Raw genomic sequence first — 71,835 nt, 5'->3', positions numbered from 1 at the left:
GAGTCTGTTTTGAGAATTGCTGGCTCTGTTGGTGTCTGTCATTATCTTATTCAATGTGGGGTGATGCACATTTCCCTTTTGATTGTGAGTTAGGAAGCCTCATGTCCACACATATTTTGACTTTGCTGGACTTTTGTCCTTGAGCAAAATATTCACTCCTTGGTCTGTCGTCTTTCTACTGTCTTTAGGTACCCGGGGAAACATTTTCTTTAGGATTTTAACGATTCACAAACAGATAAATTTAAATTTCTTTAGCTGTAGCATGAAAGATAAATTATACAAAATAATTAAGCCAAGGTTTCGGACGGATTCCACAGAAACTGACATTGTGCCCATGAAAGCAGCCTACTATGCACCTGACCGCCTACTAGAAGGCTCTCCTTCACCATAATCTTTGTTTTGTTTGTGTTTAGTCTGTCCTCCACTACCACCTTGTATGACTGAAACCACTCTGTTCAATTGATTTGAGCAGTATACATCCGGAAGGCCAGGGCGTGCCACAAGCGTTGGGAGGACCTAAAATGCTGGGCCCTGCACAAGGCTGAGGAGCTATTGGGCCAGTCTTCCCAGCACCATGTGTATCGTCCCCGCCTCTCACCACTGTAAAAGGAGTGTCTTGCGTGCAGTTTGGCCGACCCTCCATGCTCAGCTGGAGGAGCATGAGCAGCAGACACCTGGTAAGTGCATTATATGCAATATGTGTCTGAAAGTATGATATGAGTGAAGACAGAGCTGTACCATCATGTGTCCCATGCCCCCATTTACCTAATGTGCGTCTATGCAGCAGTGATCACGAAGCAAAAGGCTCACTGTAGCACATTGACTGGTCAGGGCAGAGTGCATTCTAGGAGGGGTAGTTTTATTATGACAACTGGGGAATTGAGCCACACGTGCAGTTGTCCAGAAATTTGAACTGCCAGCACCACTAACAGTTAACCAAGGGCATCATAACTGATGTGTACATTGGATGAGGACTGGTACAGATACTGTCCTGTGTGCGTATGAGAGGCCAATGGGTATTGGATGCTGTGACTTGCATTGCATTCGGTGAGTTTGGGTTCTGATTAAGACAGATCATCATGTGCCATGAAGTCAAGACAGACTTTAAGATCCTTGCCTCACTCTTAAGTGTTTCCAATTTCGCCAAGTGTGTCCACAGATACACGTCTTACCTTCAGTGGCTTGTATGCCATTTTTCAAGTCCAGGTAGCTGTAATAACAAGCCACTACTGTTCACCAGTGTACAGCACCACCTGAGCAGTCTTCGAAGTCAATATGTGGCACTGGATTGTCAGCTTTTGTGAGGGAATATGAAAAGGTTAGACTCACAACTTAGAAAACTTAATAGCCCAGACCCTATATGGATCTGTGACCCCCCCAATCGGCATTTGTGTTGTCTCATACAATGTCACACAGCAGATAACATTTGTCCGGAAGTAAAAGTGCAGAGACTTCATATCACAGGCACATTAAAATACCATCTGGACTCTCTTTGATCTCCTTTTGTAGACTGGGCTTGGAGGCTGCCTATGTAGTAGTGACAGGGTGTTGTCTTATGCAACACCCTAGCATCCTCTTTTTGCAAAAAGGTTTCTACCATCTATGATACGTTCACCTTACGCTCTGCAAATGACCAGAGCATTCAGCTCTCACAATCTGATGCAGCAAGTATAGATCCAAAAGTCCCCAGACACCCATGGTCTACGGTCACAACTCGCAGATTTCTCGCCTGTCTCCTATGAGCAAATCACTAAACTTCGTTGGGCCACCAAATCTGGATCACCATTAGATCCTTGCACCCCCAAGGTAATCCACACTGTAACAGAGACAGTTGCTCCACTCACAGAATTAGTCAACCTAGCCACCAAAACTGGGACATTTCTGAACATTTTGGGGGGAAACTTCAATTTAACCACTTTTTAAAGAAATCCAACTTGGATAAAACTGATCCAGTCAACTATTGTCCTATCTCTCGTTTGCCTTTACCGGCAAAAATATTTGAAAAACATATGAACCAAGAACTGTCCGCCTTCATTAATAACAATAATATCCTGGCTTCAACACAGTATGGCTTCAGGAGCAAGCACAGTACTGAACTGGCCTTGATTACAGCAACAGAAGAAATTAGGCGCGCAGTTGACAAAGGAGGCTCGGCTGCCCTGATATTGCTGGATTTGTCAGATGTGTTCAATACGGAAGACCACGGCCTCCTGATAAATTGCCTTCAGGAAATGGGGATAGCAGGCACAGCCCTCTCACTTCTCAAATCCTTCCTGTCAAACCATGAACAATTCATCGAAGTGGATGGTCTCAAGTCCCACTGCTTTGGGCTCCCATGTGGGGTACCACAGGGTTCGTCCCTGAGCCCAACCCTCTTTAATGTATATGTTACACCTCTCGCCAGATTGATTAAATCATGCGGCTTTTCGTTGGTGTCATACGCTGATGATACCCAGATTATTGTTTCCATTTAGAATAATAACAATGACACAGCACATAATTTTAACGCATGTATGCGACAACTGAGCAGATGGATGTCGGAGAACTGCCTCAAGTTAAATTCTAATAAGAACGGAGTTTTACTTTTTGGCAGAGACACAACCTTCTGGTTCACTGATTAGTGGCCGGCGGAGCTGGGTCCTCTTCCCATTCCAACCACCAAGGCGAAAAACCTGGGAGTAATTTTTGACACTACCCTGTCTTTTTCCCACCATGTGATGGCGCTCACTTCATCCACTTTTTTCACATTGAAAATTCTGAGGAAAGTTTTTCCATTTATACCATCAGAATGACAGAAAACATTGGTGGCAGCACTGGTTCTAGCTAAGCTGGATTACTGGAAAGGGCTCAAGGTTGGTATAAATAAGGCACTGCTGGTGAAACTGCAGGTTCTTCAGAACTCGGTGGCCCGGCTGCTCTGTGGCATATATAAACACTCATCAGCCAAGCATGCCCTCAATGCTCTTCACTGGCTACCTGTGGAAAAACAAATCAATTTCAAGGCCTTGTGCATGGTCTTCAAGGCGCTACATAATCTAGGCCCTGACTATTTGACGGATCTTTTCCAATGGTATACTCCATCTCGAATTCTTCGGTCCGCTTCTCATAAACTTGTGAAGGTACCCAACCCCCGACTCCAGAGATGGGTAGGTAAAAGCTTTATAAACATCCCAACCAGATTGTGAAACCATCTGTCAACAAAGCTTAAAAACGCACCCGACCTGCTTTCCTTCAGGAATGGCCTAAAGACTTGGTTATATACCTTATATTCTCCAACTTAGACCTAGAGCCTTCAGTTAAACCATCAGTGTGTTCATGTGGCTAGTTGCCAAGTGCCTAGACGCCTTAGGGTATTAGTTGCACTATCTAAATAAATAAAAAATAGGACACACAGATCACAAGAATGCCAAAGCTGAGGGTTGGTCAGTACAGATGTGTAAGCCACCAAACTTCAAGTGAGATGTCCATGTCCAACTCAAATTAGGAGATGACAGTGAACATACACATAATTTAAGCTCCTAATCACTGACAACTGTATAGTGTGATCAGAGGAGAACAAAGTCTGTCCTTGGCTCATCTAGGTATGTGTCTTGTTCTGACATGTACAACCACTACATCATTATTTGTCTTACATTTCAGTGGGCTCAGCTGGCTAAAAGGACCAACAGCAGGACACGGTTCAGAGTAGGCCATCTTTGGTGCGCTGGCGGCCCGACCTCTATCCACAAGTGAGGAAGAAGAGGATGAGGCGGGACCTTCTACATCAGAAGGCAGGGAGATTGCGCCCACCCGGTCTGAGCAGGAAGACACCTCTGGTGCTACGGACCGGGTGGAGGCTGAGGACATTGAAGGGGAGAAACTGGACACATCTGGCCGGGGGGAGGCGTTCTACTCTCCCCGGACCATACACAACTTTCTTTTGGTGATGTGTCCCTGGGGCAGGCCACTACACAACCTGGGCCTGCCATCAGCCCCTCCCTATCTCTGGAGGACCCCATTCCATCGGGGCCTCCATCCAGCTGCATCCAGCTGCATCCCCTGCAACCAGTCTCCCTCATCGTGGCTGTCACGTAGACACTAACATCGGCTCTGAACCCGAGGCACCACACCCCTCATGTTCCACAGGAATTGATGTGGGCATGTGAGGGTCAGCCAGACATCTCCTCTCGCATCATGCAGCAAATGTGTACAGAGCTGTGCATGATGCCAGAGGAAAATGCACGAGCTATGGCCACCCTCACTGCCAGTGTCAATTCCCTGAGTGCAGCCATGTTGTCTGTCCTATCCCAACCTCCCTCCCACACCACCTTCTATGTCTTCCTCTGTCCGTTGCGCTACACTGTTTCCCCCCATACTCCTTGTGTGTCCCAACCATGTGTGGTGCCCGGTCCTGCACCGGCCAGCCAGGAGCCCGCCTCGGACTCAGAGGATCTGGACATTGCGCAACTTGAGGATGACCAGAAAGACACTTGACCTGCTGGACAGAATTTTCTTTTTGTACAATTATTTACTTTGCCTCTTGTATATAGACAGGTTCCCCTGATGCTCCCTGATGTGACTCTTGAGATGACTGAAGCATCCCTTCATGGTGAGGTCCTCTTTTAACTCTACCCCTTTGGACCTACAGAATAAAGATATTTTGGCCCTCTGGAGGTAGTTTTAACAAGCACCACATATTATATTTGCACAAGCACTCTATCCCTCACTGACTCTATTTCCATCGCTCATCAAAACACCTCTGCTCCTCCCCGCTTTTAGGAGTTGTAGCCCACACCATGGACCTTGCAGTCTGGGTGTGAGGAGGGGACCCGATGATGAAGCATGTCACCCTTAGGTGAGTGAGGGTTCTCGTCCTTAAAAAGGATTCCTTCCATGTAAGCAATTTCATTGCATCACACACTTACTGATTATTTTGATAGGTAATAGTTTCAGACAATGTTCTAGCCTCTAGCCCTCTTTGTATACCAATACCAGGCGTACTTGAGTGTGAATTGTTGTATTTCTACTCCCACACATTTTTCCATAAAATGTTATTTAGAATCATACTTTCTCTATCTTGTTTAACTTCATTGTGAATGTCTTGTACAAAATATGGACATATATTTTGGGAGTTATCTGCTCCGCACATGTGAGCTTGTTGCAATGATGGGGTTACACTTGAACATGTGTCACGCACACACATACATCCTCACATCTCTAGGTCACCACAATTGGTAAACATTTGCCTATCAGGACATAATACACAACATAGTCTTGACTTGTGATGATATTCTCTTTTTATTTACAAATATTCACACTGGACAAACTTTTTGGGATGTGATCAGTGGGGATCGTGCTTGCGACTTCGCAAATTTGCAGGTGAGGATCGCTGTGAGAGATTATGTCTGGGTTGTCGGCGGGGTGCAGGTTGGTGTGGTGCATGTGCCTGTACAGGGTGAAGTTCGTGTACAGGGGTGGATGGTGTCTGTACAGTTGGTGTTTGTGCGTGGACAGGGGGTGGTTGTGCAGGTAGTGGTAGTGCCTGTTCAGGGGCTGGTGATGGATGTGTAGGTGGGGGGAGTGCCTTGGTAGGGGCGGTGGTGGGTGTGTACACTTGCTGTGGTCATGTGTGTGGGTGTGATATGCTGCAGGCAGATGTGATGGCTCCCCTTCCTGCGTTGATTGTGAAGGGAGACTTTCGATCACTTTTAGCATGCCCTCCATCATCTTAATGCCAAGGCATGGTGTCCTGCACTCTCTTCCCTTTGGATGGATATCATGTCTCTGATATTCTTGGACATATCTTGCCAAGATCTATCCATCCTGTCCAAACCTTGGGTCAGTCTGTCCACTACCTGAGGGATTTGGCACATGTCCTGCAGGGCCTGAGACATGTCTGACAGGGTAGCTCCTATGGCCCGAATGTCCTGCCTCACATCTGCCTACTGTTGGAAGAAGCCCTGCTCCCACTGGCCACCATGGCCAGGTAAAGGCCCTCTCTGCAGAGGTCGTCCATGGATGAGACTGCCAGCTCCAACAGCAGGGGGAGGGTGGCAGGTGGAAGCCTGTGAACAGGAGAATGGTGCCCAGGGAATAACTGCACCACAACAGGGTTGGTACTTCCCTAAGATGGTGGAGAGAATGTCTGGGATGCACTGTATAGGGAGGAGTTTGTAGGGGAACCACCATGTCTGTACTGGATGTGAGGGAGTGATGTATGTGTTGGGGTGCGTATTAGCTGTGGCTGGTTAGCTCTATATTGAGGACAGGCAATCTTTGTGGAGGCTGACGCACTTTGCTGGGCGGAGGGTGTGAGGCCTTGCCAAATTTGGCCAATGTGAGAAGTTTTATGGCCATGGAATCTGAATTGTCATACTCTGAGAGGATGGACAGATAGTCTTCATCATTGTCAAATTCTTTAGCCTCCTCAGATTCTTCATCTTCCTCCTCTTGCACAGTACTTGCAGCCGACATTACTACCTGCAGGAGCAGTAGATTTTCCCCATTGATTGCTCGTCGCCCAACACTGGTGGAAGGTCCATCCTCCTCATCGTCATCACCTGGAACACAGAGGTTGCAACATGATAGGTAATTGACCTAGTGTAAGATGTGGTGCAACACAAGGGTTGGTTCTACTGTACTTGGCATCAACAGGTGAAGCACATGTGACCTGGTTTGGGTACCCCTACTCGTGACAGCTCACACCATAGCACTGAGGTGTTGAACGGAGATGTACAATGCACATGCAAACTCACCAGCTCCAGCCACAGCTTTGTGTCCCTTTCAGATTCCCCTGATGTCAACTGCTGAACCTGACTCCTCAGAGGTGTAGTTGATGAAGTGGTCCCCGATACAGCAGCTGGAGAAAGAAGTGGCACCATACTCAATGATCTGTATTACTAATTTACAACAGGCACATGTGACACTTATAAAAATGAAATGGTATGTATGTAACTTTGTAAACACCGATTACAGATTCTATGCAAAAGGGGATTTGAATCTTTGTCATGATTTTGGAATCTATGATAGGGAAACACTTCACACCAAACTTACCTGATTGACAGGTACGAGAGGGTTTCACTGCTGCACTGTCTTGCCTTCCCCAGGATGGTGTTGTACGCTGCACTGGTGTCATCCTGTCAGCAGCTGTGATGAGACATACATATCCATATTTCAATACACCAGATATTAGCTATGAGCTAATATGAATGTGTCATTCTCAGTAACCATTGATATGATATTCCTGGCCAATGTGCAGCATGTTTACCTCATGGGCTTTACATGTGGGCCCCTGCTCACATGCAATAGTTGTCAGCTGTTACCTCCGCACAACATTGACATCAATGAGATGACACATCAACAGACAAATGTGTATGAAAAGGTTACTGATATTTGAAAGAAGGGGATGAATAATCAGGATGCCTCCACATTACATTGATTACACCTTCACCGTTAAGACCATCACACCTCATAAGTATGGTGTTGTCTGTTGACAAGTCGAAAGGAGTGTACATCCTGACCAGTTTCACATTTGCACATCAGATCAAACATTGCATTACAGAGTTCATATGTGAGATGTGCAATAGTCAGGTAAATTTTGTGGCTCATTGGTGCTTCCCTATACATGAAGTCACAAAGCTCATTTTGGACTGAGAGGTCACAAATTTGTTATGTCCATCCTTTGACTGTACTTTGTTCCCATAATCAATTTACAACATAATGGTAGTGCCTAGCTGACAACGGATGATATCTTGTACAGCAGACATCTTAACCTCATATATTATACACTCACTTATATAGATGAATACAGTAGAAGAGGAGGCAAGCAGAATGAAACATTTGACTAGGATCCCACATTGTGAGTAAGTTGAGAAGCTTTGATGGTTGCCGCCTACACTGGATTGGCGTTGTGCTTTTAAGCCAAGAGATTCACTTTAGCAGCCCATACATCCATCACAAAAGTACACAACTGGCATCAGTGCGACCCTCATCCACACCAATTTCAATAGGATTTGTCCATTGATATTTTGCAAAAGATTTTTCATATCATTTAATTACAATCCAGTTGTGTCTAGTTCACTTCATACAACACTATATACTATTTTATGTCCATTCTTCACTCACTTGGCATACATTTTGTGTCATCCTTTCATTAGCCACCATGGTGTGATTTGGTATGAGGTTAAATGCCACATGTAGGCATGTTGTGATGCAGGACAACAGTGGTGTAGAACAAGTACAACATACAGCGGAGATTAAAGGCTCATTTCATGAACATTCAGGTAATTCTTGGGTTTACGTACCATGGCCCGCACCTGCCCAGTGTGTGGTCCCTGACCAGATGTCACAGCCAACCTTGTAGCAGAAGTCAATAGGGGTACTGGAATCTGAGATGACATAATTGGACCTACAATGATAAGTGTGTTTGCAACTTTACATTTTAGCTGCCACATGTGATGCACTCAATTTCAGGCACACAGGATAAGCACAAGCAGTGTAGGCACTACTGTTGCAGAAGTGTGTGGCACTAAATATCATGAGTGATCCCACATTCAACTTATAATGGCCCCACTGCCTAGAAGCAACGTCTATCAAATTAACACCACAACAATTCCTGAAGTAAGGTACACAATCGTGTTTATTTATGGCCAAAAAACATGCCATCTGATGTTAACAAATATAACCAGCTGGGTTGACTGGACAATTTCATGTATTGAAAAAACATTATAATTTGGACACTGGACACATTCTCAATACTCCTGACAAATTGAATCTCACCTCTTGTTTATCATTGTTATATTTGTTAATATTGAATTTCTAGATTTTGTCTACAAAATCAATTACATTACAGTGGAGACTCCTTTTTGACTTGTTGTGGCACTCGATTCCAGGACTGAGTTCACAGTTCTGGAACTGTTGATGGAATACATGTAATGTTCCCAAATCACAAAGGTTTGATGAGCCTAAATATCTTATTTTTTGTATTTCGCTATTCACAAATGTCATTTGCTAGAGGTAATGTAAATGTAAATGTCCTTTAAGAATTCCAATAGTTGTAAAGATAGATTTTCATCTCCGGTTACCTTTGAGATCCGGGCCCTATATGTCCCTCTGTTGTCTGCTGACAGTGTATGCATTTTGACCATCTCCTGACCAGTTTGACTTACCAGTTAGTGAGGGACTTGCTCTTGATGATGTTGTTTCCTCCCAGAAGATGCAGGGACCTATGCTACTGTGGTTGTCTGTACTCTGGCTGAATGTGTCAATAGGTGAGAAGAGAGAAAAGTAACCAAATCGAAAATATACATGTGTAACTTGTCTGACATTTCCTCATATCTTCCTCATGCTAACAGTATTGTGAAGTACTGCAGCGGCTGGTGCAGGTAGAAGCAGTGGGGCGTTGGGGGTGTAATGGCGGGGCAGGGTGGGAAATAGACAACGGAATATTTGAAAGAAATGTCTTAGAATAAGGATTTTATGGCATGACACAGAGGCCAACATTATGCAATTCTCCTTTATTGCCACAGCTCAGCAGTAACAATGAAGAGAACATAGAACTTGTGAACATTCTAGAAAACAGTATAAAGTCCATGAGCACACAGCTATCATCCTTCTTTATTGCTGTTGCTCATAAGATAAGTACCCTCATTGTATTAGTTGTTCTTCTCCTTATGTATTTATTGAGAAAATTTGTATTTTTCACGCTATAACTAACTATTTTATCTTTACCTCGCATGACTGGGTCCTATTGACCCTACCATGCGTTTGTTTACTTTTTTATCTAAGACGTGTGTCTCCTTTGAGATTTGTATGATACATCTCTGCTGTCTTTTCCTTAAAATCACCCTTCAACTACTTTCTTTGCTTGCCTGATTGTTTTTTCTTGCCCTTGACTGTTACCTTCCGTTCGCTTTCTCCCCATGCGCATTTTGAAATTAAATCTGTAGACATACGCGCCTCTCGTGAGATCGCGGGCGCTACCTAGCAATGCGCTTCATGCGCACCACGCCCTCCTCCGTGCCTTCGTGCCGCGCACGAGCACCCCCCGCACCGGGGCAGATTTATCACCTATCTTGCCTTCCGCCCCTCAGGGCTTTTTCCCTTGCTCTCACCCACTCAGTGTGCAAGCACCATCGGCTTCCTTCCCCCCGCCGCGACACGCGTCGTCCTTCGCGCGTCGCGAGCACAAATTAAAGGAATGAACCTTAGATAACAACCACGCACGTAACAAACATGCGTGGTTGTCATAGCTGCCAAATAAACAGTTGCTAGTCTTTCCAAACAACGATCAAGGCAACTATTAACGATATCTACACACGAATCTATTTATGAGGAATAATCATAATACTGTATCATAAAAAAAATAAAAAAAGAGGAAAGGGAGAAAATTAAGGTAGGAAGACACAAATTAGAAAACCTAAATAATTTTTTATACAAATTATTAATTTATTTTAAAGGGAAGACAAGTTTCAATTAAACACTCGTCTTTATTAATCCTTTACCCCTTCTATTATGTCTTCCTCGGACTCATCGTTAGAATCAAAATTGGACCTAATGGTTTCTAAAGCCATGGATAAAGCCATGGATTTGTTCAATCAATCAATCAATCAATCACTGCATTTGTAAAGCGCGCTACATACCCGAGAGGGTCTCAAGGCGCTGGGAAGGGGGGGGGGGGGTGCTACTGATCGAAGAGCCAGGTCTTGAGGAGTCTTCTGAAGGCCAGCAGGCCTTCATTCCTCTGTGGAGGTTGGCTTTGGCGGTGTGGGGGTCTTCGGTGAGGGATATGATCAGCTGGGTGTTGTCGGCGTAGGAGATGATGTTGAGGTTGTGTTTTCGTGCGACATGGGCGAAAGGTGCCATGTAGATATTGAACAGCGTCGGGCTGAGGGAGGATCCCTGTGGGATGCCGCAGATGATCTCGTGGTTTTGGAGTGGAAGGGTGGGAGGCGGACGCTCTGGGTTCTGCCGGAGAGGAAGGATGTGGTCCAGGCCAGGGCCTTCTCTTGGATACCGGCGTCATGGAGGCGTGCTGATATGGTGCGGTGGCAGACCGTGTCAAAGGCTGCTGATAGGTCCAGGAGGATGAGGGCGGCTGTTTCTCCTTTGTCCATCAGTCAATGACCTTATTAATAAAAAATGTAATGAAACCATAAATAAAAAGTTTGATATATTTACAAGGGGATGGCCCTCTACTAGCGGGGCACATAATTTAAACCCCAAAGAAGGGACAGTGAAGGTCCCAAAGAAAAGATCCGCAACACAACAACCAGAATTAAAATCTAAAAGAACCAAGGTATCACTAAACCCGGATCGATCTCGCTTACAAGGCGGAGACCAGAACGATGCCCAGGGCATCTCAGAAGGGCAAGAAACAGGCCTACAAACCCCTATACAGGTTGACAGCGACGATCAATACGAGGCGGAGATAGATCTCTCATACTCGTCATCCTTTGACTCGGACATTGAGATCCAAGAACAGTTGGGTTTCCTATCACCACTTCAAGATGGTGGGAATTCATCTTCTCAGAGACGTTTTGAGAAAAGGGGATTGGCTAACACGCCTAGACTTAAAAGACGCCTACCTCACAATTCCGATTTGGCCCTGTTAGACCTGTCAGCCCTAGGGTGGTCTTCCCTGTATTTTTGCCCTTGCCTCATTTTTTCCACCCCCTTTTTCGTTGGCCTTAGGTCTCCGAGTGCCTTTTCACTGCTAATCAGTGTTAAGGTGCAGGTGCTCTCTTCCCCCAAGATGGCTGCCACAGGCCCCTGCTACTGCGGAGTGGCCTTTTTAGTAGCACCCTAGTTGCCAGGAGCTGGCTGGGACCCTACAACAATGTTGCGACACCAGCCCGCCTTTTTGTCCTATAGCTAGAGTGGGGAAGCTCCTGGAACTTGCTGGAACCTTCTAGAAGAAGGGTGGGGTTTTGCTTTTGCCGCCTTAGAGGGTGGTCACCTGACCTAGGGCTACTTAAGGAAAGGAGGGAACATTTTTTAGTCAGTTGGGGCGACGCAGACCTGGGGGAACCTACGCAGGAGTTTTAGGCGGTAGGGCCTAGTCAGGGACCTATGCCACTGATAGTGACAGGGCTTAGGTGCTGCCTTTTAAGTTGAGTGAGGGACCCTGAACTAGCCCACTGATCTGGCCCAGCGGGAGGGGAACTCAGGGACAACCTACCAAGCCTGACTGAGGACTCCCTTCAGTCACCAACTCAACCTACCCCCCCCCAAGGAACAAAACTGCCAGATCCAACAAGCGCCAAAAGGACAACAGAAACTTACAACAGAAACTTACACCAGAAACTTACCAAAGAACTTACCACAGAAACTTACCACAGAACGGCTGGGGGATCGACCAGGTACCTGCGCTGTGCCACTCCTGCACTCCCTGACGTCACCTGGACCCCCTCTCTAGCTTGTTCTGCCACGGGCATGTGGCCTGCCACCTCTCCACCTTCCTGCCCCGAGTTGCGGCGTCCCTGTGAGAGAAAGGGGGCGCTGGACGCTGAACGAATCGCTTCCCCCCAGCTAAACGCCAGCCCTTTATTTCTGCCACCCCCGTCGGGGAACCCAAAAAGAAATAGCTCACCGCTGTAAGATTGCCCCCTGCCATCACCGGGGCCCGCGGAGAAGCCCGGGGCCCCGTCGCTGCCGTCGCAGCCGAGGTAACGCGGCCCCCCCAGGGCGGAGAAGGCCGCCGGAAAGCAGCGGAGGCCTCGTTAGGCCGAGCCATCCAGTCGAGGCTGCGTAGGCCTGAAGCCAACGACTCCTGTCACCTGACGGGGGCGGACTGCCGAGCTCCCGCAGGCCGCGCTGTCATCGGCGGCTGCGGGCGCGACGGACCCTGACCTCTGGTGAAGGAATTCCCTCAACCCCGGGCAGCCTTCGGCCCGGACACCGCCGGGCGGCGCACGCGGCTGGCGGGAGAGGCTCTAGAGCAAGTAAGCCCCCGCCCAGCCGAGGACCATCGGGAGTGACCCGCGAGGGGTCTAAGAGCACAGGACGAGCTGCGCAAGGGCCTCGCTGAGGCCGAAGAACCAGGTAATCCCCCAGGGGAAGAGGGCGGGAGGCCCCCGTGGAGCCCGGAACACGCCCCTCCCCAGGGGGGAATTCACCGACCCGTCAGTTGGCCCCTAGCCCACCGGACAGGGCCCGACACCGACCGATGGCGGCCATGACTATTGAGGCCTATTGGGGAAGATAGGGGGGGGGACTGTTCACCCCCTGCCTCAGACTACCAGCACTCAACGGATAGAACTTAATGCCCTAACCCCAGGCCCGGATGTCATGCCATGCTCTGACTCCCTGATCTGACTCCGCGCGTGGCGGATATGATGTTTAGCGCTTGAAGGGATCTATCCTGGTCAGTGAGCTAGACTGTTTAGCGCTCAGGGATCTCGTATGATTAGCGCTTCAGTGAGCTACAGGGTAGCGCTTCAATGACCAGCCATGTTTTGGGGTGCTAGTAATTTGCTATGGGCAGCGCCATGTTAAATACCATGTTTTAAAGCGCTAGTGCCTTGCTATGTGCAGCGCTATGTAAAATGCCATGTTTCAAAGCGCTAGTGAATTGCTATGTGCAGCGCTATGTTAAAATGCTCTATTGGAAGAGCGAATAATTTGCTATGTGCAGCGCTTTGCGTAAATGCTGTGTTTGACGCTCCCCAGGATCACCAGGTGTCGCGCTTTGATTCAATGCCAGGTTTTGATGTTTTAATGGACTGCCAATCTATTCCGAATGAAATGCTTTTGATACTAATGTTGAACTAGATAAAACTGATTGGTTTTATTCAACCTACTGTGTGGTGTCAATTATTGCGTGTGTTCCCTGTCTCAGTGGATGTGTGTGCTGTATGGTCACTTTACACGTAAGCCTTTGGGTGCCTACCTGCTCGAGTCACGCTACCCCCATAGGGCCTGGTGACCCCCGGTCCTACAGGCCCCCTCACAGGAAGTTCCTCCAGTTCACCTGGGAGAAAAAACTATGGGAAATCTCAAGTCTATACCACAAAAGAGAATCGGGGGTCTAAACGTAGACAGTACACAGAATAGGGAAGGAGTAGGATGTGTAAAACCAGTCAAACCCATGCATAATCAGAGCAGAGCATGGATTACCATCAACCTCACTCATCCAATGAGACAAATAGTGAGAGCAAGGACACCTCTCTTGATCGTTTGCATCATTTGGTATCCAACTAGAACAGAGGTATGTCTCTCGATCGTAGAGACTGCCTCACTAGTTAAAGGCTCTATTGCTCCTTGTAGGTTGACGGAAAAGAGTCAAAAGGACACGTGAGAAACTGTGACCACCAGACAAAATGGAAGTGCAGTGCAGAGAAAGAGACTGTGAATTCTAAAAAGAGGTTGTGTGGAGGATGTGATTTAATTCAGTTCGCTCCACACACCTTGATTAAAAAGGTGTGACAAAATTACCAGCAGTACTGCCTAGTCGCTGCTAGATGAGGGTCAACATGTTTCAGCCTTAAAGGGACAGTGGCCCACGGCTTTCTTCAGGACCTATATGCTTCGAAACTATGCTACTGCATTTGACCGATATTTCCTATAGTGCAGTGTGCCCCCACTTATAAGAAAAGGTGAATTTAAACAAAAATTCAAAAGGTAGTAATGAATACGACCTCAAGTTGTCCTAATCCTCAAGATCACAGGATGCAAACATCACCTGTGAAGACAAGGCAATTAATACACAAAATCAAACTCAAAACCTAAACAGTACTGTCTACAAACAGGCCAATTAAATAATTATGCCTGGTCATTGCTGTGACAAATCTACGCAATGCTTACCCAGCGTGATCAGGGATTGCACCTCACCTACCCTGGAACCTGGCTCAGGTTAAGGAGGCCCCGCTCTGGATCGTGGGTGACAAAACATAAAATGTTCTTTAACATGAGAGAGCCAAAGTCAGTCCCCGTTGTTAATTTGCGTTAAAATAGACGCAAAATACTGTTATTCTTTGTAAATAAGTTCACCCCCTCAGTAAAAACCCATACCAAAGTCCAACCCTTCTTCAAAAGTACCTAGAAAGTACATATTGTAGCCATTTCAAAAGCCCCAGACTAGCATTCAAATCGTGAGCTAGTTTGTTGTAACATACTCATCACAGACAAGAGGATCACGATAAACACTAGCTGCTCGTACTTGTCAAAACAACTGATGTTAACAGTGCAAGTGCCCTCTGGAGGCGCCCCCACAATACATGTTAGGTACACAGAAAGTACGAATAAACGAAAAAACCATTCAGCAGCTCCTACCTATCCGTCGTTGCCCCAGAATTTCCGAGCAGGATGGGAGGCAGCGTGCAGAACCGGGAGATGCGTATAAATCACCTAGGTTCAAAGGGCGCGTCTCATGCTGCGTGACCCAACGCCTCGGCGGACGCCGTGACACGTGACTGGACTACAAAAAGATTGCATGCCTCATGGGAAATGTAGTGATAATAGATCAGCACCGGCTTGCAGGCGCGTATTCACAATGTATGTATAATAACATGGACCATGCATTATGCTTTGGATACTACGTGAATGCGTCATCCCTGTCTTCGAACCTTTTACAAACACTCGTGTTAAGGAAGATTGGTTAAAGGCTGAGAACGAAGAAAAACAGCGCTACGGTGCCCAAACAGGACTACAAAAAAGTTATGTACCTCATGGGAGTTGTAGTCACAATTCAAAAACACCCGTTTTTCAAAATGCGCATGCAGAATGCATGTGTGATAACATAAACCTTGTGTTACACTACTGGCACCAGATTACTACGCCACTAAATCCTCCAAAGCCCATACAATTATTAGGAGAAAGTTAGTTACAAGTTGTCACAAGGAGTACCGCAGCTCTGTGGTGCCTGCCAAATGTACGCGTGCAACGTCCAGGAAGAACTCCTACATAATAGAGGCCTCCTGGGAGATGTAGTTGATACTAGGTCAACCAGTATCTGTATCCATAATAAAGTTGCATTCTACCAATCAACATGCAGTCAGTTGTTAATTCAGGGTGGTTAAACATATCACAGCTATGAGCCATTATACCCCTGAGACCGCATCAAAGGTGCCAAACATAAACTGTTGTTATAAGTCACAGAGTGACTCTACTATATCTGTCACTGGAGGGACATTATACTGTCATGTCCTTAGTCAGCAGGAAAGCATTGTTAGATATTACTTACAATTTTTTCTAGTTTAGATCTTTTATTTCTTTTTTTCTTTTTTTCTTTTTTTCTTTTTCCTGTTATTGTGTGTGATTCTCAACTATTAGTCCTATGTAATGCCCTTGCAGTGATGATAGTGACAAGTAAGGGACTAACTAAAGTATCCTCATCATCAATATACAGCCATAGTGGGACTAGGATACAGCAAAACACTTGAGGAATCTTACCCTCAACATCAATATGAGACAGAAAGACAAAACAACAAACCCCACAACTAGATACTGGTCCAGGGGATATCGTCATTTAATCCCACAGTATCGCAACGGAGCCTATGAATCCATTTTTGTTCTTTAATGAACAAATATCTGGAGACATCACTAGTGTGTTGTGGAATCTTTGGTTTCTCCAGTATTGTCCAATGGAACTCATCTGCGGTGTGATTGGCTTCTGCAAAGTGCCTAGTAAGTCTCGTATTCAATTTACGGCACCTGAATGTGCTCTTGTGCTCTAACATGCGAAGCCTCACCTTGCGAGTGGTCATACCCACATACCTAGTTTGACAGGGGCATGTGAGTAGATAGATGATATTGCTACTGTTGCAGTTAGTAAAGGTAGTCTGCATCCAAGGTCTGTTGGTGCCTATCTCTACTGAGGAACTGTGAGTGGTTTGTAGACAGACCGAGCACCCCCCGCACGGGTGATGTCCTGTTACAGCGGGTAGATCCCATAAAGTGCCCAAAGATCTAATGGGCCCACCCGCTGGTCGTGTGTGGACCAAGCGGTCCTTTATGTTGCCTGACCTTTTAAAAGCAAAAAGGGGCATAGCAATCTTCTCCTCGCAGCTGTTTAAAATCCGCCAATGTTTTTTAATGCTTTTCTTGATGTCGTTAGAAAGTGTACAGAAAGTACTAACCAGTGTCAGGCGCTCAAGAGGTGGCTTAGGTACTGGTGGTTCCAACAAGGCTTCGCGATTGTTATTCGAAGCTCTTTTCAGGGACCATTTAACCAGCTTGCGTGGGTAGTGTCTCTCCATAAGTTGCTCAGTAAGAAGGTTAGAGTGTTTGGTGAAACCCTCAGTTGTTGAACAGTACCTCCGGACCCTAAGAAACTGGCCATAAGGCAAATTATCCCTTAAGGCCTTAGGGTGCTGACTGTCGTATCGCAAAAGCGAATTACGTGCCATGGGTTTACGATATAATTCGCTTTCCAAACCTTCTGATGTTGCAAAAATGGATAAGTCCAGAAAGGCCAAACGACTCTTGTTTACCTCAATCGTGAACTTCAGATAATTATTTCGTGTATTTAGCCACTGATGGAAGTGGTCAATGGACTGTTGATCTCCTCTCCAAACCACCAGCACATCATCAATGTACCGCTTCCATAAGCGGATTGATGAAAAGAAGGGGTTAGTGGGAGCCAGGACATGTTCTTGTTCAAACGCATGGACATACAAATTCGCCAAGCTGGGCGCGAAAACGCTGCCCATGCTGGTCCCTGACGTTTGCAGATAGATGGTATTTTCGAACTTGAAAATTTTTTCTTTCATCGCCATTCTGGCCAAGGCCATGATGAAGGGTACAGGTGTAATGGACTGAAGATCAGTCCCCTCAAGAATCGAACATATAGTGTCAAGCGTTTCATCTTGGGGAATAGATGTATATAGAGATTCGACATCGAAGGAGACTAAAAAGTCTCTCTCCGGGTCGAACTCTACCGAGGGAAGCAAACGCAGGACATCCTTAGTATCCTGCAGATACGTTGGCATCTTCTGGACGATAGGTCTTAAAAAATAGTCCACGAACGTGGACAACGGTTCCAGAAGGGAACCCTGTCCTGAAATGATTGGACGTCCAGGCGGGGGTCTCTGGGCCTTGTGCACTTTAGGCAGGACGTAGAAATAGGGGATGACAGGAAACTTAGTTTGTAGGAATTGTGCTTCATGATTCGTAATCCATCTTCACAGAGTGCCTCTTCAGTAATTTCGCGGATGGATTGAAGTAGTCTAGCTGTTGGATCTTCACTAAGAATACTGTAAGACTGCTGGTCACCTAATTGCCGAAGGCATTCTGCTCTATAGTCAGCAGTGTCCAAAATGACAATCGAGCCCCCCTTATCCGCAGGTTTGATAGTGATATCATCTGCTTTCGAAAGAGTGGTGAGAGCCTGACGTTCACAGCGTGGTAAATTGCTAAACCTCTCATTTTGTGTGTTGCACAACGCAGTGATGTCACATGTAACCGCTTTTTCGAAGGTGAGAACCTGGGAAGGAACAAGATGTATTGGGGGGTTAAATGTCGACTTGACTCTAAGGCCTGTGTTTTGTTCAATTTCAACGGGATCTGGTAGTGTTTTGTCCCTAAAGAAATGATGAAGCCTAAGTTTCCTGAAAAACTGTGCCAATTCACATTGGATCTGGAAGGAATCCCCTACAGAGGTGGTAACAAATCCAAGACCCCTGTCTAGAACAGACTGCTCATCTCTGGACAGAGTGCGCTTGCTCAAATTAACTACGAGGTTGGATTGATACTGCTCGTTGATGGAGCCGAATTCTTCCTCGTGTTGCTCCGAGTCCCGGCATGGGGACCTGAGGGTTGGCCTGAGGCTAGATCCCAGTGGACTTGGGCCTGTGCGTTTCTTCGTCTGCCTCGCGGTCTTATGGGGCCATACCCTAAAAAAGACTGATTATCATAATCTGGTTGATATGATGTCATAGGTGGAGGAAAGGCTTGTGGTGGAAAAGCTCAAGTCTTCCTTTCGGACTGTCATCAGCCCCTTGGTGTTTCACCAAGGTCTTACGTCCGGTAGTAGCATGGCTAAGGGAAAGGGGGGTAAGACTAATAATCTATTTGGACGACATCCTTATCATGGCCCAGTCCAAGGCGAAAATCTATCAACACACGAACCTTACTATTCACCTTCTGGAGCATCTAGGCTTCATTATATATACAAAACAATCATGGAAAAAATCATGCACTATCCCCTCTCAAGAAACCCAATTCTTGGGATTCATGGTAAACACGATTTCGGGAGAATTAAAGTTACCAATGGAGAAATTAAAGAAACTCAAAAAGGAACTAAAAAAGATCCTTTCCCTGAAATATTTCCCATTGAGACTTCTAGCGAGAATTCTGGGTCTCCTCTCCTCGACCATTCAAGCTATATTCCCGGGCCCTCTCCATTACAGAGCCCTTCAGAGACTCAAGGCGAATGCCTTGAAATCGAATCTGTCCTACTCACAGATGACTTACTTAGACGAAGAATCGAGAAAAGAACTCTTTTGGTGGTTGAGGAATGCAGAGGCGTGGAATGGCAAAGCCATCTTCGGAGATACACCAGACCTGATAATAGAGTCGGATGCAAGTCTAGAGGGCTGGGGTGCAACTTGCGCCAACCTTTCCACAGGGGGGGTGATGGACACTAAAGGAGAAGAATCTTCATATCAACTGCCTGGAACTTTTAGCCGGTTCCTTTGCGGTTCGGAGTTTTTCGAGGAATTTGATCAAATGCTCTATAATGCTCCGCATGGACAATGTCACTGCGGTAAAGTATGTCAACAAGATGGGGGGACCTCGTTCGAAAGGTCTGAGCGAAATAGCGAAGGTTTTCTGGGACTATTGTTTGGAAAAAGGACTGTCGGTCACGGCAGAACACATCCCTGGCTTGAACAACGGCGTAGCAGACTGGTTCTCGAGAAACTTCAGGGACTCGAGCAACTGGAAGTTGGATAGACGGATATTCTTAATCATTCAACAGCAATGGGGCCCCTTCCAGAAGGACCTCTTCGCAGACAGATTAAATACTCAGATGACGTAATTTTTCAGTTGGAGGCCGGACCCTCAGGCATCAGGAGTGGATGCCTTCCTCCAGAATTGGCAAGGCTTAAAACCATATGCCTTCCCGCCCTTTGTAATGCTTCCACGTCTTCTCTTACATGCTCGCAGATACCTTCAAAGCATAGTGGTAATAACCCCCCTTTGGAGGTCTCAAGCATGGTTCCCGGTCATCTTGGAGATGGCCATAGACTTCCCAATCTTAATTCCGTCTTTCAGTCATCGTCTCCTAGGTCCTCAAGGCGAACTCCACCCCCTCCTAGAACAAGGAATCCTAGTCCTCACGGCATGGAAGATTTCAGGCGACAATGCAAGATCCCTGGCCTTTCGCTCGATGCTTTTAGACTCATATCTGAATCTTGGGCACCTGGAACAAGGAAGGCACATCGATTGGCATGGAACAAATGGGTTCGCTGGTGTCTTCAATGACATTACGATCCCGTTTCAGCTGATTTAGTTCACGATCTTAATTTCCTATTGGAGAGATTTGCCTCTGGACTTAGTTATAGAACCGTTAATGTCTATAGGTCAGCAATAGCTGCAGGCCACTCTCTAATCGATGGTGTTTCTGTTGGCCAATCTCTTTTAACTAAAAAGATTATGAGAAGCATGCGGGTTCTCAATCCCCCAACTCCAAAATACACAGCATTATGGGACGTGAGAAATATTCTACATCTTATCTACTCCTGGGGAGCTAATGCTTCACTCTCTCTCAAACTTATTTCTTACAAACTTACTGTCCTACATTGTTTGGTCTCTTTTAGAAGAACATCAGATGTTAAAGCCTTAGATATTTCTAGCAGAGCTTATCAACCAGAGGGAGTTTGTTTTTACCTTAAAAAAAGGACCAAAACGATGTCTTCCTCTATTTTCTACCCTTTCTTCCCTGAGAATGAATGTTTGTGTGTTGTCAAATGTCTTAAAGAATATGAAAAAATAACTTTTTGCATAAGAGGAACTGATACACAACTTCTGATCTCCTATAGATCTCCTCATAAGCCTGTTTCATCCCCCACTCTCGCGAGATGGGTGAAAGAAGTGATGCGTGATTGTGGTGTCGATACTTCTATTTTCGGCGCACATTCTCTTAGAGGTGCTTCTGCTTCCAAAGCTTTTATGCTTGGTGGAGGGCTACAAGATATTCTAAGAGCCGCTGACTGGTCTAATGAAAATATGTTTAAAAAATGTTATTTTAGACCTATCAATAATGTGATTGACAATGTTCTCAATTCACTTTAAACTTGCATAATGTTGGCCTCCGTGTCATGCCATAAAATTTAGATTTTTCACAGCCTGATGGGCAGAAAATCAGGATTTTATTAAAGACACGGAGGCTAATATTATCCCTCCTCTATCTTTCCCTCCCTAAGGGGGATTTTTTTGTAACTTTAACCTTTTTACTTCTTTCTTTCAGAATAGAATCCTTTTGTTTTGGATTAATGCAATGACTCCTTCAACGTTATTTAGAAAATTTGGATTTGCTGATCTTTTTCTTGGATTCGCAGCTTTGAACAAAGAAGGATGATAGCTCTGTGCTCGTGGACTTTATACTGTTTTCCAGAATGTTCACAAGTTCTATGTTCTCTTCATTGTTACTGCTGAGCTGTGGTAATAAAGGAGAATTGCATAATATTAGCCTCCGTGTCTTTAATAAAATCCAGATTTTCTGCCCATCAGGCTGTGAAAAATCTAAATTCTCTCACCTTGTGCTCGGTGATGCGGCAGGCACAAGGTGAGTTATTTTTTGGATTTTTTTTTAATTTCCATATTTCGTTGTCTGTAGATTTTCCTCTGCATCGCACTCCCCCCCGATGTTCTTGACTGATAGAGCCAGCCGCGTCTGGCTAAGTGAAAGGGGCACTTTGTCTATTGCTACTTAACAGTGTTAGGTAAATACGGCAGCAGTACTGGGCCCATGTTTTCAATAGTGGGAATGGGATTTGCCATTTCTAATCCAAAGGATTCTGGGAATTGTGGTGCAACATACAGAGGGACATACATGAGCCTCTGACTGACTATATTTTAATATAAACTTTGGACAACTTCCTTAATCACAATGGGGGTGCAACACAGACAGTCATTTTATAGACTTGTTCTTATCATCACATTTACCTGGTACCATGTTGCGGACATCACTCACAGGAAGCCCATGGAGCATGTGGGTGTGGATTGTAGTGAGGACATCCTCCCCAAGTGTGGTGAGATGGATGCGGGTTCCGGATTGTGGGCCAGGGAGAATTCTGCCCAACTCAATCCTGGCGTACTTCTCCTTCACCCGCCTCTTTTCGTCCTGCCACTTCTTCTTGATGTCATGGACTGTGCACACATCCTCCCACAATGCTGACACAGCAGTGGCTAAATGTAGCCATAGAAATGCCTTCTGTGTGCCACTGGTGCAGTAGGGGAGAGACCAGGTAGCCATTGGTGGTGCCTCACAATGAACTCCAGAATCATGGTGGTCTCCTCATCTGTGAAATTTTTCTTCCTCCTCAGTTGGTACATTTTCCAGTAGTGATGCACAGAGAAGGAAAACAGGAACTCTCTGTGGCCTAACCTGTTTTATGAATGTGTGCTGCTTTTATGTGGTTTGTAGTGCTGGTCTTGCTGTTTGTGTTAATTGACTTCTTCTGATGCAGTAGGGAGGATGGTAAGCACTTGGACAGGTGTTTAGCATTGAGAAAAATTATAATCTGGCCGGAATGCGGGTTTTCCGGCCTGGAAGCTCAGATTCCGGCCCGGGTGCAGAAATTCTGGCCCGAGTGCAGGATTTCTAGCCCGGAGGCAAAATTCCGCCCCGGGTGCAGAAGTTCTGTCCCGAATGCGGACGTAAAGATAGGAGTCATAAGTGATTTCTGTGAATACCAAAAATTGTAAGTGCCTTCTGTGAATACCAAAAGTCGAAAATTTAGACTTTTGTCTCAGATTACTTTTGTGAATCGGGCCCATTGTCTTTTTTCATATACAACAGGACTATTGACAAAGCCCAACCTTCAAAATACAGTTCACCCTCCTTTTTGGTCCTTTACGTTGCAATATGATGGCAAACGTAAAGTAACAGCAATAAACGCAAAAGCGACTAGTGACCAAGACATATACCAAAACATATAGCTACAGCAGGACCACACCCATTCCTTTATAGGGGTGTATTGATAGCCTAATACAACACGGGATGGGGTGAGCCATAGTTTGCATCTATCTTACAAAGGATTGGAAGAGCATGGTGCTGAGCAGAAAGGCTCAAGCTAATAGAATCTGCCCTCATCTTCAGCCACTGTGAAACTGAAGGCCTATTGAAAGCATATGCCTCAATGTCCATTAGCATGGGCTGCTTTTGTAGCTAGAAGGCCAAGATGCGTATTACCACTGCCATACAACTCATGCAATAAGTCACAGGATAATAACATTGAGATAGCAGGTGGGGTATGAACAGACCTGAAACAGCTGATGTTATCAAGGACGAACATGCCCACAGTGGGAAGCCGTAATACTCTTAGTGCCCTCAGGCAGTCAACCGGTGAGGAACAACACAGACTCTTGAGGAGAATAAAATGAGTGCAGTCTACCATCAACAAATTTGATTCATGGAAATCTACATAGACTGGCTGGCCGACGGGGACCAATACGCCGGCCATTATAGGCGAATGGCAAATCTCGCACTAGAACGCTGTTTCGAGGAAGCACCCTCGATACCAAAAAAGCACTCAACCCACACCTCAGGCTCAGCTCTATAGATCAAACTAAGCGTGCAGCAACTAAAAATAAAACAAAGAGCGCACAAAAAATAAGAACTAATGCTTCTAAAAAGCAGCGGAAATTAGCAAGAAAGACACACGCATCTCGCCTGGAAACTAAAACGAGAAGCTATTGAGGAGAAATGGATAGAGATCTTTGAATTTTGGCACCAAACAAGACTCAACAATTTTGGGAATACCTAAACAATTTAATTCATGGATCCTCCAACAGAGGGAACTCGGCTCCAGTGGAAACCTGGGTAGTGCATGTGAAGTCACTATGCACTAGCGATCAGAAATCCATATGTGTAAATGGAAATGCCCTGCAGAAATTAGAAAATGCTAGAGCTGAGCGTCCTAGGCCCCCAGCGGAACCCACAGTTCCAAGCGAGGCAGCTGTAAGCACTGTCTTTAAAAGGATCTGGAAAAATGGAGCTCCAGGCCCCAATGGCTTCCTCTTTAGGGAGGACATCAACTTCTGGTCTTCAAATCTTTCAATGCTGTACACGGAATGTAGGCTTCTGGAGGACATTCCAGACTCTTGGAGAGGCTCACTGCTGCAACCAATTTTCAAAAAAGGCTCAAATACCTACCCCAATAATTATCAGATGATTGCACTGCTGGACATCGAGGGAAAGGGCTATGCAAGTACACTCTTGCAGGAATTAGCAGAATGGGTAGACTCCGAAGGACTCCTGCCATTCTAATAGACCAGTTTTAGACCAGAGGGCTCACCTGTTGATAACACAGTCCTGTCATACTTAGTCCAACAAGCAGTAGCCTGTCGCTAACCCCCCAGTTTTTACATGCTTTATTGACGACTCAGCATCCTTTGACGGGGTAGTCCGCAACATCCTTTGGCAGAAACTGGCGGGATGGAACTTCTGTCCGAACCTACTGCGAGCCATTAGAACACTGTACTCAAGAACCTGGGTAAGGATTATACTTTCCAAGGAGTCTGCCACAAAAAAAATTGCCACAGACCCCGGGCTAAAGCAGGGCTGTGTCCTGGCACTGGTACTATGTAGTGTATGCCTGATGTCTTCAGAGCAGACATCGAGCCAGACATACGTAGTACATGTGTAGTACATGTATTCTTTATTATATAGATCCCTCTCTATCTCATTTGTTCTTCTACGTCAGTGGGAGCTTATCTCCCCCATGCGGACCGTTATTTGTCTTTTATTGGAATTTACGTTTTTCCCCTTGCTTCCTACCATTCCCAATCCAAACACAGTAAGTAGTTTACAGTGTTCTGGCTGTGGACGTGAAAGGACTCTGTCCTGCAGTACTCTGGTAGCCCTCTACCATGACAGTTTCTATCAGTTTATATTCTTTAATGTGCAAAAGTTAAAACTGGAGACATAAAGAAAACACCTGCTGTGCAAGAACCAGTGTCTCTGCTATAATTTGTTCACCCAGTCTCATCTTTATGGCCAGCTCATCTTCACCACCCACAATCTTTATTACAAGCTCATCGCCCCAGGTGTACATAGAGACTACTACATTTTATGTCACCATATTTTCGCAAAAGTTAAACACAAAGAATGCAAACATATTACTCTACTGTAGGTACAAGGGTATCTGCTCTAATTTACATACCCAACCTCATCTTGGCCACCAGCTCACATTCTAGGTGTATAGATTTGTACTTTTTGTGCTATCAGACTCTCCCAAATATTGACTCAGATAACAGCAAGAACACAACCAGTGTATTTATTGGCATCGGTGGCTGAAACCACTTACAAGTGGTGGGGGTGCACTGCCTCCCTGCTGGTATATGCTGGCGGGGAGTGAGTCATAAGATGGCAGTGTTACACGTTCGCTCAAGAGAAGGCGGCTATGTAACATATACCTACTCGACTTCTCCATCCACAGCTCATTTCTGACAACCTGGCCGTATGCTAATACCTGCTTGCAGTGCTCCATTGACTGCGAAAGTTGCTAAGTGCGGGAGAAGCAGTAGGAGGATAAGGCAGTCCATTAACGCTACGCGCAGCAGGTAAACAGAAGCACACAGCAATGTTTTCTTTGTGAAGCAGAGAGGCGGCAACTGTAACAAGTTCAATTTTGTTTTTGCTGCACTGACTTATTATTCTCTGTTTTGGTGAAGATGTGTAGTACATCAGACACAAATATTTCAGGACCGGCCAGGATGCCAGTGTAATTATTACCACAGATTTTTTACAATGTTCCTGTAGACCATGTGTCAGTGTCTGAACCTTTGTTTTCATGTATACTTGTGACTTGTCCGTTTTCTTTGTGTGCCCCATAACCAATATGTGCATACATTTTAACAGTTTATTTTTCATTATTAAGTACCAACAATTTGGAGCTGTATCCGTTTCGAAAATGCACTCACAATTCTCACGCCAGAGCTTTTCCTCTGTTTTGCACTGAATTTTACATGCCACGTGGTCTTGCAGTGCTACATGATGAGGGTCTGGTGAAAAGCTCAATCCAGAGGGTTCATAACGGCAGCGCCAACACACAGGATATTGTTCCCGAGCACAAGCACATACGTATCCAGATCAGTAATGTCAAAGATTCAGGAGAAAATTCAGTCCATATATTCAAAGGAACAGTCTTCTTTATTTTCTTATCTCCCAAAGCTTCATTGCATGACGATTCACAATATGAGGTAAAAACAAAGATTGCAGCCAACACGTGTTTCGTCTTGGGTAAGTAACCCAACAACTTCCTCAGGGCTACAAAAATGAAAAAATACTGTTCAAACAATGTGTCATTATAACAAATGTAACAACATGTATATCCAACATAAGAGATCCATTGAGAAAATGATCCAGAGAGGGACCAGGTGAAAAGAATAACACCCAGTGATGATAAACATCAGAAAACACAGTGAACAGTGCTCCCAAAAATTCAGCTAAAATAAATCAAGAGTAGACACTAAAGCCAAGCAGCTAAAGACAGAAGGTCAGCGAAAGAGTAATAGGTTCAAAACAGAGTCCTACCACATCTAAAAAGTCAAGATTAGATGTTAAGACCCGGAGAAACTATTATACACAAAACACGAAAAAAGAAGAGGAACCAAGACAAGTCAAAAAATCAACAATTTACACACATGTTAGAAAATTCATAACTATCATATGATAAGAATACAGGCGTGTGAGTGTAGAGAGTCTATGTACTATATATCTAGACAAATTCTCGCACCAAATCTCATGAAATAGAAGAAATACGTCACACATAAATATATGCTATGTTCAATGTTGTGTAATTTATGCCTCAATTAATTCGTTTTAATCCAAAGTTCAGCAGTAACAACTGTATAGCTGTAGAGAAGAAACACACAGATTGGCGAATAGCCATTAATATAAGATCAAAGCTGGGGGTCGCGTAACTAATATCGCAAAATCTCATTAACCAAATATGTGGAGCATGTAATAAGCTAGGTGACAACACGTTAAACATTTGAATAAAGCATGTAATAAGGCTAGATAATAGCGCGCTAGATCTAATAAAAGAAAACTTGTATCTCAAAGAGACCTAAAATATTGGTTGCATGCCAGACACGCAGTAGCAAAGAGAAAATAATAACAATAGTTACTTGAGGGCAATGAGCCCCAAGTCATTACTAAGTAATATGCTTCTCTATGTTGTACAGTCAGATTAAAAGTACTTCACAAATTATTTCTATATTTTACCTGAATGGGGCAATCAGTTAAAAATGATCAAAAGGCCATTTCGAAAGTAACAAAATTCAAATATCTGTAGCCGGAAAGAGAGAAAAAGAAGAATGTTTCCAATCTATAATCGGTTATAATAAAACACACTAGAGTCATAACAAGCATTAGTCCAATGTAATTTTGTTTCACTGTCTATTTTGGTCATACTCGCTGCATAATAGCTGGGTTTGCAAAAACAATTACAGGAAACTCAAGTAAAACATAGTCAAGCAGATTCCTAAGCATAATGTTGTACCCAAATCATCCCTAAAAGGTATTGGGTCCATGTCAAAAGCCTGGATCCAACCACATACTATAGCACTCCAAAACATTGTCATATACGGAACCACTAAAGCCACGACGCTATGCGTGTCCACTAATACTTTACAGGCATAAACCCATACATTTTAGTAAAGACCAGTATGTAAAGAAAACAAAATACCCGATGTCATAATCTTACCGATACGGAGCGTGCTCCGTTAGTAGTGAGAACCAATTCATATAAGCCCCGACGCTGTTTAGTACCGCTATTTGAAGCAGAGACGCGCGAGTGGCGTCATTCACATTGTTTGGTAGAGAAAAGAAGAAAGGACTAACGCGCCCGATATATGAGAAATATAGCCGCCATCTTTGAACGGTGGGCTATATAGAAAAAATATATCAAGTAACTACAAATAAAGGGAAAAGGTGTGCACAATACCCATGTATGGCTAGCCACAGCACAAATTAGGCAATAGGTATCATACTGATCATCCCCAAATAAATAACAGTAATAATATGTACTAAAAAGTACCCCCGCAATGAGAGGAAAGGAGAAATTCTGATAATAATTATCAATGTTCATTTATAGCCAAACGAGGAGAAAGATAGAAAGTGAAAAAGCATCATAGAAAAAGAGAGCCAAATCACCCAAGGTATCTTTAGAGGTTGGCCTCAGATTGATGAAATCCATTGATTTAGAGTTTTTATACACAAATGTCACAGTTACAACAATACAGAGCATGTATCCTAAGTTTGCAAGCAGAATCAAAGGACCATATCATAAACGGTACAGCACATCTAAACTCATAAGACAAGTATTTCCTCATGTATTTAACACAGCAGAAATGTTAGTATAGCTTACACAGTGTATAGATGAGCTGCCAAATTGTTCCATCAGGGTCTAACACATTAATTCAGTCCAAATGTAGATCGAAAGCATAGTTACAGTCATGAAAGCACAATACTTATTTAACATCCAGAAAGAAGTGCCAACACATAAGGGTACTGTTTTGTTTGTGTTTGCTGGCTCTGTCCACAGCCCCATACACACAATGGCAGAAACTTTTCTTAGATAACTAGATGTGGCGGACGTTGGGCTCTGCAGGTGCACAAGGCCACGGTTCTTCAAGTCAGCTCAAGTTGCCCTTCCTTAATTTCTCCACAGCCCGTCCTCATCTCTCTCTCTGGGCCTGTGGCAGAGGGAGACAGCTCAACGCTCCTGTCTCTGGTGCCTCTCCTCCCCCCACCACGCATGCTTGGGTGTAGCCCACTATGAATGCTCTATTTCTAGTGCTTTCGCCTCAGCTAGGGGTGCCCCCCTTTCAACGGAAATAAATTCTGTCAAGTTCTTGTTGTTTTAAGAGTATGATACTAAATAAGATTTTGAACCAAAGTGTCTATATTTATTTGTAACATCACTTGTTTGCCTTTAATTATGATCCCTGAATCGTTAACGTAGCTCTATAACACATTTGAAGTGATTTCTATTTCTATTTGCCGTTTGAAGTATATACAGATAATGGATAAAAATAAATCCTGGCTTTTAGTGATTTTTCTTATTTTTGTACCGGCTAGTACATCAAAATACTGGTGGTGCCAGTAGAAAACCTGCTAAGAGGCAACCCTAGCCTCAGCAGTCCCCCTCCCAGAGTATTTCACCACCACTCGGAATGGGGCCTGCAAGCATTGAATCCTTCTTTTGCTCTTCACATGTGTTGTGGGAGCAGAGTCTGGGCTGCAGCGCCTGGTGTACGTCCCAGGTGGATGGAGCGGCCTTTCAAGAGCATTGACTTGCCCCAGCCTGTTTTTTTAGGCTGATGGACAGTATAATCTTCTAGCTGCACTTGCTTAACTTTGCTATAAACCTTGCTTTTGAGGCTAGCCGGCAGGCACGAATGATCAGCTCAATGAGATCTTCTGAACAGCTGCCTGCCCACTGTTACTGAGAACTGCAGCCATGCAGTCTCGCCGGCTAGTCTCCTTCCATTTCTGGTGCTTTCCAGCAGTTTTAAGATCTTAGAGTTTCTCGTTGATCAAATGGGTGCAATTTCTGATATGATTCCCTGATCTTCATTGCTTGATTTTGCTTGTGAGAAAATGCCACTCAGTCATTGAAATTATGAAAATGGGAGTTTTCTTAAAAAAAATAATGGGGAGAATGCATTTCCCCCATTGACTTCTATTGAAGCAGAGGCAATTTCAGGCAGGAGACGGCTGAAATAAAGCCATTGTGGCTTTAAAAATGTGTGTCTCCAGTCTGAATCAGGTCTATTGTCATGTGTGCTATGTAAACGAAGAACTGAACATCTCTGGAGCAAAAAGAGGCTTCTAGAAATGTCCAATCCCTGAACCTGGAATCTCCCACCTTCAAATGAGAACATAGATGAGCAGTCACTCTGGTAGTGCTACAAGAATCTGGAACTCTCTGCCTGCTTCACCTGTCAAGTTACCTTCAAAAGGAATCAAACTCCTCCTATTTGACAGGCACCTTGTTTAATCACCCTGACCATGCTTGTGTAGTACTCTCTCCACCAGAATCTGATCTACCTGTATTACATGACCATTATCTAAATCGCTGCTTGAACCGAGTACGACCTTTGACCAACTACTGCTATTGTCTCATGTGGTAACTACAGCACCCATCCACTGATGTAAAAGTCCAAGATGAATCACTATAGTTTGCTGTAGCCCATGTATCCTTCTACTGTCGTAAAACGCTCTATGCCTTCGGGCCATGCCCTCGTTATAGAAAATGGCAAAAAGAAAACCAGATATAAAATACAGCATGAAACGCTCTAATGTAGGAATGGCGCTCATGTTCACATTATCTCGGGCTACACTGGGAGGAGGTGAGATATATTAGTCCCTTTTCGGTGTCAACCTTCCAACACAGACCTACGCAGTTGTTTTTTTCCCCATGTCGGTCTCTAGCACAGTGCCAGCCCACCCACGATCCTTTAGCCAATCAGGGCAAGCGGCGGATGGATATGACAAACGTCACCACCCGGTGCTCGGCTCTTTTGGGGCGGTGCAGCCGGCTTTTCTTCCTCTCTCTATAAAGCCGGCGCGTTGGTCGGTTCTCTCTCCCCGATACCTTTCCCCCCCTCGTAACCCACCAGGATAGCTAAAGCTTTAAGATCAGTACGTAATACCGACCGTAACGAGGAAAAGTCTGATTTTATCACCACCATCTTTAGCGTCATTCTATTTTTTTAAACTTGAGACTATAAAAGAAAAAGAAGCGAGATGCCTGGATACAGCAACGACAGAGACCGCGGCAGAGATAGAGGGTGAGTAATATGCCACTCGTCGTGAACGATATCTTATATAAATTTAATCTTCAATCAAGGGATTTTCGTTGAAAATGTTCGTGTTTTTTTTTGAACGGCGGAAGTCGATACACTTCCCTATCGTTTACCTAGGAATGAAAAAATATGTAACTTGTATAACTCCGCGGCCGTTCCGTGTCGTTTCTGGGGAGGAATGTTCTTGGAATAGGTTTTGAGAACGGCGGACGTTTCAAAATGGTGGTGCCATGAGGTTGTGTAACCCGACCAGACAAAATGCCGGCCGGCTTCCTTTGTTCCGAGTATGGTGTAGTTGTAAATGGCGTGGGTTGGGCTATGTTTGTGCCGACATGTGGGACGATACCTGCGAAGGTTGGCGAAGCAGCGAACAAGTATTAACAAATAAAAATCATACGGCAACCTGATCCGAAACAGTGCTCTCGCGGATGTAGTGGCGAGATGCCGCATCGTGCGGGGAGGACCTTCTCTGTACTTTTCCACTGACATCATCCTGGTTACCGGGAAACCATAATTTGCGGGTGTCGTCACGAGGCCAAGGTTTCTGGTCTCACTGTCGACTCTGAGGCACCTGTTAGTTATTGTTTGCTAGCCGTATGTCCTCTGGTTTCAAAAGGAGTGCCGCCTGTCCTAGAAACACGTCACTCCTGTTGGGGAGTTTGAATTGTCCATTTTTGAGGTATCAGTTTGGGCGAGTGTCTCCGTATACATCTGGCTTGAAAGTGATGTACCTATCCTGGATTATTCTTAATCTAACTTAATAGTTTGTGAAATCATCTTGAGTTATTTTTATCTTGTTGAGAGGCGGTGACGTGACAATGCGCGAGGGGTCGGTAGCTGTTTAGTAGGCTTAGTCTGTATCCGTCTCAGGAGTTGTGGACTACCGTCGAGGGACAAGGGTAGAGCTTTAATGCAAATTCGATGCTACGCTGAAGTAACACGGTATATTTTTTTGTATGGTGGTTGTCGGGTGTCTGAGCGAGTTTTGTTCCTTTAATTGTATGTATATATTTTTTTACTGGGTGCTGGTTTGTTTAAATGCAGTTAGAACTGTTCTAAATGCTGAAGCAGCGCCTGAATATCAAAAAACAGGTTCACCAGATGTCCTGATCCTTGCCTTGCTTGTTGATCTCGCTATTGAGAAGCAGACCTAGTTGCATCTGAGGAGCGATATTCGGGTGACAACTTTTATTACTGGTCCTCATGATTGCTGTGGTAATCTTCTTCTAACTTTTAGCAATGTCGACCACTATCTTTGGTTTTGAGTCTTTCCTTTCAGTGTTGGAACAGATTGGTTGGTTGATGGCTGTGCTTACCTTGTGAAACGTTAATTCCACAGCGAGCAATTTCATTTTTCTCACATTCCAGGTTTGGTGGTGGTCCTCGCTTTGGGGGCAGCAGAGGTGGAGGAGGATCAATGGGAGGGAAGAAGTTTGGAACTCCGGGGGAAAAACTTGTGAAAAGGAAATGGAACCTGGATGAGTTACCGAAATTCGAGAAGAACTTTTACCAACAACATCCTGATGTGGCCAGGCGAACTCTGGTAAGTGTTAGTGCCCGTAATGGTCACAGTGAGTCCTAATTTAATGAAAGTTGTATTGCTGGTACTAAAAGTAATGTGTAATCTGTAACTGTCTCTACGATAGCCGGACTGGTATATTTGGACAATATAGTACGTATCTATCCCACTCAAGTTTCATCACTAACGATTATAGATATATCTTACGAAACGCTGGCATTTTACATTACTTCATTCCTTCTGTCTGGCGTGAGTACTTAGATACTTGGGAAGGATAGGTAATTTGGATCCCTCACCAAGCTTTGTATCCCTTTAAAGCGTCTTTTGACCGTGTGACATTATCTAAAACTGAGTTTCTAGGGCCTATATGCCGGGATGTGACTGCTCCACTGAGTAGAGCCGCAAAGATTGCCTAATATCACTTGGATGTCTCGTTAATTCTTGAGCACGTATTCATGAGTAACGAGGCATGCAATCGGAACACAAAAACCCAACTGACAAATCTCGATGTGCATAATCTGCTTTTGTGTTGAGGACTTGGATGTGTTTTACCTTGCACGTAAAGAAATTTCATTGCACTTATGAATGAATTGTGCGCGCATACCTGACAGATACGTGGGTTAAGGCGTGTTATAAGTGATTAGGTGGTTTTCTAATTAAGATGTCCTCTTTGGAGTAGCTTCCGGTACGTAAACCTGTTTTGCTGTAATTTTATACAGGAAGAAGTCGAACAGTACAGAAGAAGCAAAGAAATCACCGTTAGAGGCCGTAACTGCCCTACACCAGTTTTCAATTTTTATGAAGCAAATTTTCCAGGTATGTAAACATCCAAACGCAGCTTATTGGAAGAACTGTGTCCAATTGCCAGTTCTCAATATGCCATTTTCTTCAGGTAACCTGATGGGAGAAATCCAAAGACAGAATTTCACTGAACCGACAGCTATTCAGGCACAAGGTTTTCCAGTTGCACTAAGTGGGCTCGATATGGTTGGAGTGGCTCAAACCGGATCAGGGAAAACACTTTCTGTGAGTAAAAATTGGTCAGTGTGTGTGTCTGAAATTCATGGTTCCTAGATACTGAATGTATTCAATCTGGAGTTTGTTTGTTCCCTAATGTCGCCTAGATCGTCATCGCAAAAGCACATTACATAATTGGAAGGTTTTACAGTTGGGAATGAGGTGCAACGCCAGGTCCCGGTTAGAGGAAAAAATGAATATGGGATTTGAAGCATGCAGTTATGGTTTTATTAAAGAAGGGGTCTCCAGCCTTTTCTGTAGCGAGAGCATCTTCTGATCAGTGAATCACTGTGAGCTATTGAAAGTCAAGTCACTAGCACAATGTTACCAGATAACCCCACACCCAGTTTAATTGAATCTAGGCCTCTTGTCCATAGAGCCAAAGACTATGGTCAAAACAAAATACTTTGACTAGGGGCACTATGACGAGGCTGCCGTGTGTCAGTGAGGCTTTGGGGATGTGCGAACATATGGGTGAAACTGTATTGTATGTAGTTGTGGCACAGAACATACCTTTCCATATGTGGCGATGTTACATTTATACACAAACGTACACTTTTTATGTGGGAGAAATTTAAAGTGCAGAAATGTTGGACAAAAGTTTATAATTAACATTTTTCTGCACTTTGAATTTCTCCCACTTAAAATGGCTGTATTTTTCAGTTATAAATATGACTGTGTACCGGCCACTGAGAGCAAGATACCTGCTGTGTATAAATGCACAGCAGCTGGAAAGCGTTGTGTATAGCGCTGGCCAGAACTAGAGGTATCGGTGTGCTTTTACAACATTAGTTGCAAAGAAATTACATAATCGGGCAGTAATACACGCATTGATTTGGATATCTGAGCGCTCTTACAAATTAGTAGCAGAGACTGACTTGTGGCCAAGTCAGGTTCAGGGAGGGGGGAGGAGACCAAGAAACAAGTGGGGGAGGGGGCGCGAGGTAGAAGTCTATTTTAAAGTGGCGGCGTGTTGCAGTGGTCAAGATACTGCAATTGGGCAGCAGCTATCCATTCGGGAGAGATCGGTTGAGGAAGTGGTCTTTGAGCTGCCTTTGGGATTTTAAAAAGGGATAGTCTTGATATGGACTGGGATGGAGTTCCATATTCTGGGCGCATTTCTGGAGAAGGATTGAAGGGTTTTTTTTTTTTTGCGAGTTTTCGTAGGAATGAGGAGTAGTGTTCGTACTCCTAAGGTTCCTTGTCTGGCCAGCCTTGAGTTTGGAGGCCAGGTATGCAGGTTTCCCAGTTCAGGGCTTTGTGCGTGATTTCGATTTGGAGCCATTTTAGCTCTGAGTGCAGGCGAGATGTGTTAGTACTTATTGACTCCGGTGTCCCTTCCGGCTGCCTCATTCAGTTGCTCTGTGGGGAGCTGGGTGAGATTTTGCTATTCCTGTGATTGTTGCGTTTCCGTAGTCTAGTCTGGACAGCAGGATTGAGTAGCTCATTTGAGGTCTTGAAGGGTTTTATTTTGAGTAGTTTTAGGAAGGGCGTTCTTTGTGGTGGTCTTGATGGGTATGGTCATGTCTGATTTTGGGTCAGGAGTGTTACCCAGCGATTTTTACAGAATCGGCCAGGGTGAGATTGTAGTTGAGAGCATCAATGGCTACTAGCCATTCTGTAATTTGGGGGTTCTGCTTGTTGGAAATGAGGAGGATTTCAATTTTCTTGGTTGAGTTATGGATTAAACCTCAAAGTTGACTATTCATATGTATCCTATAAAACATTTAAAATCCCCCCCCCCCCCCCCCCCCATTTCAAAGTGTTACCCAAGTGGCCTGTAGACGTGGTGCCATATTGGTAACGGAAATAATATAGCTATTTGTTTAATTGAGAGGAATTTAAAGTGAAGCATGTTTCTTGAATGTTAACTATTTGAAATATTTTATCCACTTTACGTTAACTTATTCTTCCATTTAAAAGCATTCAGAAAATCTTTTTGTTCTCGTGCTCCAATATTAAGTTGACATGGACTTACTTCTATTTCAGATTTAAATACTCCTTTGCTTTATTTCTTCACCTGTGCCCTGGGTCGTTAATCTGACTCAATCCAGCACTACTCAATATAAGGCCTTTTTATCTGTAGCTTGAAGATAATTTAAAATAGCTTTCTCTTAATTTTGAAAGGAAAATATGGGAGTCTTTATTTTTTATGAATTCAAAGCTGTGAGCTACTGTGAAGGTTTCTGAGCTACTGGTAGCTTGCTATGGACTGGTTGGCAGCACCTGTACAGCATTGTTGTAGCAATTTTTTTTTTTTTTTATTGTATTGATTTTTAAAGCAAGGCAGACAGTCATTGAAAGCGGAGGAAACATAAAAATCCCACCGCCCCCTCACTCCCCCTGGTGAAATAGTAGCATTATTACAGTACACTTTGGACAACAAAGCTGCATTTCGGTAGTACATAATAAAGAATTTATTTAGGCAAAGTCCATCCTGCAGGTACGCTCAGTTGTTAAAAGGAAGTCCACACCCATTTAAAGGTATCTGTTGGAAATCTACTAATGGGCTCATAATAGGTCAGGATGGGAAATCAGATACTGCATCAAAGGGGCCCAAAAGTCTTTTGGGCGAGAGGATTCCGGCAGCTCCTCCTCGTATGTCTGAAGCTCAGTTTTACAAAACACCAGGCCACGGAGCCACTTCAGTGGGTGACGCTTTGGCTCCTCGGCATTGCGCCACCACCCTTTTTGCAAGCAAAGTGGAAACTGCAACAATTTGCCTGTTGCAGGGCTTAAGGCACTTGACATACCCCAGTAGGCAAAGCTCAGGAGAGCAATCCACAGGCTCCAGCAAATCGGATAGAATGGCCACCAATGCCGTCCAGAAATCAAACACACTCCCACACATCCAGGCAACGTGGAGAAAATCAGCATCCGCTGCTCTACATCTCACACAATTGGGTTTCCTTTAGACCAGATTTATATAGCTGCAAGGGGGAATAATAGACCTGATGTAGGAACTTAAAATGTATAATTCGAAGATTACAATTGGCCATGAGGCGGCCAGCAAGCTGGCAACACGCAGTCCAGACCTCCGGTGCGATAGAGCTACCCAGCGCTTTCTGCTAGCGTGAGCAAGAGGGGTGTACCTATGTCTCGTTCGCGCAGAGGCATTGTAAAGTCTTGTAACTAATTTCTTTCGGGTCTCTCCAGTCAGCAGCACCTGCAGGGCTTGTAAAGTGGTGGGCTCAGCAGGTTAACCCGGATATGCCACTGTTGTAGCAAATTTAACGTATATTTTTTTTATCTTGCAGTATCTGTTACCTGGCATCATACACATAAATCATCAGCCATTCCTCCAGCGGGGCGATGGGCCTATCGTAAGTAATTTTTGAATGACTAATCTACATTGGGTGTAGGGCCGAATATGAAAATGGATCTTTATTTGCAGCATGGCAAGCTTAAGATTTGCATTTCTGCTTTAATACAGTTGGGTATGACCAGGGGCACAAATTATATGGTGATGCTGGTCTGAAGTGTGCAGTAGGTTTGACGGTTATGCAGCCAGAAAATAGAAATTGTGCCAATGTATCCCTGTGACAATTCGACATCTAGTAAAACTTGGGTCAGTTTGACTTGAGTAAGTTTAGCACCTGATTATAGCAATCCCTTAACAGCAAAGACATCAGCCAACATTGGCAAAGGATCTGATTTAACATTGATCAGAGCTAAGTTTTTGTCAATTTGACCGGTATGAGCTAAACTGACGAGATGGATAGGATGGGTTGGGTGGGTTTAGGGTCGACCGTTTGGATGAGATGGGAGTATGGTGGTGTGGGATTTAAAGCAAATGGGGTGGGATGAGATGGGCATGGTGTGGTTCGGTTTAATGCAGCGTAGGGTTGTGTAGCGTTGAGTGGGATGTGGGACGGGAAGGTAGGTGTAGGCCAGGCTGGAATGAGATGGGATGAGAAGGCAGGGTACAATGCCGTGAGGTAGTTAAGCTCTGAATGTCCGCATTGGATATATGGAGAATATGAACTACAATTAAAAGAGCGCTTTAAAAAACTTTTTACTTGCAATTAAAGCACTAACAGTAACTTGTCTTGCAGTCTACATACCAGATGCTACAATTACTTGGGAGCACTCCAATTATCAACCTCATTAGGATGAAAGGCGACCACTTTACTGTGGTTCATACTTGACTGGCTTGTTGAACTAGATACCTTAACTTGCTTTGCCAGCTGTTTACTCCTCTACACCTCCTCTCACGTCATGGCGCCGAGTGTCCATTTTGAACCATGACTAATCAGCAGTCATTTGGTTTCAGTCTCCCAGGTTTTAGATTACCAGAGAAAGCACGGGTTGGCTCACGTGACTTAAGGGGCTGGAATGTACTTCAGCTGTATTAGCTGGGTTAAGGCGCCACCCAGTGGCAGTTAAGCCTCCACACCAATGTGAAATAGTTTTGGATATTCGTGCCGAACAGGAAGAGCAGAGAAAGTTGCTCTGATGCAGAAGTCGCATGGCCTACCCCACCAAAATATTTCAGAAATTGCAGTGTTATGTCTGACCTCACCGTTAGGCGGTGGGGAAGGCAAAAGAAAAGCATTTTCTCATTTTCGAGGGCACTTTTTTAAAAAGCGCGGCCTTTGAGAAAAAGCAAACGGTACTTTTGTAAAATCATGGTGGTCTGGCTTGGCATCAAACATGGGCATATCATCAATCAAGGCTGGATGAGCTCTAAGCTGTATTGAAGGCATTTTAACTGGAAAATGCAGTACCAGTCTATCCAATTTACAGGTCTGACCATTGTGTGTGACTTATGCTTTGTGCCGCAACAGTAGGTGTGCCATTTGGCACTTTATCTTCAAGTGGACTCTTGCTAAAGCTGTACATTTGCATTCCAGGTTTTGGTGCTGGCACCAACACGCGAACTTGCACAGCAGGTGCAGCAAGTTGCCGCTGACTATGGGAGAGCTTGTCGTTTGAAGTCAACCTGCATTTATGGTGGTGCTCCAAAAGGTCCTCAAATTCGGGACTTGGAAAGGGGTAGGTATTAAATTGTAGTTTGATTTAATCAAGTGCTTACAGTTGGAATGGAAGGTACGGGCAGTCATTTTAGCTGTTTAAACAAAACACTTTGTTGTATTTCAGGTGTTGAAATCTGCATTGCAACCCCAGGAAGATTAATAGACTTTCTAGAAGTGGGCAAAACCAATCTCAAAAGATGCACTTACCTCGTGCTTGACGAAGCCGACAGAATGCTTGACATGGGATTTGAGCCTCAGATCCGGAAAATCGTGGACCAGATTAGAGTACGTATTTCTATGTGGTGGGGGGGGGGTAGTATTTATTTGTTTCTGCCTCCCCCTCCCACATTGGCATTTAGTAAAACCGCTTTTCTTTTAGCCTGATCGACAAACCTTGATGTGGAGTGCGACTTGGCCAAGAGAAGTTAGACAACTTGCAGAGGACTTCTTGAAAGATTACATTCACATCAACATCGGTGCCATGGAATTGAGTGCAAACCATAATATTCTTCAGATCGTCGATGTGTGCGCAGATAACGAAAAGGATGAGAAGTATGTGAATTAAATGCTAAACAGTACACAACAGTCCAGAGCTTTAGTATTTAGTTGCTTGTCTATCTTGGGGAGCAGCAGACCACGAGTGGTTTTGTTGCGGGGGGGTAGTGCCCAGTGGTTTCCGAGCAAGTAGGTAGTCGTGCCAACTCGTATAGCTTTTGTCAACTTAAATTGGAGAGCATACTGTGTAGTTCCTGTAGATTTTATTGTTGGATATGCACTCCATACTTGACACCCCACTCCCATTTTAGGCTTCTGAGGTTGATGGAGGAAATTATGAGCGAGAAGGAGAACAAGACCATCATCTTTACTGAAACCAAGCGACGGTGTGATGAGCTTACCAGAAAAATGAGGCGAGATGGGTAAGTTACTTTAGTTGGTGACCAATTGTATGACCTTTCAGCAGACCTGTTCTTGATTTTCAGTAGTACTGCGGCAATTGCGATAAATATGCCCACAACGTAACATTTTGTATGGAATGGCTTGAAATGCAAAGTGGTTATTGTATACATGCATTGAGTAATCTGTGTACAGGTGATTTAAACTAAAGCAGATAGACTGGGATGGTTCCTTAATGCTCTTAAACCCTAAAGAAGCAAACATCATGGGAAAGGCAGCATTGCTTTTCACCTAATTGTTACTAAAATTAGTGGGTTTAAGACCTAGTCTTACTGGCCAACATTTTTACTTAATCCCCTCCATAAAAGAATAATTGTTTTCATGAACTATATTCGCGTGCCACTGGAATTATGCGATTGTGCGGCCGCAGCTGTTAAGCAATTAGGTTTGCCACGTAATCAGTCTGCAGATTTTAACAATTCTTTCTAGCTCAAAGGGTTGAAGTTAAAACCAAAAAAAAACGCAGGAAACATTTTGCTCTGCAGTAGAAGGCCCTTTGGAAGGGTTGAATGGGCACCTTTCTGTAGCTTATTGGTATATCTGGAAGAGGTGTGGTGCAGCAGTCGGGGCGGCTGACTCGAAGACTGGGGCGTACGGTTCGTTCCCCGGCGGCAGGTTAGCCCCGCACCGTGTGACTGGGCAATAGCTCGCTTAATCTTCCCGACGGCCCCCAGCGCCAGGACACCTCTCCGGAGGTAACTGCTTACAAATGCTGGCATTTCTTATTTTCATTTGGGTGTTGGGCTTATACCAGCTAGGTGCAACTAATGCCCCGATCGTGTGCAAATGACGACATAATGAAGTAATAAAATTACCCTGTTGCCATAATGTCTTGCCCCTGCTGCATAATTCCACTGGCCCTGACTATAATACACAAAGCAAGGGACGATTTATGGTCGTTTAGGGACCTTTGCAATCAAAGTTGGCCTCTAGATTCGTTTTTTGCTCGACAGTATCCCTTACGTTATACCCAATTAAGCCCAAAAAGTATAATAAGTGTTACTGGTTCAGAATGTATGGAAAGTACAAAATTTGAAACTGCGGTATTTGAATGTTAAAATTAGGTACAAAAGCCTTAGATTAGCAATTTGTGAACGCCCTTGTCACTATACCACCAACTGACTTTTTTACGTTGGGAACTTCAAGGCATCCATGATGCGACTGTAGTCTCTGCTGATGACCAAGCACACAAAGTAAGTACTTGTGTGCTTGGTGATCAGTAGTGGCTACGGTTTTTAAAAAATAGTTCACTGTTCAGAATCAGTGGACCCGACAGTGAAAATTGTTCTACCAGTTGATGGCTACCTCACAACTGTCAAATTGTTTTCTGAGCGTCATTTCAAAACAGTTGCTCTATTGAATGCCAGTGTAGCTTACAAATAGGACTGAGCATAGGAGAAAAGCTTTTTTTTTTTTTACCTCATTCATTGCACGCTGTATGGTATGTCTAGTTTTGGCATGATCCTGTTGAGTGACTTGCATGGTTGTCGGTACCCATCATCTTTGGTTTTGTTTAAATCTCAATCTGCTCTTCAAGCAAGTTCCTGTAAAGGAACAAGATCTACAGTGCTTGATGGTTGTCGGTTGTCCGTTTGGCTGCATGGTCTGCTTTGTTTGAAAACACTTGTATGGGTCCGCAGCTATAACTCAAACCTTTGATAACTGCAGGTGGCCAGCAATGGGTATTCATGGTGACAAGAGCCAGCAGGAGCGAGACTGGGTTTTAAACGGTATGAAAAGCACTTTTTTCCCCTTACCCCCCTTCTTTTTTATATATTGGTTTGGTACTAATGCCTCTTTACTTGTTTCAGAATTCAAACACGGCAAAGCCCCAATTCTGATTGCTACAGATGTTGCATCAAGAGGTTTAGGTTAGTATGAAGTCCCAGGGCGCGTTTCGTTGTAAGCATTTTAAAGAAAGTTGACTGCTTTCTTTAACTTTTCTGTTTCTGAGTTTTTTCACATAAAGGTGCAGTCTTTGTGGCAAGGCCTAGGCATGACAATCCATCGACTCGAGGGGATGGAGGACTAGTGGAATTGATCGGCTGGCTGCTTCCAGTCAAATAGAGAGGTGAAAAGCTGAAAACATTGTGTGCCAGTAGTCTTCAAAAGGCAGCCTACTTACTACTCAAAGATTTTTTTATGGAAAGGTTCACTTTGCCCTGGTATTCCTGTTCTCATGCTTTGCATGGTTTCCACGGGGCAGCGCTGTTGCATGTGAACAGTGGAGTTTAGTTTCAGCGACACTCCCGAAAACTTTCCAAATGAAGCATGGTTTTGGCTGAAGGGAGTGAGTAAGCAGTTCAAATACGAAGCCTTTTCTAATTGGTGAGTACTGGCACATGAGTTGGAAAAGGGAATCACTTTTCACTTAAGGAAGTGAAGGGAATGCAGCGACCTCCCAACATCCTCCCTCACCCATGTAGTAGTCATGTCAAGACCTGCCAGAGACACATTCTCAAGTAAACCCTGGCTTCTTGGGAAGAGCTTGCCTAGACTGTCACTGTGCACAAGAAAACAACGCTTTTTTTGTGGACGGGTATGTTTGTTGCAGTTTTGATCTTGGCAAGACGAGCAGTGAGGCCTGAGTTTTTAGCTTCTAATGAATGTGTGGGTAGGACCGTGTTCATCGTTTTCTTGAAGGTCCTTTAACGAGCACATGAGGCTGCTGAGAGCTTTAGGGGCCCTACTGCAGAGAAGCATTCAGATGTCCTTTGACTATCTGTAGGGAAACTTCTGAATGGGGAATACCTATCAATGGTAAGGTTTAAATCATTTTTGGGGTGGGGACTGGTGTTTTATCTTGGTGTTTGGTTATTTAGAGTTCCCTACATGAATGGATAATCTATTTTTTACAGGACCAAATACTCTTTTAAATGTGAATCTAATTTGTTGTTTTGGTCTGGCTTGTGTGGTGTACAAACCATTGTACATTGCCATATGCCATGCTGCATCACTTTTCAGATGTGGAAGATGTGAAATTTGTCATCAATTATGACTACCCTAATTCATCAGAGGACTATATCCACCGAATTGGGAGAACTGCCCGCAGTAGCAAAACTGGTACAGCTTACACCTTTTTTACACCCAACAACACAAAGCAAGCCCATGACTTAATTGCTGTTCTACGAGAGGCCAATCAGCAAATCAACCCCAAGTTGCTGCAACTGGTTGAAGGAGGTAAGCAGTGTCTGATGCTGAACTTTACTGTGAAGTGTGTGATCAGAAAACTGATTTGAGCGGCCTTCATTTTTTTGGGGATAACTTTTTATTAAAGCATTTATTAACCGGAACTGTGAAATTCAATTCGACACTTTGAAATGCCCCCCCCCCCCCCCCGTAGTTTAGCTTATAGACCAGTGCCTCAACCCATTGCTAGTTTCCTCAGTCCGTGGTTTGTTGACACCATACCCTCGAAAGCCCATATCTTCAGTACCCACTCCATTGCCCCCTGCTAGAGGGGCGTCATTGTGTCTTGCCATGGGATCCATACCTTTTCAGATTTCCTCGTATATAGACTTGTGAAAGTACAAGTTGGCTACCCATTCGGTTTTTGGAGCACACCTGATGCCCTACAGCTGTACAGTGTCGTCGTCGCCCCCCCCCCCCCCACACCCTGGCCACAGCAGTGTACATTTAGATGTTGTCTAGTCTCCCCAGATTCCCATTGTTGCCAGCTCCTGTCCCAATGATAGAATATTCCCTTTGTTCTCCCACAGCTGGCCCCTTATCTGGTTTCATTACCGTGACAGCCCCAACATGTACCAGTGTGCCCGCCTGGCCACACCCCCTCAGGCACATATTTGTATTAAACAAGCATTTGCAATGCAATATGTCACATTTACGCGTGTTTGAACTATTGGCATTGTAAATGACTTTTTTTTTTTTTTTTTTAAACCTAAATAAAAGGCTTTGCTAGTTACAATACTAATAGCTTAAAGTCTCGCTCAAATCCGAGACCTATTCCATTGCAAATGGGTGTTTTGGAAAGCTGTGTGTAATTGGTTAAAGGGTAATGCTGCCTTTAGTTTTTTTAATAGTTTTGTCTGTGCTAATGAAAGCTTCCGAGTTAGAACACTAGTGAAGGGGCCAGTCCTTATGGATGGTAACAGAAGATAAGTTTGGCACTCGAGGGACTAATGGGCTGATTAACCAATCCGAAGCCAACATTTACAAAAAAAATGACAAGCTAACGAAGTATGGGCAGAGCTTCAAGTGCCTATCCTAATAAAGAGCAGCGCATGTGCTGCCCAGGCTCGACCTAAAAATCTTCATGGGGTGTGAATTGGTACTTTGCGCTTGGTCTGATATATCTCCCTGTTAAAGCTTAACTATCTCAGGCCAGACCTAAAAGTCTGCCCACATATTAAAGTGCATATGGAGGTTTAACCACCCGAGGCAGTTGTCGTTGCATGGGGTGTGAATTGGTAGTTTTAGCTTGTTGGCTAAATCTCTCCCACTGCTCGAAGCTGAAGCCACAATTTAAGCAATATTTAGTACTTTTCCTCCTGCTGACTTGAGACACCAGCAAGTTAGCTGTATCAGTTGTTTAGCAGAGCATAATTTTGCAGGTTAACGGCCGTTAGCTATTCGACCTGACTTAATAGATTTGGTTGGCGTTTCAACATTAACTGATCTGCATGGAAGGAAGGTCAGTAAATCAGTCTCTTAAGAAGCTTAAGATCTGGGCCGTCTTGTGCTCACAGTAACTTTATCTTCATCTAGATTAAGTTTGAGATGACTGGTTCTTTGCCTGACGATCCTAGGTTAGTCTTCATACTACCTCATTGCGTCCTTACTAGTTAATGGATTGTGCTCCATGTAATATCTGCCTCGGCAAGTTAAATCTCAATAGAATTTTTATTTTTTACTCCATCTAGTTATGCAAATGGCATAATTGCACATTCGAATCACACCCCAGTTAGTAAGATACCTAATGTTTGTATCACACAAGCTTGAGATTTAAAATGTCCTTTGGACGGGATGCGAGTGAGCCCAGAAGCCTAATGGCATAGTTGCTTGACTACTGTACAAGGCACCCTAAGTGCGTTGATCAATGTTAAGCCTGGAACATCGTTCGTATACTTGACGACATCTCATGAAAAAAGCAGTATCTGTGAAAAAAGCAGTATCTGTGACCAAGGTAATCTGAGACCCGAAAAGAACTTTGCATACTATTTAATCAATCAGTCCATGTAACACAAATTGATACAACTGGGGTATGGCAGATTAAGCCCTCTTCAGAATGCTCTTGGAAGAGTTGAAAATGGAGCCCCTGATCTTCACCCAAATTTCTTTTCTGCACATCTATGCAGTCTGTAAACTACTTTTCTGATTTTGGGTTTGAAACACTGAAAGATGGCTTCTGGAAACATTTTATTAGTTTAAATAAGCAATTTAAGTTAGTATCGTCTACTTGCGTTTATACATTGTATTGTTGCTAAAGTCTGCATAGCCTAGTTGCAAATGGCTTTTTAGATTATTGTAAACAAATATTTTATCCACCAGTGTTGCGGTGTGGGTGAATCTATTGCTGTTCCTCTGCACAGGTCTTTTGAAGTTGGACCATGCTGTTGCAGTCTTTTCTGTATGGTTGAAGTATTGGCAGCTTTCAATCCTAATGTTAGTTTTTATTAAAACGTTTCAGTTGCAGCAAGAGTTCCTAACTTTATTTTTCTTCTAGGTCGTTTCCGAGGTGGAAGAGGCATGAGGGATGATCGGCGTGAAAGATATTCAACAGGCAGAAGGGGGGGTGGTGGCTTCAATAGTGGCATTAGGGATAGGGAAAACTTCAATCGTGGATTTAGCAGCAGTGGACCAAAAAGGGACTTCAACTCAAAACCTCAGAATGGTTTTGGTGCTCCAAACTACGCAAATGGCAATAGCTTTGGAAATGGTTTTGGAGCCAATAGTGTACCTGGTGGTTTCCGGCCTGCTAATCAAACAGGCACATTTCAGAATGGATTTGGCAACCAGCAATTTGGAAATATGCTAAATGGCATGAACCACCAGCAGCAGCCTGGCATGAATCCACAGCTGGGAATGAACCAGCTGGGGATGAACCAACAAGCTGGAATGAACCAGCAGCCTGGAATGAACCAACAAGCTGGCATGAACCAGCAGCCTGGAATGAACCAACAAGCTGGCATGAACCAGCAGCCAGGAATGAACCAGCAATTCAGTTATGCTACCCCAGCTGCACCTGCTCAGGCACCAACATCCACACCTGCTCCATCTCTGATAGGTTATCCAATGCCATCAGGATACCCCCAGTAACAAATGTCACGTTTTCAATTGCTCTTTATATTGTGTGTTCTGAAGACAGGATAGTTATTTAAAAAGCCTTCAAGGAAATGCAGAAACTACTGCAGTGCAGCAGTAATTAAGGTGCACTTCATTATTTAAGTTGACTTTATCTACATTACATTCCTGGAACAATTTTAGTTTTCTTTTTGTACTAGAAAATGCAGACTGTGTTTTCACAAAGTAAATGTACAGTGATTTGAAGTACTGTAATGAGGCAGCGCATGGCCTTAAATAAAACTTTAACTTGGATATCTTGTGTAAATTATTTTTAATGACAATTGGCATAGCAGTGAATCTACATAAATATGGAGTGGAAATGGAAAGATTGCCCAAGGGAACCTTGCCTAAGGTTCAGATTGCTTTAACCTGGATTCGAGTGCATTTTCTTTTTTGTTTTTGTTTACCTTTGGTACTATGTGTCCTGCAGCTTCAGAATAAGAATTTAACCTTGAATAAAATGGCGTTCCAGCAGTTTTACTGGTCCTTGAATTACTAACTAATTCAGTGCCATTTGGGGCACACTTAACTGCCTCGCACATTTGCCTTGGTAGTAGCGGAGTACTGAATCCTGGTTTAGACGTTGATTACACTGCGGAAGTAGTCGCTTAAGTCTTAAAGCGTTAAGCATTTTGTTAAAGCCATAAATTGGCTTGCATGTCAACGTTGTGCTTAGTTTAAAAAAAAAAAAAACTACTCCCATTAAGTTACTTCGTTGCTCCTGACTTTGCATAATCTCCATTTATAACCAGCAGTATATAATCTCCACTTGAGACCTAGTGGGCACCGTACTCGTTGGGTTCCGCACCTGGGTCTGTGCTTCCCCAGGTGAATAGTGCCTCAATTTGGAGGGAGTGTCTGGAAGAGTATGGGGGATCTGTGCAAAAGAGAAATTAATACTATCCTAGTTGAAAGGTGTGTGAAATGCTGAATGGGTAAGATTAAAAATGTTTGGATGTATTCCCATTCCTTGGTATCAAACTGCTCATGTGGCCATATGTGCCCCATGTGGTCTGTTGGCCTTACCCAGGACTATGTGCTTGGGTAGGTAAGTTAACTTGCTGTTCTTCCTTGTAATGAAGACCCGTTATAGGCAACAATCCTGCATATAAGTGATTGCCTATAATCTATCATCAGGTTGAAAGCTGGTGCACACGCTGCAGGTAGAGGTTAAGGGTCTCGTCATGGCCTATTCGTCTCACAGGATCCTCTGGTGTTAGTGCCTTCGGGGTCCTCCCCAACCTGAATGTTAATTATGCTTGTAACAAAAACCCAGATATTTTCCCAATCGTGATAAAGACCTAGAGATTGCATATGAGATCAAGGAGGCTTTATGAAACCTGAGGTTGTAGTGCCTGACCCTCACACTCGCTCTTTGGAAAACCCTGAGGCCAAACTAATCACAAACAAGTTGGGGGTGACTCCTTGACAGCACAATAGCTGGAAATGACTCCTACGCCAGACACCAGTTTAGAGCAGCCACCTGTTGGATGGCTAGGGAACCAGTCTTGACACTGAGCTGTCGGTGTCTCATGTTGGTGTCTTGTGGAGCTGATCCTCCCCAGGCAACTGAAGTCTGACCATGGAGGATGAGCCCCATCCCCCTTGATCAGTGGTCCCCCAAAATTTTTCGACCCCCAAGCTCCCTTGCACTGTTGGCTTTAGCTCCCCATTGTTATTTTTTTGGGGCAGGATGTAATCTGTACTTTTATTTTTCTCCCTGAAAATAATTGGGATGAAGCAGATTTAGGTATAATAATCATGTAGTCTGCTTAAGTGTGGTGATGGTAGGCTATGATACATCACGGTAAGTCCATTTATGTACTACTTGCATGTAGTAATTTCACACGTTGGTTTTGAAGAACCGTTGCCTTTAATCCCAGACTTTGCGTGTGTCTGGTGCTCTGTCACTTAACATATGTTGCACTATGCAACAAACTGCATTATTTGCAAAGATGGGAGACGTGGCACCGCCTTACATGGTTCCTGAAACTCCAAGCCAGAAAGGATGTGAGTACAGTGAGGCATCCTCTTCATCCAGGAGGTCCCATGAGAGGGGAAGATAGCCTCACGGCCATTCTTCTGGTGAGCGTCCAAAAAAATGCCCTCATCATTGCAAGGAAAGACATATGCTTCGGGGGACAAACAACCAAAAAAGGAAAGTTCTGAGTCTTCCAATACACCCCTTCAAGCAGGCACTCGTTCAAAACGCCTTCTGTGCCTCCTTAAGAAAAGCAGTCTACAAAAACAAGCCTTCAACGTCTACAAGTGCGGAGGTTTGATTCTTCTACAAAGTGGGAGGGAACTACCGCTCTGGCGTTGATGGCAGTGTCTGTTGAATACTTTGTCACCGTCCATGTTGATGGCAACGACTACGGTAACTAACTATGCCAGTTATACCATTTCTTACGGTTTCCACATCACTGCTGATATCTGCTTCTCAGATTGTGTCGGCACAAAGGGGGGAAAAACAAATCTAGAACAAAGTTACCTCACCCAGCAAGGTTACACCTCTGTTGCCTTCTCACCTTTGGCTGTGATTAGCTCATCCCAGCTGCATGTCAAGTGCAAAGAGGAGGAATACTATATTCCTCAGCAGGGATACCGTCTGGATTATCCGGAAGAGGTAGTCTGCATGCCTTAATCGTTGCTGACAGACCTTGCTATTTGTTAGCGGACTATAGGAAAAGATTTCCTCCAACAGCTGCACCTCAGCCTACGTTGGTTCCGCAGCCACGTTCTAACCTATCTACTCCAAAGAGGGTTCAAACTTTGCAGATAGAACCTCTACAGAAATCACCTCCAGCTCCTCGATCCAATGATGACCAGGAAACTCTTGAGATCCACATAGAGTGGGATGACTACCTAATTCCCAGACCTTCTCCTGTGCCCGTTAACTCGCCACCAGAAGATATTGGTTTTCACAACTTACTAGAAAGGGCAGCCAAGAGATTTGATCTACCAAGGCCTACTTATCTTTTAATGAATTTAAAGAGCCCTTTAAAAAAAATCAGTCAGCGCCATCCCTATTGTGAGTTAAATATGGGAGGAAGAACTCAAGGTCATGAGGATGCCAGCAACACCAGTGCTATCCAGGTTGGAGAAGAAATGCAAGGGATGGGATCGACGTGGTGTGACCTGGCGCCACATGTGGATCAACTTCATGAAGAGCACAAAACTAAATTAAGAAATTCTCCAAGAGGGCAAAAGAGCATCTGCGGAGGTTATAGTGTGGTGGATATCGCTACTACAGCGTTCAAGTCACTCGGAGGTGCGGCGGTATTGGGCTGTCGATTGCTTAGAGCTACTTTTGTTTAGGCTGGAAGTGCAAAATAAGATTCTAGTCCCTCCCAGCCTTTTCGACCACAGTATGTTCGACTGCTACAGTCAGTGGTGTATTCTAAATCTACCCCCGGAGGAAGAGCAGGACGTCGGGGAAAGGACTTGCAGCGCCAGTGACTAACTTCAGGCTCTGGCTATTTCTGGTCCCACCTTTCCACAGATTCTCCTATGGGTGGGATAAATTTCTTTTCACCTTCACCGGTGGCATAAAATAAATAGACCGATTGGTCCTCAATGTAATACAATTCGGCCATACTTCCCACATCCCACCGTGTACTCCTCTAGGACGGTAAGAGGTAAAACACCTACATCTCCTGTGTTTGAAAATTCTTGCAATGCTCTGAAAAAGAGCAATAGAACCGGTGCCAAACTCCGCGCGGGAAAGGGTTCTATTCCTGTGTCTGGTACGGAAAAACTTAAGAACATGGCGTTCGATCCTAAATTTAAGAACTCAGAACTCAAAACACCTATCTCATGACACAGTTCTTTTGCATGGTCTCTTCAGGACATTTTGTTACTTATAAACCCTGGGATCATCTGACCACCTTAGACTTACAGGATAAATATCATGTTCCCCCCCCCCCCATCCCTCCCACAGGCAGTACCTTTGATTTGCCGTAGCTGAAAGCCATACCAATTCAGATACTGCCGTTTGGTCTCAAATTGGCTCCAAGAAAATTAACCAAATGTCTGGCTCCAGTAGCAGCCTTTGAGTAAGCATGGGCATTAGGTGTTTCCTTACCTGAACGACTGGCTGATCAAAGCGCCATCACATGCAGCAGTCCAGATTTCCTCAGAGGCATGGATGGAACTTGTTAATCAGCTGGGGCTGGGCCTGACCCTGAACAAAGTAGTCTGCACCCTTCCACAAGCATCACCTTCTTAGGAACAATATTTGACACTGCAAAAAACCAAAGCGTTTCCTCTCTAAAGTGAGAGAGACAAGCGAAACTGTTCTCACTGGCCTGATCATTTGCAAAAAAAAGTCACTTTCAGTTCGACATTACAAATCGCTTCTGGGAACCATGTCATCGTGCATCCCTTATTCCCTTCTGCAGATAAATGTGTCCATTACAGGAAGAGCTGGATTGGCAATGGAGTCGTGCAGTAGGTTCTTTCGAGGATGTTAGTCATGCCAGGTATGAGCAACGCAGTGTCTCGGACCCGATGTAAAAATATTTCCTTCTGTCTTTCCTTTCTCATCACGCCGGCTCCGCACATGATAACCACTGATGCCTCCCTGGGAGGATGGGGAGCTTTCTTGCAAGACCTCCAAGTCAGTGGGTTTTGGCAGTGTCAAGATCGGCATCTTCATACCAGTTTGCTGGAGCCCATGGCAGTGAAATTAGTATTGCCAGCATTCCTGTTGAAGATAAGGAACACCACTGTGTTGATCAGAAGGGACAACACAACTGGACTGCATTATCTCAACAAGCCAGGTGGTATGAAGTATTTTTCCCCTTTCTCATGAGGCTATAAACGGGTGTTGCAGAACAGAATCTCTCTGAAGTCAGAAGACCTTCCAGGGGATCAGACTACGACGGCAGACGCATTGAGCAGGCTCAAATCGACCTGCCATGAGTGGGAGATTCATCAACAAACACTCAACAGCATTTTTCTCAAGTAGGGCAGGCCAACAGATAACCTCTTTGCGACAGAACAAGAAATGTCTATTTCACAAGTTGGCATCACCATCTGGGGGGGGTTATGCATTTTTGGTGGCATGGTCAGGCATCTTTGCCTATGCTTTTCTGCTGAGTCCCCTCCTGCCACGGTTGCTCATGACCCAAGACAGAGCCTTGTAGGATGATCCTACCTAATGGCACCATCGTGTCTACATTGGTTCACAGAACTTCTCCTTGCGAAGAAACAACCTATTCTGCGTCCCATTCTATCTCTTCTGACTATGTCCCAGGGACAAGTGCTACATCCAGATTGCAAATTGCCTTGTTTAGCGGCATGGTCCCGGAACACTGAATTGCCACATCTAGAAATCCCCTCTGAGTGTTGATATGTTATTTAAAATTCTCGGGCACAGAGCAAAAATAAGAGTTTCAGGATGAAATGGAAAAGATTATGTATATGGGATCAGGATTCAAATGTTCATCCTCTACAGTCCTCATCTCATGAGAATCTTCCTTACATTCTGCTGTTAGCAAAGTCTGGATTAGCACATGCCTCGATTAAAGTCCATCCGGCTGCTGTATCCCACGTTGGAAGGACCTCCTCAGGACCATCGTTCTAGTTAGTAACGATCATTAAACAGTTCATGAGAGGCCTATTCCATACTTTTCCACCAGTTAAACCTCCTCCCACCTCTCTGGCATCTTAGTATAGTATTGTCACAACTCATCCTTTTGAACCCATTCCTAAGGCGGACCATAAATTTCTATCATGGAAGGTTACCCTTCTTCTGGTGCTGACATCTGCCAGGACAGTTGGAAAAATTTAGGCCCTGACCATACAGGAACAGTTTCTACAGTTTAGGGATGATGAAGTCCTTCGTACTAATCTCAAACCTTCTTTCCACTACCAACACCAGCTTTTTGTATCCTTCAGTGCACCCAGGAAGGGCTATCCCCTATCCCAAAGGTGGATTGCTCAATGGATCTCGAGTGCAATCCAGTATTTCCATCAAGCGGCAGGAAAGCTTCTGCTGGCACAGGTGCATGTTCAATCTACAAGAGCAATCTCTACATCAACTGCTCTTTTTGCTGGAGTACTTAGCCAGGATATCTGCAGGGCTGCAACCTGGAAGAGTGCCCACACCTTCACCAGACATTACTGCTTGGATGCAGTTGCTCCCAATTATGGATCAGTAGGACAGGCAATGCTGAGGAACCTTTTCCAGTGAAGGTGAGCTCTCCTTCACTCCTCGTTCCTTTCGGCTGTAAGACTGCACTTTTTGTTCTGTATGTATTTTATATATGTTCATGATATATTTTACCCTTCTACGTTCTTATTACAGTGCGTTTTAAAGCATGCAATATTTTTCAGTATGTGGACTGATGGTTTCAGTTAGATCTGCTTCTTTTCAGATTGGCTATTTGGAGCACACTCTTAGAATTGTTTAATGAAAAATGTGCTACTGACACCTAGCTATTCTGATTCAAGCATGTGAATCGTTGAAAGTTCCAATACTGGAGTAAGAAAACCTGTAGTTCTCCAGTATTGGAAGCTTTCATAGATTCACAAGCGACCCACCCTCCTCCCCTTTGGATTTGTCCAGGTGTATTTTTTGCAAGTACTGTGAATCTGAGGGTCTACGGTTCTCTCAGGAGTGTTCTAAGGGGTGAGAGGTCTGATTGGTTCATGAATTTTGTCTTTTACAAAACGATAGAGCTATGTTACAATAAAAGATATGGGCCTGGTTTCTGCTTTGTGTTTGTTTAGCATTGCTATTTTGATTTACGGGGGGGGGACTCCCATCTTGACGATGGGGAATGATTCAAGCATGTGAATCTATGAAAGCTTCCAATACTGGAGAACTACAGTTACAGGTAAGTAACTCTTTTTCTTTTCACGAAAAAGATCCCACAGCCGACTATTGTTGAGCACATCGATAGTTTAGTCCCATAATTCAGAAAAAGTCCTGTGCCAGACGTCACCAAGACCTGCTGTGGAAAGGTCTTACTGGAAAATCCAGGGATAAACTCTTGAAGAAAAGTGGAGGCCTCACCAGGGATTAAGTTACATATCCAAAAAAGCCATCTTATTTCATAAATTCCTTTATTCCTTATTAATCTTCATACAACAATAGATGTACACAGGACTACAGCCAACGCGTTTCGTTCCAGAGGATGGAACTTCATCAGGGCATAAAATTGTAGAGATGTAAACCACAAAATGTGTGAGTATAACTTCAGCAATAATTACTTGGTGTAGCGTTACGATGGACGTTTCTATTTCCAAACACCATACCCGCCGTTTACCGGGAAAGCATCGGTAAACGGCGGGTATGGTGTTTGGAAATAGAAGCGTCCATTTTCTTTTGTGCACACTTTTTTTTCATTTCCCTTAGTTTGTGTGTTTGGATTTTAGTTAATCGCGATTTAGTCGGAAAGGCAAAATTATCTGGTTTTGCCTTGTTTTATTGCCTTGCTTACTTGAAACATGCTTTTCTGGTTTTCGTTTGCCTTGGCATGTGGTGTTTTAGGATTGTAGTTGGCATGGCTGTTTTGTTTCCCCTTAAGTGGCTTCTCTGTGAGGCATTTCAGGCTGTCTGAGTTAAATTCTGGCAGCCCCGTATCCTGGTCTGAGCTTGTCCCGCTCAGCACAGTCTCCCTGTCTCGGCACTGCAGGGAAACCTGCATCAGCCTTTGGTGCTCATGTTTCGATAGTTCTTTTTATGTCTCACGCCTAGCGTTGCAGAGCACAGCATAGCTCGCGCAGCGTGAGACCTCTTGTAAAGGGGCTCTGAAAGCTGCTCACACGCTTGTGCGTGGGAGCAGGCTTTTGCCGGCAGCCATTGGGTTTCGCGTGTTTTTTAAAAATGTATTTATAAAAAAGGCACGCGATTGGGCAAAGGTGGGCGCATGTCCCGCCTTTGCTCTGCCCATTCCCACCGGTGGCCAGCACACGCAGCAGCGTGCGAGCTGTCCACTGGTGGGAATGGGCGTGCCTTTGCCCCCGCTCCTCTGTGGTGCGCCTGCTGCGCTCCCTCCGCTCCCCCGCGGTGCGTGCGCACCACTAGTTGTTGAATCGCGGCACCCACGCTTTACTTTTAACATTAAAAGTAAAGCGTCGGTGCCGCGATGCTTGTTTTTGGATTGGACCCGGGGCCTCATAGTTGCGAAAACATGCGCACAGCCATGGAGATTTGGGGTTCGCATCTGGGTCTACAATAAATAACTTCCAATCTTGCATGTTCACCAAAAGTATTTTTAACCAACTGGCGACGAACTGAAAATGGAGCGCAAGCAGCGCTAGATGTATTGTATCGGGAGTGAACCTTCGCACTGTGCCTCGGATATAATGAGAAAGCCTGGCAGATAGAACTGGTGGCAATAAACTGTAGTATGGCCAAAAACACTGATCTACACACGTGAACAGGAAACCTCTTCAATTTACTTTGTGGGGTGTATTTCAGGTAGGGGGCGCATGTATGAGTTATAAGCGACATTCAATGCTCGGATATTGACTGTTGCCTTTCAACAGTAATTGTGCTACAATCCAGTGTTTGCAGTCAGGGTTGACGTGGCGCTGCTGACCAAAGCCTCAGGATTTCTTGTCCCGCTCTCCATGCACATGGGAGTCTGGGACCTGTACCATCTTCGGAGAGCTGCAGCGAATGAAAGTCCAATCCTGTGACTGTGGAAGTTGTGGTTTAATGTTTGACAAGTCTCCTCTGGCTGCACACAGCACTGCTCCTGGGTGACACTTAACGGGGTGGTTGGTGGCAGTTTCTTTGCGGTATCTTCTAAGCACGGGGTGCAAACCACAATCCCCCAAATTATCTGCACTGCCTTATTACTTACATCGATTGCTTGTTTTGAAAACTGTAATTTTAAAATCATCAGTTTATCGAACGGAAGTGTTGTCTTGAATTTGTTTAAGACCTTTTCTGATGAATTGTATTGAACCTTGTGCTAACTAGTAATGCAGAGATCCGGAGACTCTCGGGACCTTACTGAAGGATGCCTTTGCGTGTGGTTAGTAAAGGGAGAGTCTAGTCTTGTGTCTATGTGCTGTTCTCGATTATTTCTCTGTGTAGATGGTGTGTTATGAAATGGTGAGTGCTGCGGGAGATTAGCCCAGCTGTAACGGTGTCTTTTAATCGAATAAGGACGCATAGGGAGGCATGCACTGCAGCACGATCCATTTAAATATATATCTACCAGATGCAGAATGCATGCACTGCACTCTTTAAATTCATTGGCGCAACGTCTTGTAAATTGTAGGCTCGTTTTAAAATCGGTTGCTATACGTCAATTTGTTTACTTCTCTTCGCAACATTTTGCTAATGTGTTTTGATAAATGCAGAGGTGTTAAAATATAGAAAGAATGTGTACCTTGGTGAGTATCCTTATTTCGCTTTCAGGCTTGCAAAAAATTGAAATATTTTGGTACCATGACCCTTTCACTAACATTTCGATGAAAAAAAACGGCTGCTTCACTACTGTTCTTTAACGTAGTGCTTGGGAAGGCAGTACAAGGGGGCCATGTGTAATGCTTTTAAATTGTGAAGCTTTGTCTTTTGACATTGACCTATAAATAATTGTACACCCACCTTTAAAGTGGAACTATTTAAACTCCTTTACAAACCTTTGCTTCAAACGTATACCGAGACTGGCTGGGGTCTAGCCTGCCAAGTTCATAAAAAATTACAGGCATACTTAGCAGACCAGTGCAGGTATCTTTTCTTGGTTACGGTTCGTAGTTCTGTTTATTACCTACCACCCGTTGAGAGTAATGGCCACGAGAGGGCGGTCCTGCTCGCACATAGGCAAGCGAAAGCCGTACATGGGATCGACTCTAATCCTGTTTTGTGGTGTGGAGTTGATCTGGCATTGAGTTCGTGTTTGGTCATTTCTAACGTCCCATTGATCTTTTATAGTGCATTCAGTTGGGTTTTGTGTACGGATCTGTTGACTGCACAAAAAACTCCTGTGTAAAGCAATACCATCCTGCGTTGCAGAGAAAATCATTTATGCAACTAATCGTGCGTCGGCAGACACCCAACAGATCAATCATTTTTCTATTGGGAAGGCCTTATTGCTTCATTCGGTCTAAGGAAGGCCTTCTGTGGGTCGCAACGGTTTGTGCTTGGAGTTTTATTTCTCTTATCTGGCCAACAACGTCTGTCCAAAGACAAGAATATTGTATTTACATCCCAAAGCTTCCTTCCTTGCCAGCCTTAACAATTGTGTTTCTTGGTTTCCACCTGATTACTTTGGCAAAGCTCCCGCACCCTCTGGTCTAGTTTAGTGTTCATAAGTTATTTTGCCATCTATTGAGAAGGGCACTTGTACTGTTTGCTTCGTCCTGTAGCCATGTATGTCTCCGCACCCTTCAAGGATTCGGGGTTCGCTTTGTCTGGAGTCATGGTGTTTTTTTGTTGCCAAATTTGGTTTCAGAGAATGCCGGTCTCGCATTTACACGAGTTTAAAATATAGGCATTGTAAATGACTGCCTTTTTTAAAGTTTTAAAAACAAAGAAAAGGCAGTCATTTATAATGTCAATGGCTCAAACTCGTTTTTATTTTGTTGATTCCAGACAAAGAATGTTCCCATAAAAATCATTCCTGTCGCAGAAGGGTCAGCGCCAGCAAACAAATTAACCACACACTGTTGATTCAAGTCGTGACTATTACTACAGCGCTACGAGGCCATACTAATGGCAGTCTGCGCTAAGCAAACGCATATAACATATCATGCATGCCATGCCATACCATACCCTAGCTACACGTTACATCACATCACATATCATAAAATACTGACGTGCAGGAATGTGCACCCTTGACTCCAGTCTGTACTCTACACTTCCAAAAGTGTAAAGACACTCCCTCCGCCCCAAGCCTAGTGTACTCCCTACTAGTGCCCATGTACACACATGTCCTGCATTACATGAGTATATGCACCGCTAGAGTACATGTCCTGCCCTGTGCGTTCTGCACTCCTGAACATGTATGCACATACCCTCCATGCCACACCTTAGTGTATGTATTACTACTGCACATATAGACATACAACATCTACTCCAGGCCTAGTGTTCTCTGCCTTGCACATATACCACGCACTACTAGGCTCAGTATACTCTACAGTAGTGCACATGTATACACATATTGTTGGAAGGCGTTCCCCGGGGAGGCTGCGGAATGTGTTCCTGACCACCCTGAGGCCCACCTTTCCCAGAGTTAGGCCGAGCAAGAGCAGGGAGGCCCTTCCTGGAAGGGTCTCGCACCTAGGATCGCACACGCTACGCTTCTCTCTTCTTCGGATAGAGGGACATCACACAGTAAATCGTGTAAGATAATAAGCTTTTATCGGTGGTTATCAGGGATCTTTATGATCCGGCAGGCAGGTGCAGAATTAATGCCACAAGCGGCAGCGATCTTATGATGGAGGGGAAAGGGGTAGCGGGACAGTCTTTCAATCAGTGTCTCTGCGAGGTATCCGGCGCCCAGCTCTCAATCCTCGAGCTGAGGGGATGTTGCTTCTCTCGGCGATCTCTGCCGATTCTTTTGGAGGAGCGGGCCGCGAGTCACTCAGCAGGCACCGGAGGGTCTTAGTTCAGGGAGCCGCGACGGCGTCAGCAGGGCTCAGATGGTTCAGAGTTCGGGGAGCCGCGACAGCGTCCGCAGGGCTCAGATGGTTCAGAGTTCGGGGAGCCGCGACAGCGTCAGCAGGGCTCAGATGGTTCAGAGTTCGGGGAGCCGCGACAGCGTCAGCAGGGCTCAGATGGTTCAGAGATCGGGGAGCCGCGACAGCGTCCGCAGGGCTCAGGTGGTTCATAGTTCGGGTAGCGTTCTTCTGTTCGGGGAGCGATCGAGCCGCGACCAAGTCCGCAGGCTCTCGTCAGTCCAGGTCTTCTCTGCTTCTCGTCCCTTCAGCACCCCTTGTTATACTCCCTCTCCTCTTTGAAGTCCGGAGTCCTCGCGGAGAGGGGTCTGGTGCCTGGGGGGCGGTGTGTCGGGGTTTCCTGTCGCTCGGCCCCATGATCTGTTCAGGTGTGTCCGGGAGGGACTCCAGACGCCCAGCAGGAGAGGCGCCCGCTCACCGGGGGCCTGGTGGTCGATCGAAACCTCCCTCGGGGAAGAGACCAGAGGTGTGACCGGGTCGGCGCCTCTCTGTCTGGTTTGGGGGGGGGTTTCGTTCTCCCTCGGCCGGGCATGCGTGTTGGGGATCTGGTCGGCCCTCGGGATGTTGGTCCACGGAAGCCGGGAGGCCGTGCCCATGAGGTTCGGCGTGGTTGTAGTGTCACTTGCTGGTCGGGAGGGCCCACGCCACGAGGCCGGTCTCACACGTGCCCTCCCCAGCTGAAAGGCGGGGAGAACTACCCATCCACTTGGAAGTTCTCCTCGCTGAAGCGGAAGAATCGGGACAGGCCGTCCGCGTTGGCGTGGTCAGTCCTGGGGCGATGTTCCACAGTGAAATCCATCCCCTGGAGAGAGATGGACCAGCGTAGCAGCTTGGGGTTTTCCCCTCGCATCTGCATCAACCACCGCAGGGGTCGATGATCTGTTTGCACTCGGAAGTGTGTTCCGAACAGGTAGGGCCGTAGCTTTTTGAGGGCCCAGACTACTGCGAACGTCTCTCGTTCAATTGTGCTCCACCGCTGTTCCCGGGGCAGTAACCTTCGGCTGATGAAGGCTATGGGCTGATCTATGCCTTTGTCATCGTACTGTGAGAGGACTGCCCCGATGCCGTGTTCCGAGGCGTCCGTCTGGACCACAAACTCCTGGGCGTAGTCGGGTGCTTTGAGCACTGGAGCCGCGCACATTGCGGCCTTTAGGGTGTCGAACGCCTTCTGGCAGGAGGGAGTCCAGTGTATTTTCTTGGGGTGTTTTTTGGAGGTTAGTTCTGTGAGAGGGCCTGCGATGCTGCCATAGTTTTTAATAAACCTTCGGTAGTAGCCGGTGAGGCCCAGGAAGGCTCGGACTTCCGTTTGGGTTGCAGGGGGTTCCCAGGACAAGATGGCGTCGATCTTCGGCTGGAGGGGGGCGACCTGCCCACTCCCCACCTGGTGCCCCAGATAGGTTACGGAGCCGTGCCCAATTTGACATTTGCTAGCTTTGACGGTGAGGCCGGCTCGGCGCAGAGCCAGCAGGACTTGACGGAGGTGCTGGAGGTGCTCGGTCCATTGGGAGCTGAAGACCGCTATGTCGTCGAGGTATGCTGCGCTGAACCCCTCTAGTCCGGACAGGACCCTGTTCACCAGCCGCTGGAAGGTGGCCGGGGCATTTTTCATTCCGAACGGCATCACCCTAAAGCGGTAGTGCCCATCCGGGGTGGAGAAGGCGGAGCGCTCCTTGGCTCCCTCGGTGAGGGCAATCTGCCAGTACCCACTGGTCAGGTCGAAGGTGCTGAGGTAGCGGGCGGCCCCAAGGCGGTCAATGAGTTCGTCGGTACGGGGGATAGGGTGAGCGTCTGCTCGGGTGACTGCATTGAGGCCTCGGTAGTCCACGCAAAACCTCAGCTCGGGGGCAACACCCGGGGTAGTCGCTTTCGGAACCAGGACTACCGGGCTGGCCCAGGGGCTGTCGGAGGGTTCAATCACCCCGAGGTCTAACATCTTTGCCACCTCGGTCTGGATGCAGGTCCGGACCCGATCAGGGACCCGGTAGGCCCGATGTCTCACTGGCGGGCTGTCTCCGGTGTCCACGTCGTGGACACACCAGCTGGTGTCCCCGGGGGTCAGGGAGAAGAGATCCGCGAACTGCCCTAGTAGCTGGCGGCAGTCGTCGGTCTGTTGGGCTGTGAGGGTGGTCGACAGTCTCACTCCCTCCACGGATCCATCGGTTTCCTCCGCCCCCAGGGGGTCTGGAAGGGGCTCGGTGTCTTCTTCGGCCACATCGTCGGTGGCCAGGAGTAGACTTAATTCGGTCCGTACAAAGTGGGGCTTGAGGCGGTTCACGTGGAGAACCCGGAGGGGGTTCCGCGGGGACTGCACATCGATGAGATATGTGACTTGGCTCTTCCGCTCGACCACCTTGAAGGGCCCAGTCCATTTATCTTGGAGAGTGCAGTGTTGGAAGGCGTTCCCCGGGGAGGCTGCGGAATGTGTTCCTGACCACCCTGAGGCCCACCTTTCCCAGAGTTAGGCCGAGCAAGAGCAGGGAGGCCCTTCCTGGAAGGGTCTCGCACCTAGGATCGCACACGCTACGCTTCTCTCTCCTGCGGATAGAGGGACACCACACAGTAATTCGTTGTAAGACAATAGACTTTTATCGGTGGTTGTCAGGGATCTTTATGATCCGGAAGGCAGGTGCAGAATTGATGCCACAAGCGGCAGCGATCTCGTGATGAGGGAAAAGGGGTAGCGGGACAGTCTTTGAATCAGTGTCTCTGCGAGGTATCCGGCGCACAGCTCTCAATCCTCGAGCTGAGGGGATGTTGCTTCTCTCGGCGATCTCTGCCGTTTCTCTTGGAGGAGCGGGCCGCGAGTCACTCAGCAGGCACCGGAGGTTCGTAGTTCGGGGAGCCGCGACGGCGTCAGCAGGGCTCAGATGGTTCAGAGTTCGGGGAGCCGCGACAGCGTCAGCAGGGCTCAGATGGTTCAGAGTTCGGGGAGCCGCGACAGCGTCAGCAGGGCTCAGATGGTTCAGAGTTCGGGGAGCCGCGACAGCGTCAGCAGGGCTCAGATGGTTCAGAGTTCGGGTAGCGTTCTTCTGTTCGGGGAGCGATCGAGCCGCAACCAAGTCCGCAGGCTCTCGTCAGTCCAGGTCTTCTCTGCCTCTCGTCCCTTCAGCACCCCTTGTTATACTCCCCCTCCTCTTTGAAGTCCGGAGTCCTCGCGGAGAGGTGTCTGGTGCCTGGGGGGCGGTGTGTCGGGGTTTCCTGTCGCTCGGCCCCTTGATCTGTTCAGGTGGGTCTGGGAGGGACAACAGACACCCAGCAGGCGAGGCGCCCGCTCACCGGGGGCCTAGTGGTCGATCGAAACCTCCCTCGGGGGAGAGACCAGAGGTGTGACAAGGTCGGCGCCTCTCGGTCTGGTTTGGGGGGGGGGGGGGGTTTTGTTCTCCCTCGGCCGGGCATGCGCGTTGGGGATCTGGTCAGCCCTCGGGATGTTGGTCCATGGAAGCCGGGAGGCCGTGCCCACGAGGTTTGGCGTGGTTGTAGTGTAACTTGCTGGTCGGGAGGGCCCACGCCACGAGGCCGGTCTCGCACGTGCCCCCCAGCTGAAAGGCGGGGAGAACTACCCATCCACTTGGGAGTTCTCCTCGCTGAAGCGGAAGAATCGGGACAGGCCGTCCGCGTTGGCGTGGTCAGTCCCGGGGCGATGCTCCACAGTGAAATCCATCCCCTGGAGAGAGATTGACCAGCGTAGCAGCTTGGGGTTTTCCCCTCGCATCTGCATCAACCACCGCAGGGGTCGATGATCTGTTTGTACTCTGAAGTGTGTTCAGAACAGGTAGGGCCGTAGCTTTTTGAGGGCCCAGACTACTGCGAACGTCTCTCGTTCAATTGTGCTCCACCGCTGTTCCCGGGGCAGTAACCTTCGGCTGATGAAGGCTATGGGCTGATCTATGCCTTTGTCGTCGTCTGGACCACAAACTCCTGGGTGTAGTCGGGTGCTTTGAGCACTGGGGCCGCGCACATTGCGGCCTTTAGGGTGTCGAACGCCTTCTGGCAGGAGGGAGTCCAGTGTATTTTCTTGGGGTGTTTTTTGGAGGTTAGTTCTGTGAGAGGGCCTGCGATGCTGCCATAGTTTTTGATAAACCTTCGGTAGTAGCCGGTGAGGCCCAGGAAGGCCCGGACTTCCGTTTGGGTGCAGGGGGTTCCCAGGACAAGATGGCGTCGATCTTCGGCTGGAGGGGGGCGACCTGCCCACTCCCCACCTGGTGCCCCAGATAGGTTACGGAGCCGTGCCCAATTTGACATTTGCTAGCTTTGACGGTGAGGCCGGCTCGGCGCAGAGCCAGCAGGACTTGACGGAGGTGCTGGAGGTGCTCGGTCCATTGGGAGCTGAAGACCGCTATGTCGTCTAGGTATGCTGCGCTGAACCCCTCTAGTCCGGACAGGACCCTGTTCACCAGCTGCTGGAAGGTGGCCGGGGCATTTTTCATTCCGAACGGCATCACCCTAAAGCGGTAGTGCCCATCCGGGGTGGAGAAGGCGGAGCGCTCCTTGGCTCCCTCGGTGAGGGCAATCTGCCAGTATTCACTCGTTAGGTCGAAGGTGCTGAGGTAGCGGGCGGCCCCAAGGCGGTCAATGAGTTCGTCGGCACGGGGGATAGGGTGGGCGTCTGCTCGGGTGACCGCATTGAGGCCTCGGTAGTCCACGCAAAACCTCAGCTCGGGGGCAACACCCGGGGTAGTCGCTTTCGGAACCAGGACTACCGGGCTGGCCCAGGGGCTGTCGGAGGGTTCAATCACCCCGAGGTCTAACATCTTTGCCACCTCGGTCTGGATGCAGGTCCGGACCCGATCAGGGACCCGGTAGGCCCGATGTCTCACTGGCGGGCTGTCTCCGGTGTCCACGTCGTGGACACACCAGCTGGTGACCCCGGGGGTCAGGGAGAAGAGATCCGCGAACTGCCCTAGTAGCTGGCGGCAGTCGTCGGTCTGTTGGGCTGTGAGGGCGGTCGACAGTCTCACTCCCTCCACGGATCCATCGGTTTCCTTCGCCCCCAGGGGGTCTGGAAGGGGCTCGGTGTCTTCTTCGGCCCAATCGTCGGTGGCCAGGAGTAGACTTTATTCGGTCCGTACAAAGTGGGGCTTGAGGCGGTTCTCGTGGAGAACCCGGAGGGGGTTCCGCGGGGACTGCACATCGATGAGATATGTGACTTGGCTCTTCCGCTCGACCACCTTGAAGGGCCCAGTCCATTTATCTTGGAGAGCGCAGGGTCTCACCGGGGCCATGACCCAGACTTGTTGGCCCGGCTGAAACTCGACCAGCGTAGCATTCTGGTCATACCAGCGCTTCATTTCTTCTTGACTGGCCTCGAGGTTTGCTTCTGCGAGTTCCCTGAATTTTCGGGTCTGGTTGCGGAGCTCCAAGATGTATCGGAACACGTCCGGAGGGGTCCCCCGGGGGGTTGTTTCCCACCCCTCCTTGACCAGGCTCAGGGGTCCTCGGACGGGGTGTCCATATAATAGTTCGAATGGGCTGAACCCCAGGGATTTTTGGGGAAGCTCCCGGTAGGCGAACAGGAGACATGGGAGGAGGACGTCCCACCTCCGGCGTAGGGGTTCCTCGAGGCCCATGATCATTCCTTTCAGTGTTTTGTTAAAGCGCTCGACTAGTCCGTTTCCTTGGGGGTGGTACGGGGTGGTGAATTTGTACGATACCCCGCACTGCTGCTAGAGGGATTTCATATAACGGGAGATAAAGTTCGTACCCCGGTCACTCACGACTTCGCGGGGGAACCCCATGCGGGAGAAGATCCCCATCAAGGCCCGGCCCACCACGGGGGCCGTCACGGTACGGAGAGGGATGGCCTCGGGGTAACGGGTGGCATGATCCACTAGGACGAGAATGAACCGGTGGCCCTGGGTGGTGTTGGGGTCCAGCGGTCCCACAATGTCGATTCCTACCCGCTCAAAAGGGGTACTGACGACGGGGAAGGGCTGTAGCGGAGCCTTGCGCTTGCCCCCACTCTTTCCGCTGGCCTGGCACGTGGGGCAGGATTTGCAGTGGGCCTCCACATTTGCTCGCATCTTGGGCCAATAGAAGTGGGTGACGAGCCGTTGGTAGGTCTTATCTTGGCCTAAGTGTCCGGCCAGGGGTACATCATGGGCCAGGCCCAGGAGGAGACTTCGGAAGCGTAGGGGTACCACTAGTACCCGGGCCGATCCCAACTCGGCCGACTTCTGTTTGCTGTACAGGAGGCTGTCCTCCCAGTATACCCAGTGGGTGCCAGTCTGGTCGCCTGCTGCTTGGGCCTCGGCCAGTTGTCGGGGTCCGATGAGGGACGGGCAGGTGGATTGTTTTTGGCAGAATTCTTCACGGGAGGGGCCCCCTTCGCAGGGCCACTGGGCCAGTTCTGGCAGGTCCTTCGAGGTGAGTCAGGGCTTCGGGGTCGGAAGGCACTAACCCTTCGTTGGGCGCGGTCGGTTCGTCCAGAAGGGGGTCGTTGGCCTCTGGTGGTGTATTCTGGATCTCGGGGGTGGTGGCGGTGTCTAGCTGCATGGGCTCTTCCCCCTCGGAGGGAGGTGCCCGGAGAGTCATTGAGCGAGTGGTGGCGCATACCCACTCGGGGAGGCCCATCATCTCGAGGTGGGCTCTTCGTTCCACTTGTCCCCACAGGGAGTTCTCAAGGTCATTGCCCAGGAGGCAGTCCACGGGCTGGGAGGTTCGGACCGCCACCTTTAACTTGCCGGTGACTCCCCCCCCCATTCGAAGGGGACTAGGGCCATCCGACAGAGGCTCTCTGAATTGTCTGAGGAGATGACGGGGCAAAAGGCGCCAGGCAGGATCTGATCCTCGGAGATCAGGTGACAATGAACCGCCGTGACACTCGCCCCCGTGTCCCGGAGGCCCTCGATGCGGTGACCGTTGACCGTCACCTGCTGTCGGTACTTCTTCGTGTTGGCGGGCAGGGACGTTCCGGGGACCATCTCTCGATCCCCTAGGGAGACCAAGGCCATGGCGGCTGGTTCCCATTCTTCGGAGTCTTCTATCTCTTCCCCCAGGGCTACGGAGGCCATCTGTCGAGTCGGCGGGGTTGTTTTGGTGGACTGCTGGTACAGGGGACACTGGGGGTCGCTGGCATAGTGTCCGGTCTGTTGGCAGCGGAAGCAGGTGATCCTCACTCGGGGCCCCGGCCTCCCTGGTGGCCCGGTGCTGGCCGGAGGTGGAGCTGGAAAGGGCGGAGATTGTCCTCTGGGAGGGCTGAGCGGGGATCCCCCCCGGAAGCTCCCTTTGCTGGCCTTGATTCCCTCCGCCCCTCTGGCGGGGGGGGTCCCTGGCTGTGGCGACCGTAGTCCCCCACGGGGCCCCGGGAGGCCCGGGTGTTCACCCATCGGTCAGCCTCGACGGCCAGTTTTCGAGGGTCTGTGAGTTTGCTGTCCAGGAGGTGCTGGCGCAGCTCTACGAAGCAATTAGCAGACAAGTGTTCCCAAGCGATCAGGTCGAACAGCTCCTCGAAGGTGGAGACCTTGCTGCCCTTGATCCATCCGTCCAAGGCCCGGCTGTAGAAGTTCACGGACTCCACCCAGGTGGTACCGGGTATCTTTTTGCAGTCTCTAAACCGTTGCCGGTACATTTCAGGGGTGAGCCCATATCTGGCTACTAGAGCCTCTTTCATGTGACTGTAGGAGTTCATCACGGTGGAGGGCAGGTCCAGCAGGGTATCTCTCCCCTTGCTCAGGAACCGGCCCCACAGCCCAGCCCCCCAGTCCTTCTGCGGGACTCGGTGGGAGGTCATGGCGACTTCGTAGGCCTTGAACCATTGCTGAATATCGTCGTTCTTATAGTATTCTTTTACCACATCTTTGGGGATGTGGACCTTTGGTTCCACGGTGGAGGAGATGGGTTGGGTTTCCGAGGGTCGGGCCTCCGCCTTCTTAGCCTTGAGCTCGATTTCTTTCAGGCTACGTTCGTGCTCTAGTTGGAGTTTTTTCTCGTCGTGTTCTCTCTGTCGTTTCTTTTCCTCTAGTTCTCCTTGTAGGCGTAACTGTTCCACCGCCAGTTTTTTCTCAGCCAGCTTTAGCTCTCCTTCGATTTTTAATTTTGCTAGTTCTAGTTCGTGGTTGCGATCTCTTTCTCGGTCCGCTAGTTCCTCTGGGGATAGGCCCCTCTCGGGGGCGCCGTTCCTCCCCGGGTTGCTTCGTGGTTCGTTGGGAGATTCTCCTTCTGTTTGTGTCCGGGGAGTTTCTGCCTCGACCCAGGTTTTTAATGCTCCCTGGAAGTCCTCTTTCGTGCTTAGTCCGGTGGTAGCGATTCCAAAGTCTTTGCAAAATTGTTTCAGTTCTCGGTGCGTATACGATTCTAACTGGTCTTTTTGGAATGCCGTGCTCGGGTTGGTGCCTGCGGCACCTAGGGAAGTTTCTCCTTCCATTCTTCTTGGTAGTGCGTAAGCCGTCTACTGCACGATCTCTAGGTGTTGGCTCGGATCCCGTCGCCTGCCACCAAATGTTGGAAGGCGTTCCCCGGGGAGGCTGCGGAATGTGTTCCTGACCACCCTGAGGCCCACCTTTACCAGAGTTAGGCCGAGCAAGAGCAGGGAGGCCCTTCCTGGAAGGGTCTCGCACCTAGGATCGCACACGCTACGCTTCTCTCTTCTTCGGATAGAGGGACACTGTGAGAAGTTGGCCTGGTATATGATGCTCACTAGTTAAAGTGATCACCTTGTACCATGCCAAGCAACCCTTATGGTGTGGTTGTAAGTCAACCTTTTCGGACTAGCTGCCCTAGTGGTAGCGTAGGCTAAGCAGTCTTTGAGGCTAAACTCTTGAAACGTGTTAAGCCAGCTGTTTTACCAAATGCAACCCCCTTTTATACCAATGAAAGGACACCACACAGATATATATTCAAAATATATATGTATTTATTTCTCAAAGTAACCCCTAGTCTCTTTATGAGCACAGGAGCACAAATCGTCAAACAAGATTATCACAGAATACACAGAAGTTGCACTTTATATGGATAGGCCCTGGTGGCCACTCAAACCATATACTAAAATAGTGGTATAAGTACCACGAACAGAAAAGGGAAAAGGCCTAGGGCCTCTAGAATCGCTGGGCCTACAAGGAGCTAACTTCAGTTAGTGACCAGGAGGTCCACGGATGGCGTGTGCAGAGCAAATAGTCACACGCGTGCTCCCATAGGTTTCAATGGGTGCGTAAAAAGTACAAAGTTACTGCAAAGAGGATCTTCCGGATGGACTAGGAACTCAAGATTTGGAACACAGGCACTAGAGATGTAATACTACACTTGGGCACAGGTGTGCCAGCTTTACCTCACCCACAGGAAGCGGGTGCATAGGCCTCGAAGTGCGTCGGGTTTCTTCTATCTGTTCCGTGGAGCCTGAAGACAAAGATGCTGCAGGCGGTCGGTCCGGGAGAGATGCAGTGGATCCAAGGGTGGATCGGAGATGTTGAAGACCTGTAAGCAGAGGGGACAGTGTTCACAGTCACTAGCCAGTGACCAGCGTGGCACCAGGTGGGTACCAGGCAATGTCGGGTGCAAACAGGAGGAAAGGTGTAGCTTGTCTCTGCAGCCACGTGGTCCCTGGAGGTCGACGACGTCCAGGAGTCGGTTCACGAGCTGTCCCACGCAGGCTCTCGCTGTCGGCGGTGTCGGCGACTTGATCGAAGCAAACAAGCCTTGGCAAAAGCAATTGTTGTAGGAGATGAAATAAGCTGATGGTTCTGACCAGCAAGGTCAGAAGGACTGCTCCTTTGGAGGGGAGCAAGGGCCAGTCTGGAGCAACCAGACCAGCGGTGTATTTCTTGAAGTTCGTCGCCAAGATGGCTACTAGCCAGCGGGCCAGCAACCGGTTAGGCGCGTCGAGTGGCAAAATGCAGAAGGGCCCCACGCAGATCGTGGAGATGCTGGAGGGCTCACCTTTGGTGCAGATGCTGCTCGGGTGTTGGGCTTCTCAGATCCCAAAGCACAACTTGGAGGGAGCCTCGGTTGTTGCACTTGTCAGCTTGTCGTAGTCGTTCCAAGATGGCTGTCTCCACGTGTCTCGGTGCCTCCACGGGTCTCCTCTTTTCAGGGACTGTGGATCGGGCGGTGAGAGATCTGGAGGTCCAGGTCTTGTCAGTCTCTGGGCTCGGGCTCCGGCGGGAGGCGGCGGCAAAGCAGACGTTGATTCGCTGGATGGTGCTTGCGTTAGCAAGGTGGTCACTCCCTGACCACAGGGGAGATTGGCTTCAGTCCTCTGTGCGGCAGAGCGTCGAAGTTCCCGTCTTCTTCTTAGTGTTAAGTTGATTCCAGGATGTCTGAAGTCTTTAGGACACAGCTCCTACCTTTAAGCGGATTCTAGGGGCCGGACTACCTGCTAGGTCCCTCCCTATGGGTGGGACCAGGAAGGGGGGTGGTTACACCCCCAATCCTTTGTCCAGCTCGCCCCAGGCCCGGGACTGGTGTGCCCCAGGACCGGTTTGAACTGGCATATGCACCGAGGCTCCTTGTGAGCCACAGGCATGTCTGGTTTCTTTCAAGCCCTACCTGACCAATACACAAAATCCTGTCTGGGGTGGTGCACGCACCTCCCCTGGCAGGAAACCCTTTGTCCACACCTCCCAAGCTGGAAGGACTCCCAGCAGCAGGAGGGCAGACTTGTGTCTGTGGTGGCAGCATCCATTTTGTGGAGCTGAGGCTATGTCTGATTTTACCCGGGTTTCAGGCACTGTACATGTCGTGTCCCTCTAGAAGGGTGGAATGCTAACCCGGTCGCCAGAATTGGCGAGGTGTTAGTATTCCAATTCGTATGACACCTTACTCGACATGTTTTGATAAAGCCAAACCAAAGATAGCATTTAACCGCGAGGTTCATAATGCACTTAAGAGTATATGGTATGACAATATCTGGAAACAGTAGAAGGAAGTTGTTCCGACCACTGCAGACAGGCTCAGCTCATGCCAGAGCACCATCTCACATGGAACCACGCACTCTGCCTTCAGGATTGTTAAGGCCTGCCATAGGAGTGACTTATAGGTTACCAGGTGTCCCATTTAAGGTTAGGTATAGGTATACTACACCTAAGTAAGAGGTGATTACACCAACTTACCCCAGCTGAGTGATCAGCCAGTTGTGTCAAATTGTTAGGCCAAGCCTGGGGTGGCATAATACATGCTTCAGCCCCTGGCAGGCCTTGGGTACACCAATGCCCTGGGTACCTAGTGTACACTGGTACAGGGGCTGACAGGGTGATCCACTTCCAATTGGTTATGCACCTAGGGTGCATAGTTTTAATTTAGTAGAGAGAACAGCAGGCTGGGGGTCTGATTGGCAGGCCCACAGCCTCAATATGTCAAAAACCAGTGAAGCAAAAAGCAAAAATTTGGGGTGACCATAGGATAGCAGACCCTACTCTCCTACAGACACCACACAGTAAATCGTGTAAGATAATAAGCTTTTATCGGTGGTTATCAGGGATCTTTATGATCCGGCAGGCAGGTGCAGAATTAATGCCACAAGCGGCAGCGATCTTATGATGGAGGGGAAAGGGGTAGCGGGACAGTCTTTCAATCAGTGTCTCTGCGAGGTATCCGGCGCCCAGCTCTCAATCCTCGAGCTGAGGGGATGTTGCTTCTCTCGGCGATCTCTGCCGATTCTTTTGGAGGAGCGGGCCGCGAGTCACTCAGCAGGCACCGGAGGGTCTTAGTTCAGGGAGCCGCGACGGCGTCAGCAGGGCTCAGATGGTTCAGAGTTCGGGGAGCCGCGACAGCGTCCGCAGGGCTCAGATGGTTCAGAGTTCGGGGAGCCGCGACAGCGTCAGCAGGGCTCAGATGGTTCAGAGTTCGGGGAGCCGCGACAGCGTCAGCAGGGCTCAGATGATTCAGAGTTCGGGGAGCCGCGACAGCGTCCGCAGGGCTCAGATGGTTCAGAGTTCGGGGAGCCGCGACAGCGTCAGCAGGGCTCAGATGGTTCAGAGTTCAGGGAGCCGCGACGGCGTCAGCAGGGCTCAGATGGTTCAGAGTTCGGGGAGGCGCGACAGCGTCCGCAGGGCTCAGATGGTTCAGAGTTCGGGGAGCCGCGACAGCGTCCGCAGGGCTCAGATGGTTCAGAGTTCGGGGAGCCGCGACAGCGTCAGCAGGGCTCAGATGGTTCAGAGTTCAGGGAGCCGCGACGGCGTCAGCAGGGCTCAGATGGTTCAGAGTTCGGGGAGCCGCGACAGCGTCAGCAGGGCTCAGATGGTTCAGAGTTCAGGGAGCCGCGACGGCGTCAGCAGGGCTCAGATGGCTCAGAGTTCGGGGAGCCGCAACAGCGTCCGCAGGGCTCAGATGGTTCAGAGTTCGGGGAGCCGCGACAGCGTCAGCAGGGCTCAGATGGTTCAGAGTTCAGGGAGCCGCGACGGCGTCAGCAGGGCTCAGATGGTTCAGAGTTCGGGGAGCCGTGACAGCGTCAGCAGGGCTCAGATGGTTCAGAGTTCGGGGAGCCGCGACAGCGTCCGCAGGGCTCAGGTGGTTCGGAGTTCGGGTAGCGTTCTTCTGTTCGGGGAGCGATCGAGCCGCGACCAAGTCCGCAGGCTCTCGTCAGTCCAGGTCTTCTCTGCTTCTCGTCCCTTCAGCACCCCTTGTTATACTCCCCCTCCTCTTTGAAGTCCGGAGTCCTCGCGGAGAGGGGTCTGGTGCCTGGGGGGCGGTGTGTCGGGGTTTCCTGTCGCTCGGCCCCTTGATCTGTTCAGGTGTGTCCGGGAGGGACTCCAGACGCCCAGCAGGAGAGGCACCCGCTCACCGGGGGCCTGGTGGTCGATCGAAACCTCCCTCGGGGAAGAGACCAGAGGTGTGACAGGGTCGGCGCCTCTCGGTCTGGTTTGGGGGGTGGTTTCGTTCTCCCTCGGCCGGGCATGCGTGTTGGGGATCTGGTCGGCCCTCGGGATGTTGGTCCACGGAAGCCGGGAGGCCGTGCCCAAGAGGTTCGGCGTGGTTGTAGTGTCACTTGCTGGTCGGGAGGGCCCACGCCACGAGGCCGGTCTCGCACATATACCACCCACTCCAGGCCTCAGTGTACTCTGTAGTACTGCACATGTATACACATATACCACTCACTCCTAGCCTCAGTATATTCCGCAGTACAGCACATGTACACATATACCACTCACTCCACGCCTCAGGGTACTCTAAAGTACTGAACATGTATGCACATATACCACCCACTCCAGGCCTCAGTGTACTCTGTAGTACTGAACATGTATACACATATACCACTCACTCCTAGCCTCCGTATAATCCGCAGTACTGCACATGTACACATATATCGCCCACTCCATTCCTCAGGGTACTCTACAGTACTGAACAAGTATGCACATATACCACTCACTACATGCCTCCGGGTACTCTACAGTACTGCATATGTACGCATATGCCACCCACTCCAGGCCTCCGTGTACTCTACAATACTGCACATGTATACACATATACCACCCACTCTAGGCCTCATCGTACTCGGTAGTACTGCACATGTATACACATATACCACCCACTTCATGCCTCAGGGTACTCTGCAGTACTGCACATGTATACACATATACCAACCACTCCAGGTCTCAGTGTACTTTACAGTACTGCACATGTATACACATATACCACCCCCAAGGCATCAGTGTAGTCAACAGTAATGCACATGTATACACATATAACACCCACTCCAGGCCTCACTGTACTGCACATATATGCACACCCCCTTCACTCCTGGCCTGTGTGTATATACCCTTCATACCACACCTTAGTGTACGTATCACTACTGCACTTGTACACATACACCATTTACTCCAGGCCTCAGTGTACTCTGAAGCATTGCACATGTATATACATACACCAGCCACTCCAGGCCTCAGAGTACTGCACATGTATGCACACCCCCTTCACTCATGCACCTGTGTGTATATACCCTTCATACTACACCTTAGTGTACGTATCACTACTGCACATGTACACATACACCATCCACTCCAGGCCTCAGTGTACTCTAAAGCATTGCACTTGTATATACATACACCAGCCACTCCAGGCCTCAATCTACTCTGCAGTACTGCACATGTACACATACACCACCCACTTCTGGCCTGTGTACACTGCATTCCTGCACATGCAAGCATACACCCTCCATACCACTCCTTAGTGTATGTATCACTACTACACATGTACGCATACACCATCTACTCCAGGCCTAGTGTACTCTGCACTTCTGCACATATATGGACATATACCACCCACTCCACGCCTCAAGGTACTCTACATTACTGAACATGTATGCAGATATACCACTCACTTCTAGCCTCCGTATAATCTGCAGTACTGCACATGTATGCACATATACCATCCACTCCAGGCCTCTGTGTACTCTGCAGTACTACACGTGTATGCAGTTATGCACATGTACCAGCCACTACAGGCATCAGTGTGCTCTGTAGTGCTGCATATGAATACACATACATCATCCACTCTAGTCCTTTATACTCTCCACCACTGCACAAGTATGCACATATA

General features: G+C 47.2%; 1 protein-coding gene and 2 long non-coding RNA genes across 3 annotated transcripts; 1 reads left to right on the top strand and 2 right to left on the bottom strand.

Annotated features, from left to right (window-relative positions):
- Window positions 1-5,270: 5,270 nt before the first annotated feature.
- Window positions 5,271-7,124, bottom strand: LOC146810257 (uncharacterized). Its single transcript, XR_014965649.1, has 3 exons — window positions 7,033-7,124; window positions 6,735-6,838; window positions 5,271-6,539 (listed from the first exon to the last, which is right to left on the bottom strand). It is a non-coding gene; the product is annotated as an uncharacterized LOC146810257 (long non-coding RNA).
- An 18,280-nt stretch (window positions 7,125-25,404) lies between these two features.
- LOC146810256 (uncharacterized) lies at window positions 25,405-27,950 on the bottom strand. Its single transcript, XR_014965648.1, has 3 exons — window positions 27,852-27,950; window positions 27,371-27,434; window positions 25,405-26,410 (listed from the first exon to the last, which is right to left on the bottom strand). It is a non-coding gene; the product is annotated as an uncharacterized LOC146810256 (long non-coding RNA).
- Window positions 27,951-30,651: 2,701 nt separating this feature from the next.
- Window positions 30,652-45,978, top strand: DDX5 (DEAD-box helicase 5). Its single transcript, XM_085617250.1, has 13 exons — window positions 30,652-30,942; window positions 32,326-32,500; window positions 33,196-33,292; window positions 33,369-33,502; window positions 36,751-36,816; window positions 38,347-38,488; window positions 38,594-38,754; window positions 38,849-39,021; window positions 39,276-39,386; window positions 41,092-41,153; window positions 41,235-41,294; window positions 42,388-42,603; window positions 45,107-45,978. Exons 1-13 carry the CDS (start codon window positions 30,899-30,901, stop codon window positions 45,697-45,699), a joined length of 2,034 nt encoding a protein of 677 aa, XP_085473376.1. The 5' UTR covers window positions 30,652-30,898; the 3' UTR covers window positions 45,700-45,978.
- Window positions 45,979-71,835: the final 25,857 nt, after the last annotated feature.

Source organism: Triturus cristatus, chromosome 7, assembly GCF_964204655.1.
Source record: "Triturus cristatus chromosome 7, aTriCri1.1, whole genome shotgun sequence".
Classification (NCBI taxonomy): domain Eukaryota; kingdom Metazoa; phylum Chordata; class Amphibia; order Caudata; family Salamandridae; genus Triturus; species Triturus cristatus.
The sequence above is the reverse complement of the archived record's forward strand: the minus strand, read 5'-3'. Positions and strand labels throughout refer to the sequence as shown.

Bases quoted from the DNA above. Each gene is read 5' to 3' on its own strand.
- DDX5 (XM_085617250.1), top strand. From the start codon at position 30,899: ATGCCTGGATACAGCAACGACAGAGACCGCGGCAGAGATAGAGG. The intron at 32,501-33,195 runs GTAAGTGTTAGT...AATTTTATACAG, and splicing joins ATGTGGCCAGGCGAACTCTG to GAAGAAGTCGAACAGTACAG. The intron at 42,604-45,106 runs GTAAGCAGTGTC...TTTTTCTTCTAG, and splicing joins GCTGCAACTGGTTGAAGGAG to GTCGTTTCCGAGGTGGAAGA.